The sequence below is a fragment of the Carcharodon carcharias genome, chromosome 33, assembly GCF_017639515.1.
Source record: "Carcharodon carcharias isolate sCarCar2 chromosome 33, sCarCar2.pri, whole genome shotgun sequence".
In the NCBI taxonomy this organism is placed as follows: Eukaryota; Metazoa; Chordata; class Chondrichthyes; order Lamniformes; family Lamnidae; genus Carcharodon; species Carcharodon carcharias.
The window spans coordinates 11638441-11699388 of NC_054499.1; the positions used below are offsets into that span (position 1 = coordinate 11638441).

The 60948-nt window shown below is 48.5% G+C and overlaps 1 protein-coding gene across 1 annotated transcript; it reads left to right on the forward strand.

Annotated features, from left to right (window-relative positions):
- The first annotated feature begins 25010 nt into the window (after nt 1–25010).
- serpine1 (serpin peptidase inhibitor, clade E (nexin, plasminogen activator inhibitor type 1), member 1) lies at nt 25011–45877 on the forward strand. The gene is made up of 9 exons (XM_041178890.1): nt 25011–25157; nt 27902–28183; nt 32467–32700; nt 33753–33950; nt 35850–36048; nt 37261–37361; nt 38234–38320; nt 40124–40207; nt 43134–45877. The coding sequence occupies exons 2-9, from the start codon at nt 27910–27912 to the stop codon at nt 43169–43171; spliced, it is 1215 nt and encodes a 404-aa protein (XP_041034824.1). The 5' UTR covers nt 25011–25157; nt 27902–27909; the 3' UTR covers nt 43172–45877.
- The last annotated feature ends 15071 nt before the right edge of the window (nt 45878–60948 follow it).

Below are 60948 nucleotides of genomic sequence, written 5' to 3' on the forward strand. Positions count from 1 at the left end.
ATCCACCATCTACCCATAGCAGGATTCAAATCCAGATCCCCAGAACATTACCCTGGGTTGCTGGATCAGTAGTCAGCAACAATATCACTACACCACCGCCTCCCCTCTTGTTGCCCTCTTCGGTGGAGAGAGAAAATCCCGTGGCACTGTTTCAAAGAACAGGAGGAATTCCTCTGGGTGTCCTGGGCTCACACTTACCATCAACTAACATCACTGAAAAACCACAATCGTCTGGCTATAGCCACATCACTCGCTCAGCACGTTTGCAATGTCTAGATTGGCTGCCATGCTTCCCACTTTTCTCACTTTTTTTTAACAGCTTGTGGACGTCGCTGGCTAGGTCAGCATTTATTGCCCATCCCTAATTGTCCCCGAGAAGGTGATGGTGAGCTGCCTTCTTGAACTGCTGTAGGCCGTGTGGTGTAGGTACACCCACAGCGCTGTTAGGGAGGATGTTTCAGGATTTTGACCCAGCGACAGTGAAGGAACAGCCGATATATTTCCAAGTCAGGATGGTGAGTGACTTGTAGGGAAACTTGCAGGTGGTGGTGTTCCCGGGTGTCTGCTGACCCTATCCTTCTAGATGGTAGTGGTCGTAGATTTGGAAGGTGCTGTCGAAGGAGCCTTGGTGAGTTGCTGCATTGCATCTTGTAGATGGTACACACGCTGCTGCTACTGTGCGTCGGTGGTGGAGGGAGTGAATGTTTGTGGATGGGGTGCCAATCAAGCGGGGCTGCTTTGTCCTGGATGGTGTCGAGCTTCTTGAGTGTTGTGGGAGCTGCATTCATCCAGGCAAGTGGGGAGTATTCCATCACACTCCTGACTTGTGCCTTGTAGATGGTGGACAGGCTGTGGGGAGTCAGGAGGTAAGTTACTCAACGCAGATACATTATAACAATGAGCACATTTCGGACATACAAGTGCTTTGGAGTGTCCTGAGGTTGTGAAAGGTGCTATATCAATGCAAGTTCTACCCTTCTTGAATACTGTCCTCAGACTTGATGCCTGGGGTCACCTACGCAAAACATTTGGAAGTGACAGTGAAACACCTTAAGGCTGTTCAAAAAGCATACATGATTATAAATAGTGGCATAGATAACAAAAGAAAGTGGGCTGTGCCTAATGTTTCTAAATCACTGGGTCAATGTAAGCTGGAGTACTGAGTTCCGTTCAGGACACTGCACATTAGGAAAGATGTCAAGGCCCTGGAGAGGGGTTTCTTTCTTAGCCTTTCTTGGGATGTGGGTGTCACCGGCAAGAACCAGCCCCTAATTGCCCTTTATCTGAGTGGGCTCATTCGGCCATTGCAGAGGGGCAGTTAAGAGTCAACCACATCGCTGCGGGTCTGGAGTCACAAGTGGGCCAGGCCGGGAAAGGAGGGCAGATTTCCATCCCTAAAGGGGCATTAGTGAACCAGATGGGTCTTTAATGTGAATTAATAAGGGGGAGGCGGTGGACCAGTGGTATTGTCACTGGGCTAATATTGCAGAGGCAATGCTCTGGGGAATCGCAGCACCGCAGAGGGCGAAATCTGAATGCAAAAGTAAAATTCTGATGAGGTCCACGGAGCCATTGTTGTAAAAACCCATCTGGCTCATTCGTGCCCCTTTAGGGAAGGCAATCTGTGGGCCTACAGGTGGCTCCAGACCTGCCCACGGCATTGTGGTTGACTCTTAAATGCCCTCTGAACTGGCTATAATCACACTACATTTAACTTCTCCATCCACAATCTGCTGTAAGTCAGCAACAAATCTGCTTCTCTCATGTTCCTTTTGGGCTGTAACTTAAAACCTGATGATCTTAATCCTGAACTTTATTGTTTTTAATTTTTATAAAGAAAATCATGCTTTGCTCTCTTTATAATTCTAAGTTGTGCATGATCAAGAATGAACATCAAGCTGCCTGTTAGTGAAAAAGGACAACTGATCATTTATGACATACTACTTGGATTGGGACTGGGCAACAAATGCTGGCCTAGCCAGTGCCGCTCACCTCCCACGAATAAAGGAAACAGTTGCCATGGTCACCGTTCCTGAGATGAATTGTCAGTCCCAGATTTGGTCATCAGCTGCCATAGTGAGATTTGAACCACTGTGGGAACCATGTCCCCAGAGCATTAGCTTGGGTCTCTGGTCTGGTAACCTGGCCACTAGGCCTCCCCCACAAGTCACTACAGAGCAGGGTAAATTTACTGGAATGGTACCAGGGATGAGGGACCATGGTTACATGGAGGGAGGGATAGGGTGGAGAATGGATGGAGGGAGGGAGGGCTGCAGAAAAACTGAAATGTCCATGTAGGCCTTTATCTTCATTCCTGAAGTAAGTAGCGAGGAAAATTCACTAGGGTGTTTAATGAGCTGTCAAAAGCTTTTCATGCACACCTCACGCAACCTGCATCCCCCACCCCCCACCTCCATCAAGCACAACGACCCAGGTCAATGAAAATATGAAAAGGAGGAGCCATCAAGTCTCTTGTAGCCGGGCGCCTTGCCCATCAGATACATGGTCTGTTCTCCTCTGTCTCCCCAGCCAGCCACTCCCGCCTTCCAGTGCCAATGCAGCGGTTAGGAACCAGCTTAGCTCACAGTGCGCACAAAGACCACAGACACCCGGGCACGGAGTGCACCAAGGCAACAGGGCCAACTCCAAGTACAATGCACTGACAGGATGAAACATGACCAGGCAGGAGGCTCTGAGCAGTGCCAGCTTCAAAGGAATCATTATCCCCTGGTACCCTGTCAGCTGACGGCCGTGACTCACTGGGTAGCACTCTCACCTCTTGAGTCAGGAGGCCGTGGGTTCAAAATCTCATTCAAAGACTTGACCGCCTGATCAATTCGAGTTTTACTGTAGAAGCAAAATATGGCGGATGCTGGAAAACTGAAACAAAAACAGAAAGTGCTGGAAAAAAACTCAGGAGGTCCGACAGTATCTGTGGAGAGAGAGAGTTGACGTTTCCAGTCCGTATGACTCTTCTTCAGAGGTAGGTCCTCTGACCTTCCCCCCTCTGATGCTGAGCGTTCAGTGATCAGAAAAGGACTCAGTTTCACACCCTTACGCCCTCATCTCCATGAATTCTGGGCTCGGCACGATGCTGAACTCTTCTTCCGCCGCCTTCGTCTCTGTGCTCACTTCTTTGGGCAGGAGTCCTCCCCCCCCCACCCCGTTTAACGGATCCTTTCACCCGCCTCCAATATTCCCCTCCACCTGGACCCCTCCCTCTGGTTTCTTACCTGCCCTTGACCTTTTTATTGAGAACTGTCAGGCGTGACATCGGCCGTCTCAATCTTTCTGCTCCTCTCATCCACTCTAACCTGTCTCCTTCTGGACTTGCCGCACGCTGCCTCAATCTGAATTTTGTCACCCATTCAGAAATTCATTGCGGTTGCATTGTTTGCTGTTAAAAATCATATACAAATGAATAATTAACAAGGAAAAAGAAAAAATACATCGGCACAAAAATCTGACTCTGATAAACTTGAAGAAAGGGCTGGATTATACACGGGAGGGGGGGCGGTGGGTAGACTGTTTGCCACCTCCCCCTCACCACCCAACCCCTACCCCCTCCCAGGCCAGGAGGAAAAGTTGGCTGGCAGCTGACAGGCTGGGATGCGAGAGCGCAGGGATGGGGGAGAAGGGAGTGGGGTCCGGGCTTTGGTTGGCAGGCAGCGAGAAAGAAAGAGGGGCATTGTCATCTTGGTTGGGTGCCCCTGATGCACACTGGGTATCCCCTGAATGAAGTGCCCCCCCCGACCCTTCCTTCACTACTTTATTCATCTAGGCCACACAAAGCTGGCTGCCCACCCAGCCACTGCCCACCCAGCTGTCTGTCCACCCAGCTGTCTGCCCACCCAGCCACTGCCCACCCAGCTGTCTGCCCACCCAGCTGTCTGTCCACCCAGCTGTCTGTCCACCCAGCCACCTGACCACCCAGCTGTCTGCCCACCCAGCTGTCTGTCCACCCAGCTGTCTGCCCACCCAGCCACTGTCCACCCAGCCACTGCCCACCCAGCCACTGCCCACCCAGCCACTGCCCACCCAGCTGTCTGTCCACCCAGCTGTCTGTCCACCCAGCCACTGCCCACCCAGCCACTGCCCACCCAGCTGTCTGTCCACCCAGCTGTCTGCCCACCCAGCTGTCTGTCCACCCAGCCACCTGCCCACCCAGCTGTCTGCCCACCCAGCTGTCTGTCCACCCAGCTGTCTGCCCACCCAGCCACTGCCCACCCAGCTGTCTGTCCACCCAGCCACTGCCCACCCAGCTGTCTGTCCACCCAGCTGTCTGTCCACCCAGCCACTGCCCACCCAGCCACTGCCCACCCAGCTGTCTGTCCACCCAGCTGTCTGTCCACCCAGCCACCTGACCACCCAGCTGTCTGCCCACCCAGCTGTCTGCCCACCCAGCTGTCTGTCCACCCAGCTGTGTCCACCCAGCCACCTGACCACCCAGCCGTCTGCCCACCCAGCCGTCTGCCCACCCAGCTGTCTGTCCACCCAGCCACTGCCCACCCAGCTGTCTGTCCACCCAGCCGTCTGTCCACCCAGCCACTGCCCACCCAGCTGTCTGTCCACCCAGCTGTCTGTCCACCCACCCGTCTGTCCACCCAGCCGTCTGTCCACCCAGCCACTGCCCACCCAGCCACTGCCCACCCAGCCACTGTCCACCCAGCCACCGTCCACCCAGCCACCGTCCACCCAGCCACCGTCCACCCAGCCACCTGACCACCTAGACACTGTCCACCCAGCCACCGTCCACCCAGCCACCGTCCACCCAGCCACCGTCCACCCAGCCACTGTCCACCCAGCCACTGTCCACCCAGCCGTCTGCCCACCCAGCCACTGTCCACCCAGCCGTCTGCCCACCCAGACATTGTCCACCCAGCCGTCTGCCCACCCAGACATTGTCCACCCAGCCACTGTCCACCCAGCCACTGTCCACCCAGCCACTGCCCACCCAGCCACTGTCCACCCAGCCATATTATGGTAGCTCTTTCAAGTCAAAACAAATAAACTAAATTAACAAATTAAAGGACAAATTAAGAGGCAGCCCCTTAAAGGGAAACTGCAAAAACAAAAGACAAAATTGAAAAGACAAACATTAAACCAACATGTGATTAAAGGGGTCAATAAAACACACGTATTATGTTAGGTGCAACTTATTTAATCTTTAATTATTTATTTAAATATGGTAGGTGGGCTGCCGATTTCGACACCTGCCCACCCAGCGTATTATGGGGTTGGGCGGGAAACTGGTAACAGAGCCACCTGACATATTTTATGTGCTCCCTCTCCCACTAACCCTACCGAAAACATGCCCGTCAAGGTTGGGGGGGGGGGGGGTGGGGGGAGGGGGCAGTGGTGAAGGGTGGCGTGGCGCAAAATCCAGCCCAAAGTAAAGTGAATGGAAGAACAATGTAAAATCTCGTGTCGCTATGATGCAGCACCATCTTACATCATCTCAGTCTCAGGAGGTTTCTAAATGTAAACTTCTAAAATTAGGCCTCGTCGGCTTTATGAGAAGTTTGTTGATCCATTTTGTGGAATGTCTTTTTCTGCACTCTGTCACTCTCATCTTTGTTTCTCTCCAAAATGTCCTCATATGTTTGAACATACTCCTCCTTGATGAAGGTGGTTGGTATCTGACCTGGCACATAATCAGCCATGGTGGCAGCATTTCCGGCTACAATCCTTGCTGCCTCCACAGTATCAGAGACCAGGTCGCTCTCTCCCACTCCTTTCTCTCTCTCTCTTTCTCTCTCTCTCTCAACTTGCCAACTGACAGCGTGGAATTCCGGGGCCCGTTCCAACTAGCGCTGCGGGAAGCGAGGGAAGATGCAGGGGATGCCAAGTGAGCATTCCCTGGAATGAGTCGAGTCGTGGAAATTCCACCCCCGCCCCCCCACCGGGTTTACCCAGAGGAGATTTGAAACTGCTTCACGGCCACGCCATCTGAATGTTGCAGAGCTGGCTGGCACACCCGCTGCAGCGCTTGGGGAAGTGCTGCATTGCTGTCTTTTCAAGGAATCATTCAACTGAGGCTCCATGCGAACATAAAAGATCCTGCAGCACACAATTCTGGAGAAGGGCAGGGAAATTTTCCTCGGTGCTCTGGCCAATATTTACCCCTCAGTCAATAGCACAAAAACAGATAATCTGGCCATCTCCACATTGTTGTTTGCGTGACCTTCCTGCGCACAAATTCGCTGCCTCATTTCCCATATTACAACAGTGACTGCACAATAAAAGTACTTCACTGGTGGTGAAGTACTTTGGGGTGCCCTGAGGTTGTGAAAGGTTTGGAGAAAGGCAGAAAGCTTCCTTTGTTAAATATCCGTCAGAGGCTGACTGTGTACGATAACATCCATAAATCTTTGAAGTTGATGGGACAAGTTGACAAGCCTGTTAAGAAAAAATTAAGGATCCTTGGCTTTACAAGTAGAGGCATAGGGTACAAGAACAAGGAAGTAATGCTAAATCTCTAAATGGAAATCACTGATTAGACCTCCGCTACGGGATCATGCACAATTCTTGGCACTTTAAGAGAGGCTGGAGTGCGGACAGAGAAGATTTACCAGGATAGGCTTCAGTTGCAAGACATCAGCTAAACAGAGAGAAATTGGGATTGTTATCCCTAGAGTGGAGGAGGTCATTAGAAGCATTTAGAATCACATGGGGTTTTGATAGGGAAAATGAGGAGAAATTGTTTCCAATTGAGTCGGTATACAGAGGACACAGATTTAAAATAATTAGCGAGAAAGCTGGGAGGAGAATTTATTTTACACAGCAAGGTATAAGTTGAAACATATTAAATGAAAGAATAGTAGAAGCACATTGAATCATAACTTCCAAAAGGGAATTGGATAAGCAACTCAACGTTAAAAACTTTGCAAGGCTGTGGGGGGGTAGAGCACAGGAGTGGAACTAATTGAATAGCTCATTCAAATGGACTCATGTGACCCCCTATAAATACATTTTATTATCACATCCTGTGCCTCAATGATCCACAGAGCCTTCAAGAAGCCAAGTCCTGACATCTCAGATAGAGGAGGTCTCCTCTCATCAGGAAAGAATTATTGTATGTGTGGATGTCATTTTCTGGGCAACTGGCACCTCAAAGAGTCACAGAATCACAGGATCACAGAATCATAACAGCGCAGAGAAGCAGGCCATTCGGCCTATCGTGTCTGCACCGGCTCTCCATTGTGACCTAGTGCCATTGGCCTGCCTGCCTTTTCCCCGTACCCCTGCATGTTGTTTCTATTCAAATAATCATCTAATGCCCTCTTGAATTCCTCGATTGAACCTGCCTCCACCACACTTCCAGACCCGAACCACTCGTTGTGTGAAAAAGTTATTTCTCATGTCACATTTGCTTCTTTTGCAAATCATATTAAATCTGTGCCCTCTCGTTCTTGATCCTTTTACCAGCGGAACAGCTACTCCCTATCTACTCTGTCCAGACCCCTCATGATTTTGAACATTTCTATCAAACCTCCTCTTAGCCTCCTTCTCTCCAAGGAGAACATTCCCAACCTCTCCGATCTATCTTCATAACTGAAGTTTCTCATCCCTGGAACCATTCTTGTAAATCTCTTCTGCACTCTCTCCGACGTGTTCACATCCTTCTTATAATATGGTGCCCAGAACTGTACACAATATTCCAGCTGAGGTCTAACGAGTGTCTTATATAAATTCAGCATAACCTCCCTGCTCTTGTACTCTATGCCCCTATTAATAAAGCCCAGGATACTATATGCTTTATTAACTGCTCTCTCCACCTGTCTTGCCACCTTCAATGATCTATGCACATATACACCCAGGTCCCTCTGCTCCTGCACCCCCTTCAAAATTTCACCCCTTATTTTATATTGTCTGTCCATGTTCTTTCTACCAAAATATATCACCTCACATTTCTCCACAATGAACTTCATCTGCCACCTCTCTGCCAACTCCATCAACTTGTCTATGCCCTTTTGAAGTTCTACACTGTCCTCTTCGCAATTTACAACACTTCCAAGCTTTGTATCATTCGCAAACTTTGAAAATGCCCCCTGAACACCAAGATCTAGATCATTGATATACATCAGGAAAAGCAAGGGTCCCAATACCAACCCCTGGGGAACTCTACTATAAATCTTCCTCCAGCCCGAAAAATATCCATTGACCATTACTCTCTGCTTCCTATTTTTCAACCAATTTTGTATCCATGTTTTTACCGTCCCTTTTATTCCATAAACAATAACTTATCTCACAAGTCTGTTGTGTGGCACTGTATCAAATGCCTTTTGAAAGTCCATTTACACCGCATCAGCAGTATTACCCTCATCGACCTTTTCTGTTATCTCTTCAAAAAACTCCATCAAGTTAGTTAAACACCATTTCCCCTGCCTCTTCCTTATCAACCCATATTTTTCCATGTGACCACTAATTCTATCCCAAATAATTCTTTCTAGAATCTTGCCCACCACTGAAGTTAAACTGACTGGTCGCTAATTGCTTGGCTTATCCTTACGACCTTTTTTGAATGAAGGTGTAATGTTTGCAATTCTCCAGTCCTCTGGCACTTCCCCTGAGTCTAGGGAAGACTGAAAGATTATGGCCAGTGCCCCTGCAATTTCCACTCTCACTTCCTTCAATAACTTTGGATGCATCTCATCCGGTCCCGGGGATCCTTGTCAACTTTAGTGCCGACAGTCAATTCAACACTTCCTCCTTATCAATTTTGAACCCTTCTAGTGACAGAGTTTCCTGATCTGTCACCATGGCCTGGGTAGCATCTACCTCCTTGGTAAAGACAGATGCAAAGTATTCATTTAATACCTCAGCCATGGCCCCTTCATCCATGTGTAAATTCCCTTTTAGATCCCTAATTGCCCCTAGTTCTTGTTTTACCACCCTTTTACTATTTATATGCCTACAGAAGACTTTGGGATTCCCCTTTATGTTGGCTGCCAGTCTTTTCTCATAATCCCTCTTCGCTTCTCTAATATGCTTTTTCACTTCCTCTCTGAACCTTTTGTATTCCTCTTGGTTCTCAATTGTATTTTCTACCTGACACCTTTTTCTTCTTTATCTTAATTTCTATCTCATTTTTCATCCAGGGAGCTCTGGATTTGTTGCCCTACCTTTCCCTTTCAATGGAATATACCTTGACTGTGCCCGAATCAATTCTTTTTTGAAGGTAGCCCATTGTTCAGCGACAGCTTTTCCCACCAATCTTTTGTTCCAGTCTATCTGGCCCAGCTCCGTTCTTGCCCCATCGAAGTCTGCTCTCGTCCAGTTAATTATTCTTACTCTAGATTGCCTATCATCCTTTTCTATTGTCATCCTAAAATGTACAATACAATGATCACTATCTCCTAAATGTTTCCCTACTGACACTTGATCTACATTGCCCACCTCATTTCCAAGAACCAGGTCTAACAGTGCATCTTTTCTTGTTGGATTGGACACATATTGCTGTGGAAAATTCTCCTGAACACAATCTAGGAACTTTTGTCCCTCTCTGAGCTTTACACTTCCACTGTCCCAGTCTGCACTCGGGTAATTAAAATCACCCATTATAACTGCTCTATAATGCCTGCATCTCTCTGTAATTATCCTACAGATTTGTTCTTCTATGTCCTTCTCGCTAGTTGGCGGTCTATATACTACACCGAGAAATGTAACTGCACCCTTCTTGTGCCTTAGCTCTAACCAAATTGATTCTGTCCTTGAATCCTCTGGGACATCCTCTTTCTCCAGCACCGCAATGCTCTCCTTAACCAATACCGCTACCCCTCCTCCTTTCCTTCCTTCCTGAACACTTGTACCCGGGAATATTTAACACCCAATCCTGCCCTTCCTTGAGCCAGGTCTCTGTTATTGCCACAACATCATATTTCCACATGGCAATCTGCACCTGTAATTCCCCAATCTTACTTACTATATTCCATGCATCCACATACATTCATAGTAACCCTGATTTAGATTTTGTTACTGTCTCCCTCACCCTAACTTCACCTGTTAGCTTACTATTCTCTATGCTAGTGCTATCTGTCCCTCCCAATATTTTGTGCACCCTTCTATTCCTCTCTAATATTCTGTCTAGGTTCCCACACCCCTGCCGATTTAGTTTAATACCCACCCAACTAGCAAAATGCTCTGTTCAGGTGCAAGCCACCTGGTTTGCACAGATGCCATCTCCCCCAGAGCTAAAGCCCTCTTTCTGCTCTTTTGTTCTTCTTCCTCCCCTCCTGTACAGCCGAACCACTCGTGGTGCCACAAACTTGGCTCTGACTGCACTCCTCTGAAGAACCAGCACCCTCACCAACTTATAAAACGGAAAACCGATTTGTGAGCGGGACCCGAGGGGACTCCTGCATTACCTGCCTACTTCTCTTGGATTGCCTGGTGGTCACCCATTCCCTCTCTGCCTCCAGGCCCTTAAGCTGCGGTGTGACCACCTCTCTGAACGTGCTATCCACGTAGCTCTCAGCCTCGCGGGTGCGCAACAATGACTCCAGCTGTCGCTCGAGTTCTGAAACCGGAGCTCAAGTTTCTGCAGTTGGCAGCACTTCCTGCACACTTGGTCGTCTAGGTCACTGGTGGCATCCATGACTTCAATGAAGCCTTGTACACACCTGCAAACTGCAGGAAACCGGCATGAGATTATGCACCGGATGGCAAGCTGCTCCACCAGTGTGGCATGGTCTGAGAAAGGCCAGGGGGTGTTTGATGGGGACAGTGTCAAGGGAGCTTTACTCTGTATCTAACCCCCCTGCTGTACCTGTCTTGGGTGTGTTTGATGGGGACATTGTAGAGGGATCTTTACTCTGTATCTAACTCTGTGCTGTAGCTGCCCTGGGAGTGTTAGGTGGGGACAGTGTAGAGGAAGCTTTACTCTGTATAAAAACAAAAAAACTGTGGATGCTGGAAATCCAAAACAAAAAATAAAAAATATCTGGAAAAACTCAGCAATTCTGTCTCCATCCCATTCTCTCAGTTCCTTCACCACTGTCGCATCTGTTCTGATGATGCTACCTTCAAAAACAGTTCCTCTGACATATCCTCCTTCTTCCTTAACCGAGGTTTTCCACCCACGGTGGTTGACAGGGGCCTCAAACATGCCTAGCCCATCTCCCATGCATCCGCCCTGAAGCCTTCTCCTCCCTCCCAGAAACATGATAGGGTCCCCCTTGTCCTCACTTATCACCCCACCAGCCTCCGCATTCAAAGGATCATCCTCCGCCATTTCCGCCAACTCCAGCATGATGCCACCACCAAACACATCTTCCCTTCACCCCCCTTATCGGCATTCCGTAGGGATCGTTCCCTCCGGGACACCCTGGTCCACTCCTCCATCACCGTCTACTCCTCAACCCCCTCCTATGGCACCTCCCCATGTGAACGCAAGATATGCAACACCTGCCCCTTCCCTTCCTCTCTCCTCACCGTCCAAGGGCCCAAACACTCCTTTCAAGTGAAGCAGCATTTCACTTGCATTTCCTTCAACTTAGTCTACTGCATTCATTGCTCCCAATGCGGTTTCCTCTACAATGGAGAGACCAAACGCAGACTGGGTGACCGCTTTGCAGAACACCTTCGGTTTGTCCGCAAGCATTACCCAGACCTCCCTGTCGTTGCCATTTTAACACTCCACCCTGCTCTCTTGCCCACATGTCTGTCCTTGGCCTGCTGCATTGTTCCAGTGAAGCTCAAAGCAAACTGGAGGAACAGCACCTCATCTACCGACTAGGCACTTTACAGCCTTCCGGATTGAATATTGAGTTCAACAATTTTAGATCTTAAACTCCCTCCTCCATCCCCACCCTCTTTCCGTTTCTTCCCCCTCCTCCTTATTTTTTCCAATAATTTACATAGATTTTTCTTTTCCCACCTATTTCCATTATTTTTAATGTATTCGTCTGATCATTTATCTATACCTTTTACACCCTTTTAGTCTGATTTCACCCCACCCCCACTAGAGCTACCTTGCTTGTCCTGCTATCCACTCTTAATTAGCACATTCAACACCTCTTTGTTTTTTAGTCTGTGACATCTTTTGGTTATCTCCTTCTATCACTGCTTGCTTGTCCCAACAACCACCACCCCCTCTCCCCCCTCTTAAACAAGCTTATATTTTACCCCTCTCCTACTTTTACTTAATTCTATTGAAGGGTCACGAGGACTCGAAACGTCAACTGTGCTCTTCTCCGCCGATGCTGCCAGACATGTTGAGTTTTTCCAGGTGTTTTTTATTTTTTTGTTTACTCTGTATCTAACCCTGTGCTGTACCTGCTCTGGGAATATTTGATGGGGATAAAATAGAGGGAGCTTTACTCTGTATCTAACGCTTTGCTGTACCTGTCCTGGGAGTGTTTGATGGGGACAGTGTAGAGGGAGCTTTACTCTGTATCTAACCCCATGCTGTACCTGTCCTGGGAGTGTTTGATGGGGACAGTGTAGAGGGAGATTTACTCTGTATCTAACCCCGCGCTGTACCTGATCTGGGAGTGTTTGATGGGGACAGTGTAGAGGGAGATTTACTCTGTATCTAACCCCCCTGCTGTACCGGAGGTTCTTTAGCTAATCTCACCACCATTAACACCCCTTTGTCCTTTTGTCTATGACATCTTTGGCAATCTCTTCTTTGCCTCCACCTATCACTGACCCTCTATCCAGCTCTACCTGTCTCACCCCCATTCAACAAGCTTATATTTCACCTAATTTCTATTTTTCCTTGGTTCTGATGAAGAGTCATACGGACTGGAAACATTATCCGTCTTCATCTCCGCAGATGCTGTCAGACCTGCTGAGTTTTTCCAGTAATTTTTGTTTTTGTTTCAGATTTCCAGCATCCGCAGTATTTTGCTTTTATCTTCGAGCGTTTGATGGCGACAGTGTAGAGGGAGATTTATTCTGTATCTAACCCCGTGCTGTACCTGCCCTGGGAGTGTTTGATGGGGACAGTGTAGAGGGAGCTTTACTCTGTATCTAACCCCGTGCTGTACCTGTCCTGGGAGTGTTTGATGGGGACAGTGTAGAGGGAGCTTTACTCTGTATCTAACCCCGTGCTGTAGCTGTCCTGGGGGTGTTTGATGGGGACAGTGTGGAGGGAGCTTTACTCTGTATCTAACTCTGTGCTGTACCTGCCCTGGGAGTGTTTGATGGGGACAGTGTAGAGGGAGATTTATTCTGTATCTAACCCTGTGCTGTACCTGCCCTGAGTGTGTTTGATGGGGACAGTATAGATTTACTCTGTATCTAACCTGTGTTTTAAGTGCCTTTCAGTAGTCCATTCTCCAGTTCAAGCCTCCTCCACATTAATAATTCACATTTGTATAACTACATTTCGGATTAATCTAATTAGAACATTTTAGCATGAGTAACCTGTCTGTTTCCTGTCCCATGAACTGACAATCTGGCATTAGGCCTGGATGGTGGGTGGGGATGGGAGCGCGGGGGCTGGTGGTGGACCTTACTGCTTCAGCTAGATATCCAGCTCTCTCCTTGATTGAAAAACTGTCCAATGTCCAACACCAGAATCAAGGGCCTTCAGGGAGACCAAAAAAACATCAGTAACCATGGAAACTAAAACAAAGGCCTTTTACAGGAGTTGTGTCCTCAGTGACGCAAACTAGCCACTGGGGGTGGAGAGTGGGGGGAAACATCCTCCTGTGGTTAAGGAACATTTTCCAGATGCATGTGTGTTGCTGTTGTCCTCTTTGTTGAGATATCTGGCCGTCCAGACATCGCCCCCGTCACCATTCATCCTCCACCCGCACCCCCCCCCGCAAACCCATTGAAGATGGAGATGAGGTTGGAATTCACGTTTGAATAACTCTACATTTTCAGATGAATCTAATTGGAACATTTTAGCGTGAGTAAACTTCCTGTTTCCTGTCCTAAGAACTGACAATCTGGCACTAGGCGGGTGGGTGGGGATGGGAGGCGGGGGTGAGGGCTGGGAGTGGTGCCCCCGCCATCCCCAAGCTCCTCCGCTAATGCAGTTGCCTCCAGGAGAGAGGAAGGAGACACCTAGGTGTTTGAGTTTTTCCCGACTATCGTGGGCAGGTCCCTCCTCACCTGGGCCTCTCTGCCCAATCTGAGATCAAGGTGTTACGTGCCAGCAAGCATGTGCCCACTACAACCAACTCCCACATGACCCCCGCCTTCTCCCCTCGCTCTCCCAGCTCCCCGCCCTGTTAGGGGGATTCGCACATTTCACTCAATCCCACGCGGGCAACACCATGCCCATGGCAACCTGGGGAGGACTCCAAACTCCACTGACAACAGGGCTTTAATGACGTGCCATTGACATTGGTTCAGTGATGCCACATAAGAATATGAAAAATAGGAGTGGGAGTAGGCCATTTGGACCCCTCAAGCCTCCTCCGCCAGCCAATAAGATCTTGGCTGACCTGATGTGGTTTAGCTCCACTTTCCTGCCCACCCGCCTGCATAACCCTTCATTCACTTGTCCATCAAAAACCTGTCTAACCCAGCTTTCAGTATATCCAACCGACTCCACTGGTCTCTGGGGAAGAGAATTCCAAACACTAACGACCCTCTGAGAGGAGAAATTCCTCCTCATCTCCACCTTTGATAGGAGACCCCTTATTTTGAAACTGTGCCCCCCTGTTCTGGATTCCCCCACAAGGGAAAACATCCTCTTGTTGTAATATGCCTTTAAGGGATAGCAGCGTGACATCACTAAAAGGGAAGAGTGTCATGTGATCCAGTCTTCGTTTCACTTTGGCCTGTGAGCACACAGCTCTGTTGCTGATGTCTTCAAGTAGTTTTCTGCCTTTGTATAAATGTTTCACATGCCTAGACTTAATAAGTGAAAACACAACATGTTTACCCAATCCCTTATGAGTGATTGGTGCCTTTGTATCATTGTAAAATCACAACACCTCTCAGCATCTATTGTATTAAGCCCCCTCAGAATCTCATATGTTTCAATAAGGTCACATCTCATTCTTCTAAACTCCAATGAGTATAGGCCCAACCTGCTCAACCTTTCCTCATGAGACAAACAATAACACAGCAGTGATATCACACCAATAATGTCCTGGCAATGAGGTCACACCACTGAGGTGAGGTTGATGATATCACAGCAGTGATGTCACACTAATGTTATCATACCAGCGATGTCATGTCACTAAAGTCACACCAATGATGTCAAAGTGTTGATGTCACACCAGTAATGTCACACCGGCAAAGTCACACTAATCATGTCACATTGGTGATGTCACACCAGTAAAGTCAAACCAGTGATGTCACACTAATCATGTCCTACCAGTGATGTCACATCAGTAATGTCACACTAATCATGTCACATTGGTGCTGTCACACCGGTAAAGTCACACCGGTGTTGTCACACTAATAATATCATGTTGGCAATGTCACACCGGTGATGTCACGCCAATGATGTCACACTAATTGTGTCACATTAGTGATATCACACCGGTAAAGTCACACCAGTGATGTCTTTCCGGTGATGTCACACTAAGCACATCACATTGGCGATGACACACCAGTAATGTCATTCTGGTGATGTCAAACTAATCATGTCACATTGGCAATGTCACACCAGTAATGTCATTCTGGTGATGTCACACTAAGCACATCATATTGGCAATGTCACACTGGTGAAATCACACCAGTGATGTCACACTAATCATGTCACTTTGGAGATGTCACACCGGTGATGTCACACCGGTGATGTCACACTAATCGTGTCACATTGGTGACGTCACAACAGTGATGTCAGGTCGGTGTTACAGAGTGCTCACCGACTTCTGGAAGTAGGTCGAACCATTGGGTATAATCTCCCTCATATATAATGTGGATAGTTCCCTGAAGGAGTACACATTGAACAGTACAAGACAGGCCTCAGAGTCAATCTGCTTTCCCAGATCACAGGCTAGGGCAGGTGTTGGATCAGAGAGGGACGGAGGCAGGAAACCACACAGGAGAACATCACGTGGATGTGAAACTGACATCGCGCGTTGCATGCCCCATGATATGAATGAGAAAAAGATAGAATCCGTGCCATATTAATTTCTGTCCATTTCTGCCCGGTCCAGCTTCAGTCATAATACCAGGCAGAGGAGCTAAAAAAATTGGCCCCAATGAATTGAAAACAAAAAATGGAAACAATGCTGGCTCACAGAAACCTCTGCCTACCCTAGTATGTCAGCTGTGGCTCAGCGGTTGTGGGTTCAGGTCCCAGGGAGTGGGACAAAATCTAGGCCGACAATCTCCAGTGCAGTGCTTGAGGGAGTGCTACACAGTTGGGGGTGCTGCCTTTCAGATGTGATGCTAAAGCGAGGCCCCGTCTGCCTCTTGAGTGAATGTAGGAGATCCCCATGGGCAATTCAGCGTCGCACTTGTGATGGGGGTGGGATGGCGGCCGGCTGCCCAACCATTTTGTGTGATTGACCCGTATTTTTAAATGTTTGTCCCATGTCCTGTCGGAAATCTCCCCGAGGCGCCATCCATCCCACATTTCCATTTGTGCCCCAAAGTCTGGCGCTGCTGTGACAGGCTGAGAAGTTCTGGTCTCCGGGGTGATGATGTGGGTGGTGGGGGTTGGGGGGGGGGGGGGGGGGGGGGGGGGGGGCTCATCTTGCCACAGCCTTTGGCTCTTTGTTGCTGAGAATCAGGCTCACTGGGCTGGGCCATGAGTTGAAGGAACGGGAACTGCGCGAGGTGAGGGTGCACAGGGAGAGTGAGGGTTGGGGGGAAGACTCATTTGCCTTAAGCACACTTCCATCAAATGCACCATTCGAGCGAATGTGCTCATTGATGGCACACATGGTTGTAGGATTTGTTGGAGCCTAATAGGTTAATTTGATGGATGTTAAATGCCTCTTTGGAGGTAATAAGGTGAACAGTTGTTGGATATTGCTTAGCTAATTTTACTCAGATGTGTACATAAAGCAGAACCAGCCTGCACTGGGTGTCTGTGGTTAGAGTGGGGAAGTAAGCTCTGTGGCAAGCAATAAATCAGTCCCAACCAAAGCATCCTACTCTCAATGTCTTCTTCACAACCAGGCTTGGGAATTTGTCTAACAGGAGTTGGCATTGTGTTGATCTTATATAGGATGAACGGCAAGTCAAATGTAATTACCAAATGTACTGTCATGGGTAAAACTCATTAGATTCTTTATACTATCCACTTGCCTGTCTGCCTCCAAAGCCTGGACAATAAGTAAGGATCTGGGGCAGGAAATCGAGGCCTTAGCTGCCAGATCCTAAAGGGTCTTTTTGTGATTTCTAAAAGAATATTAAGTTTCCGATACTTGTTTTTTTTCTTTTTGGATTACATTCAACAATTTTTGAATCAGGATTGTGTTTTAAAGATGTATGATAAAAATCCCATAATCAGACCACGATACGTATGAAATTGCAAGAGCAAAAAAATACTCTTAAAAAGTGACAACCAGAAAACAAAATGTCGGTATTTTGGCCATTTGCTCAGAGCCGATGAGCTACAGAGGTCTCTGCTAGAGGGCAACGTGGGCGGCCATAGAAAGAGCGGTCAACCTAGGGATGACAGTGAAAATGGACTGGACTAGCCACATAAATACTGTGGCTACAAGAGCAGGTCAGAAGCTAGGAATCCTGTGACAAGTAACTCACCTCCTGACTCCCCAAAGCCTGTCCACCATCCACAAGGCACAAGTCAGGAGTGTGATGGAATACTCTTCAATTGCCTGGATGAGTGCAGCTCCCACAGCACTCAAGAAGCTTGACACCATCCAGGACAAAGCAGCCCCGCTTGATTGGCACCCCAGCCACAAATATTCACTCCCTCCACCACCGATGCACAGTGGCAGCAGTGTGTACCATCTACAAGATGCACTGCAGCAACTCACCCAAAGCTCCTTAGGCTGCACCTTCCAAACCCACGACCACTACTATCTAGAAAGACAAGGACACATGGAAACGCTACCACCTGCAAATTCCCCTCCAACCCACTCACCAGCCTTGACTTGGAAATATATCGGCCATTCCTTCACTGTCGCTGGGTCAAAATCCTGGAACTCCCTCCCTAACAGCACTGTGGGTGTACCTACACCACAGGGATTGCAGCAGTTCAAGGGGGCAGCTCACCACCACTTTCTCAAGGGCAAGTGGGATAGACAATAAATGCTGGCCCAGCCAGCGAAGCCCGCATCCCGTGAATGAATTTTTAAAAAATAGAGCGGTTGCAGATGAGCTGCCGTGGATGAGTGAGGATGGCTCCAGATAGACAAACATGATATACTATGACAACACATATTCTGGTAGGAGCAGCTGCAAGCAGCAGCAAGTAGTGAATTTACAAACTTTTCATGATCTAATCATGGTCTGCTGGATGCTATAGTATCAAAAGGGAAGTACCTTAACATGTGATTTCACCAGACAATTCCAAACTTTTACAGTAAAATGTATAAGAGCTTTAACCAAATCCAAAAGATTACAATAAAGGAATATTTGCAGCATAAGATTACACATTTACACCCTTGGGATCAGTAATGACATGAGTCATATGAATCGTGGCAGCTTTCCATCTCATAGAACAATGCTTTATGCCATGGTAGTTAAATCTGTGTTGAAATCTTACAAAATGGTATACAAATAGTTGTTTGGTAGTGCAGAACTTGTGTATTGCTGGAAAAAGAGACATACTATCTAAGTTTTTCATCTTGCACTCATCAGAACAGATTGCAAGATTACTAACACTAAAGAGAACAACAATTTATGTGGCATGAGAAGAGAGTGCTGATTGGTTGGCAAGTGGGCTCTGATTGGTAGAAGCATTGTCATGGAGAATGCAGCAGGGAACAATTAGCTGCCAAGCTTTTGTTCAAATTCAAACCAGGCAGGTTCTGTTGGTCAAGACACTGCCATGGGGAATGAACCAGGGAATGGCTGTCTCCCGAGCTTTTGTTTCATTGAAAAAGGCGCAATGTCTGGACATGGTATGTCAAAATGGTTTATCAACATATATTATGGATACATGAAAATGTAACCAGACTGGGTTCACACTGAATGGTGGCTGAACAGCAAATGTTCAAATTCAATTCACATATGTAATTACAGAGTTAAAGTGAGCATAAATGAATCTAAATTAGTTTGCTACCCTTGAACCATTAAACCACAATTTGTATGGGAAGGAGGTATATTTTATGTACAGTCCCTTGGTAGTACAGAACTTGAATATTTTCAAGACAAAACAGAGACAAGTTGCCAAAGCTTTTTGTCCTGGACAAACACATGGATATCAAATTTCAAATGGTCACAACAATTTATACTAGAGAAGAATAGGATGCTGATTGGTTGGCAAGTCAACTATGATTGGCCGAAGTGTTGCCATGGAGAAAGCAATAGGGAACCGCAGGCTTACTTTTCAAGTCTTGGCTGAATATATATTTTCAATGAAAATGGTGGGGGGTGGGGGAAGAATGCAGTCAGGAACAGTTAACTGCCAAGCTTTTGTTCAAATTCAAACCTGGCAGGTTGACTCTGATTGGTCAAGGCATTGCCATGGAGAATGAACCAGGGAATGGCTGTTCCCCCAAACTTTTGTTTAGTTGAAAGAGGTGCAATGCATGGACATGGTATGTCAAAATGGTATAAAAATACAAATTATGGATACATGAAAATGTTAATAACTGACCAGGCAGTACAATTTCACAGAATCACAGAATCACAGTACAGAAGAGGCCCTTCGGCCCATCGAGTCTGCACCGACACGTGAGAAACACCTGACCTACCTACCTAATCCCATTTACCAGCACTTGGCCCATAGCCTTGAATGTTATGATGTGCCAAGTGCTCATCCAGGTACTTTTTAAAGGATGTGAGGCAACCCGCCTCCACCACCCTCCCAGGCAGCGCATTCCAGACCCTCACCACCCTCTGGGTAAAAAAAGTTTTTCCTCACATCCCCTCTAAACCTCCCGCCCCTCACCTTGAACTTATGTCCCCTTGTGACTGACCCTTCAACTAAGGGGAACAGCTGCTCCCTATCCACCCTGCCCATGTCCCTCATAATCTTGTACACCTCGATCAGGTTGCCCCTCAGTCTTCTCTGCTCCAATGAAAACAACCCAAGTCTATCCAACCTCTCTTCACAACTTAAATGTTTCAACCCAGGCAACATCCTAGTGAATCTCCTCTGCACCCCCTCCAGTGCAATCAGATCCTTCCGATAATGTGGCGACCAGAGCTGCACACAGTACTCCAGCTGTGGCCTCACCAAGGTTCTATACAACTCCAACATGACCTCCCTACTTTTGTAGTCTATGCCTCAAATGATAAATATGCCTTTTTCACCACCTCACTACCATGCCCCCCCAAAAATATTTCAAGGTGAAAAATATAACAGCTCTTCACCTCCCCCTCAATCTCGGGCTTCAGCTTTGCATGCCCTCCTGTGGTCCAAGTGTTCCTTCTGTCTTCTCTTAAGAGCTGGTCACCCTGAGTGAGGTTGCCGGGGGGGGGGAGGGGCGGGGTTGCGGTGTAGGGGTAAGAGAGTCAGCTTTTCTTACACGGGGTGCACCACAGCTGAGCCTAATCCCACTGGGTATCCACACTATGGGAAGAGGAGGGGAGGCGTTCTCCCCGGAGTCCTGATCAACAATCTATCCCTCAGCCGACATCGTTATCTGATCATGGCTGTTTGTGGGAGCTTGCTGTGCGCAAATTGGCTGCTGTGCTTCCTCCAGTACCCACGCGACAAGAGTGCTTCCTTGGCTCCAACGCGCCTTTGGGACATTCTGAGGTGGTGGAAAAGCATTGTGTAAGTGCAAGTTCCCTTGCTGCCGCACCATCGCCTGCTTCCAACCCTCCCTCAGCTCCTCCGTGCAGTGGTGAGGGAACCAGGCTTGTATTGGCCAATGCTGTATATCAGGCTCCTGTCAGTGAAAGCAGCGGTGAGTGTGCTTATAGTCAGCCTGAGGGGAAGGTGCAGCGTACCTTCACTGGGTTCATGCCAACAACCTCGCAACAATTCCAGGCCCTTAGGGCGAAGCAATCTGCTTGATAAACTTGAACGTGAAACCGAGCCAGGAAGCGAGGCAGTGGGAGGGGCTCGCTGAAAGATTAGCACAGGAGAGCCAGGAGTTGTCAGGGACAGCTTTTAAAAGGCAGGGAGAGAAAGAGGGAGACAGAGGAGCTGAGCGGCATATTTCCAGAGAGAGGCAACGAAAGAAAACTAAGTCAAAGGGGAGAAATGTAACAGCTGAGGAGGAGATGGCAGAGATGGATAGGGTGGGGCGAAATCATCGAGGAATTTTTTGATCGAGTATGTGACTAATGATGGTGAAGTTATATTGCACCGGGGGATGTGGGACCAGTTTATATCAGTGGGGTTTGCAGGATAGGGGAAGGGGCGATAGGGAGAAGTGGGGGGTGGTGGGGGAACTCCTTGACAGACAGGGTTCCTGGGGCAGGGCTAGAGGACCTGAGACTGGAGATGATGATGGCGTGGGTGAGGGTTTCAGCAGTGGAGCAGCTGAGGGAGGGCTGGAGGGAGGCGATGGTGCGGCAGCAAGGGAACTTGCATTTACACAATGCTTTTCCACCACCTCAGAATGTCCGAAAAGCGCATTAGACCAAGGAAGCACTCTTGTCGCGAGGGTACTGGAGGAAGCACAGCAGCCAATTTGCACATAGCAAGCTCCCACAAACAGCAATGATCAGATAACCCGCTTTAACGATGTCAGCTGAGGGATAGATTGTTGATCAGGACACCGGGGAGAACACCTCCCCTCCCCTTCCCATAGCGTCAGGGGATCTTTTGTGCTCTGGGTTTAACGTCTCATCTGAGGCTGCTGCACACCCTCAGTGCTGACCCGGAGATGGGATTTCGCATGGGGCCCTGCTCTGGAGAGGGGGAGGGACGGGGGAGATTCGAAGTGCGGCTTGGGGTCAAGTAGGAGGCCGAGGCGGAGATCTGTCTGCCTCAGCCTGGCTGTGGAGCAGAGTGGGGGAGGGGGTTGATGGATTCGGTGGGGAGGGAGCAGAGTCTCTGGTGGGGGCTGAAGATCAGGGCATTGGCCTTCCTGCAATTGGGCTGCAGGTTCTGGGGATGGGTTTGCCAACTGTGATTAAATGTGTTCCTGGAGATTTCATCACAGGACTAGTCCCCAAACTCCAGCCATGAGTCAGCCAACACATTGATCCTTGTGACGTACGGCCTTCCTACGCCAATTGGAAAGCAAGAGGACTCATTACCCAATTGGATGATGCTTGACTGTCAGCCAAACAACCTTTATTCCGCACCCCCCCATCACTCCCCACCATTTTCAACAATTTTATACCTGGTAAAGAGAAAAGTTCAAAGAAAAATCTATTTAAAAACCATCTTTTTTTAACGTCCCGATGATTTTTCTCCAGGGTTCAATTCCTGGAGATTCCAGGCCAATCCTGGAGGGTTGGCAACCCTGGCTGGGGTCGAGGATTTGGACTACACCGAGGTTGAAGCTGGTCGGGAGTTGGGGGAGTGGTGGGGTTGGGGGCGGGGTTTGGGGCTGAGGGGGGTGGGGGAGGGGGTACAATCTGGGCGTCTCTGATTGGCGGGCAGGAGTTCACCCACGCCCTGACGCCAGTTAGCCAGGCAGGGAAGGATGATGCAAGGGACGAGAAAGGGAAACAGCGATGTCAGCAAGCTGTGTGCGGAGAGGAAATCGAGGGGTTAACGTGTAAAAGGTCGGGGGGGGGGGCGTTGTTAGGGGGAGGAATCCCATTTTCTGATCACTATCCAGAACACCTCCCACCACCCCACCTCGCCTCCCCACCACCACCCCCCCACCCCACCTCCTCCTCCACCGCCCCTACCTCTTGGAAAGTGCGTGTCGTGAGGCTAACTGCATTGACCCCAAGGTCGATGAGCTGCATGCCGGTCTGAGCATGTGAGTGGAGACTGGGCACCTGGCATCCATGGACCAGCAATCAGGGCCGAGCCATACGCCTTCAACAGGGGGAGGAAGCGGGAGGCGAGGAGAGTGCAAGAACTGAACATTGCGAGCTATAGGTTTCACGGACCCAGGGGATTATCCTCAGGACATATTTCACATGCATAACCCCTGAGTTAGCAAAGCATTGAGAAAGGCCGGCCCAAGAATACAGTAAAAACAGTGGAAAGCGAGGACGTTCAGTTCCGACACTGGACCCCTGGAGGGATTCCTTGGCCGAGTTCCTGAGGCCTGCAGCCAGATCTCTGGGTCATCGAGTGAGGCCGAGTCGCCCCAGGACCGGAGAGAGCCAGCTTGCTTTGCTGCCTCCCAGTGGAGACAGGCAGAATCGGCGGCCGCGCACATCCACATCCCTAAAGTGGAAGTCTGAACAGGAGGGAAGGAGCTATTTATGAAAACTGTCACAGTATCACCGCTGCCTGTGATTTAAATGCGCTTCTCCAACAATGAACTATGAAGGCATCTCCCTGGAGGGGCTGGAGAGATGGGTGATGGGGGGATGTTAAAGTTTAATTGAGAAGGAAATGATTTGGCACACAGAAAACCCGCATTCACATAACACCTTTCACAATATCAGTACATCCCAAAATAGTTAGCACATACAGTGACAGACCCCTCCCCACCAGTACTGTATCCCAGTGTTATACAATGACAGACCTGAACCCACCAGTACTGTAGCCCAGTGTTATACAGTGACAGACCCGTCCCCACCAGTACTGTATCGCAGTGTTATACAGTGACAGACCTGTCCCCACCAGTACTGTACCCCAGTGTTATACAGTGACAGACCCGTCCCCACCAGTACTGTACCCCAGTGTTATACAGTGACAGACCCGTCCCCACCAGTACTGTACCCCAGTGTTATACAGTGACAGACCTGTCCCCACCAGTTCTGTACCCCAGTATTATACAGTGACAAACCTGTCCCAACCAGTATTGTACCCCAGTGTTACAGAGTGACATACCTGTCCCCACCAGTACTGTATCCCAGTTTATAGTGACAGACCTGTGCCCACCAGTACTGTATCCCAGTGTTATAGAGTGACAGACTTGTCCCCACCAGTACTGTATCCCAGTGTTATACAGTGACAGACCCATCCCCACCAGTACTGTACCCCAGTGTTATACAGTGACAGACCCATCCCCACCAGTACTGTACCCCAGTGTTATACAGTGACAGACCTGTCCCCATCAGTACTGTACCCCAGTGTTATACAGTGACAGACCCGTCCCCCACCAGTACTGTACCCCAGTGTTATACAGTGACAGACCCGTCCCCACCAGTACTGTACCCCAGTGTTATAGAGTGACAGACCTGTCCCCACCAGTACTGTATCCCAGTGTTATAGAGTGACAGACCTGTCCCCACCAGTACTGTATCCCAGTGTTATAGAGTGACAGACCTGTCCCCACCAGTACTGTACCCCAGTGTTATACAGTGACAGACCTGTCCCCACCAGTACTGTACCCCAGTGTTATAGTGACAGACCTGTCCCCACCAGTACTGTACCCCAGTGTTATACAGTGACAGACCTGACCCCACCAGTACTGTACCCCAGTGTTATACAGTGACAGACCTGACCCCACCAGTACTGTACCCCAGTGTTATGCAGTGACAGACCTGACCCCACCAGTACTGTACCCCAGTGTTATACAGTGACAGACCTGTCCCCACCAGTACTGTACCCCAGTCTTATACAGCGACAGACCTGTCCTCTCCAGTACCATACCCCAGAGTTATACAGTGACAAGCTCTGCCTCAGTGTTATATATTTCTGAATGCTCCCCTCAGCAAGCTGCTTAAAGCCCGTGAAACTGCCCCAGCAACAGTTAGCATTGTCAAGAAAGGGTTAAGAGGACATTTGATTCTCATTGACGGGCACTGCAGACTGGCAGTGAAATGGTTAACTGAAAGTTCTCATAAACTTGGTGAACACCATGTTCCTTGTGATGGTCTTGGGGAAGCCTGTGTATACTTGTTTACAGTAACCGCTGTGGGGGTGGTAGGGGGAGGGCAGTTCTGGTGCAGGAGTGATTTACTCAGCTCATCAGCTTCCGCTTGGAGAAGGATAAAAGGGAGCAGGAGGGAGGAGAAGTCAATGAGTGGAGCTGTTACGCAGCACTGAAGCTAGCAAAGAGTCTACTGCAAACATTGCAAAGTACAGACAGCACAGAACAGAAGAGAGAACACTGTCTGGCACCGTAAGTCACTCAATGTACTGGGATTATTTGTGTGTGTTTATTCCTAACTGTGTGTGTGTGTCTTAGTGTGTGTGTGTATTTATATCTCCTTGTGTGTGTGTGTGTGGACTGGTGTGTATACTGTATATGATTGCATATACCCATCCTGGTGTGTGCATCCCGATCATAGTCGATGTTGTCTCCCGAGTGTGTATCTCTGTGTAATGTATGTAAATGCCCCTATCTATAAAAATATCTTGTATGTGTGTATATGTGTATCCCTAATCGTTGTGTGTGAATGTGTGTGTGTGTGTGTGTGAGAGAAAGAATGTGACTGTGTGTCTCTGTGTCTGTCTATGTGTGTGTGTTCTTGTGTCTGAGTCCCTGTGAGTCTTTTTATGTGTCCGTGTGAGTCTGTGCATGCATGTGTCTGTGTGTGTGTCTGTGTCCATGTGTGAGTCCGTGTGTGTAAGCCTGTGTGTGTGTGTCCATTGTGTGTGCCCGTGCCTGTGTCTGTGCGTGTGTGTGTGGTGTGTCTGTGTGTCCCTGTCTGTGTGTGCTTCTGTGTCTGTGTGTCCCTGTCTGTGTGTGTGTCTGTGTGTGCCTGCGTGTGTCCATTGTGTGTGTCTGTGTCTGTGTGTCCCTGTGTCTGTGTGTCCCTCTGTGTGTGTCCGTTGTGTGTCCCTGTGTCTGTGTGTCCCTTTGTCTGTGTCCCTGTGTGTGTCTGTGTGTGTCTGTGTGTCCCTGTGTCTGTGTGTCCCTGTGTGTGTGTGTGTGTGTGTGTGTATGTGTATGTGTGTGCCACTCTATCTGGCAGTGTCACAATCCGGGAGGAAAGAGCTTTAGAGTCTCAAGATCATCTGCTTGGATTTCCCCTGGTCTCTCGTGCACCGGGCTGCACAGTGGGCAGATTATGACAAAAGCTGGGCTGGTGTGTTTGGGACATGCCTTCGGTGGGACTGACTGCTGTAAGCCAAAACTGTGGAGCTGGGTGGAGAAGATCTGCTTTGTAAATCAGTCATGCCAGCACAGCTAGAGCAGCCTGGACTGCAGCATTTGCCCATTCCTCTGGAGACACAATATTGGTTTACAACTGGGGATAGGGAGCTCTAATTCTGTGCACATCAGGAAGTGACTTCGTTTCAGTGCGTGGAAAAGTGTTTTTATTTGTCTTCTGTTTGTCTCAGTGAGTAGCACTCTCACTCTCTGAGTCAGAAAGTTCTGGGTTCAAGTCCCACTCCACAGACCTGGAGCACGTAATCCAGGCTGGCACTCCAGTGCAGTGCCGAGGGAGTGCTGCACTGTTGGAGGTGCCGTCTTGAGTTAAGAGATGAAGTGGAGATCACTGCTCAAACGGGTTAGGTACAGGTTAAACGGGGTCCTGGTGTTAAATTCTCCTAATGTTAGTAATCTCCCCCTCTTTGCTGATCCTTTTCGCTGTTAGTTCAAACAGCTGGATAATTAATTTCCTACTTAACAGAGGTTTTAGCACCGTACCGTATCTGGTGATCTGCATCTTCTCCATCTTCCAGCACTGAAACAGATAAAAGAATGGACTTGCATTTGTACAGGACCTCTCAGGGCCCTCCCGAAAGTGCTTCACGGCCATTGAAGTAATTCTTAAAATGTAGTCTCTGTTGGAGGGGAAAGGAGCTGGTCCTCTGAACCAGTTGCCGCACGCGGGATCTTGCTGTGTGTGAGGTCAGCGGCAGCCTTTCCCCTGCCAGACAGGGCTAGCTGGCTGGCCACCCTCGGTTCATTTCAGGTTGCTCAAATCGCCAACCACCACCACACCCCCCCTCATCCCCACCCACACCACCACCCCCCACACCCCATCCCCACCCCACCTCCACTTCACTCCACTCCTACTGAAGGTGCTGCCTTCCCTTGGGTCACGCCTGTCACCACTGGCAGCCCTGTGGCTCCTCTGCACGCGGGCCTTGTGTGGCTGGGCTATTCGACTGCAAAGGCATCGCGGTCAACCTTCTGTCCCTGATGCCTGCAACAGCTGTGGTGGGGGTCGGGGGGTGGGGGGGTGGTATCTGAAATGAACCGAGGGTGGCCAGCCAGCTGGATAGAGATCGGTGGGGGGCAGCAAGCCTGGCTGATTGCCAACAACACCACCACAGCCCTCCTGCCCACCCGCCCTTCCCGGAGCCGCTGACGTTTAATTGAGACCTTGGCCGAGCTCCTCCACTTTCACTTCCTCGGGGCCCCTCTCGCCCTGGCGCGTCCACTCCCTCGGCTGGGTCCATCAGTCGCTCCGTCTGAAGCTCTTCCCGGGGTGCGGAATCAGGGACAGAGAGGACTTGCATTTGTGTAGCGCCCGGCACCGCCTCTTCCTGCCCCAGAGCGCCCTGTCGCACAGCGAATCGACGGGATCGAGAATGCAGCATGTTGGAGGAACTTTCAATCGAGGCATTGGCCCTGAAAAGGAAGAATTGTACGTGGGGGGGGGGGGGGAGGGCGCAAAAGGCAGGGAATGGCATGAGGTAAATTGCCCATTGGGAGAGCCAGTACAGACATAATGGGCCAAATGGCCTCCTTCTGTGCTGTAACAATGTGTGCCCGTGCGTGAGTCCGTGTGCGTAAGTCTGTGTGTCCGTGTTGATTATGGCAGCCAAATATCGCAGCCAATTTGTGCACAGCAAGTTCCCACAAACAGTAATTTGGCAATGACCAGCTCAGTTGGTGTTAGTGATGTTGGGTGAGGTTTCCCCCCACCTCCGGTGGTTTTTAATGTTCACACTCCACTCCTCTTTCAGGTGCCCCAATGACCATGAAGAGCAGCAGCAAGTCCTTCCTGTGCCTGGCCATCCTCCTGGTTGCCAGGGCAGCCCTCTGCCACGCCGTCAACAGCCCGCCCGTGTCTGAGCTCGGCGCCGACTTCGGGATCCGCATCTTCCGGGAAATTGCCGCGTCAGCCGGGGACCGGAACGTGGTGTTCTCGCCCTACGGTGCAGCGGCCTTGGTGGGAATGGCACAGCTGGGAGCAGCCGGGAACACACTCGAGCAGCTCCAGGCCGCCATGGGATACAGGCTGGAAGGTGAGCTTGGGGTCCGTGCGTCTGCTGGGATGTTTATCAATGCAATGTTGGTCTCAGGATTTAAATGTGCCCCTGCAAATCCATACATGAAACCTCACTGCATCAGCCTGCGTGTGTGAGACTGCGTGTGCGAGAGTGCGTGTGTGAGACTGCATGTGTGACTCTCTCTCTCTCTGTGAGTGTGTGTGTGTGTATCTCTCTCTCTGGGAGTGTATATGTGTCTCTCTCTCTGGGAGTGTATATGTGTGTCTTTTTCTCTCTCTCTCGCTCTCTGGGAGTGTATATGTGTGTGTCTTTCTCTCTCTCTCTCTCTCTGGGAGTGTATATGTGTGTGTCTTTCTCTCTCTCTCTCTGGGAGTGTATATGTGTGTGTCTTTCTCTCTCTCTCTCTCTCTGGGAGTGTATATGTGTGTGTCTTTCTCTCTCTCTGGGAGTATATATGTGAGTGTTTCTCTCTCTGGGAGTATATATGTGTGTGTCTTTTTCTCTCTCTCTCTCTCTGGGTGTATATATGTGAGTGTTTCTCTCTCTGGGAGTGTATGTGTGTGTGTCTTTCTCTCTCTCTGGGAGTGTATATGTGTGTCTTTTTCTCTCTCTCTCTCTCTCTCTCTGGGAGTGTATATGTGAGTGTCTCTCTCTCTCTCTGGAAGTGTGTATATGCATGCCTCTCTCTCTTTCTGGCAGTGTGTATGTGTGTGTGTGTGTATCTCTCTCTCTCTCTCTCTCGCTGGGTGTGTGTAAGCGTGTGTCTCTCTCTTTCTCTCTGACTCAGTATGTGTCTCTGTGTGGCTCTCTCTGTGTGCGTGAGTGTCTCTCTTCCTGCCTCTCTCTGTATATGTCTCTCTCTTGTTCAATGTCTCATTCTTGCACTTCCTCTCTCTCTCTCTCTCTCTCGAGTGCTCACACACGCTATTTGCTGTATCCCTTCTACCTGCTCTCTCTTGCTCATTCTGTGTTTGCCGCTCTGTTTCTCACTCTCGGTCTCTTTCTCTCCTCACCGTCTCTCTCTCTCTCTCTCTTCTCCACTTGTTGTGGCTCTTCCTGCCTCCCACTCTGTTTCTTAGTTTCTCAGATGAGGAGGGGATGAGGAGAAAATTCTTCACTCGGAGGGTTGTGAATCTTTGGGATTCTCTACCCCAGAGAGCTGAGGATGATCAGTCATTGAGTATATTCAAGACAGAGATCGAGAGATCTCTCATGGAAGTGAGTGGGAAGCGCAGCTGAGGTAGATGATTATTCATGATTGTATTGAATGGAAGAGAAGGTTTGAGGGGCAGAATGGTCGATATCTTATGTTCTTTCTCATTATGTCTCTTGCTTTGTGTTTGTCAGTCCCTCATTCATGCTTTCTGTCTTGCTGGGTCTATCCTTGCCTTGCACTGTCTCACTTTATGTCACTCTTTCTCTTCCTCTCTTGCTGCGTCTCTACTTGGCTTGCGCTCTCTCCAGTTCACTTCCGCCGCCATCCCTTCCCTTTCTGTCTCTTACCAAGTGCTCTACCTCCCCCTGTGACCCTCCTTCTGCTCCGTGCGCGTCTCTACATAAGGTCTGTACGTTAATTCAGGGGTTCAAGTGCCTGACCTGTGAGGCCGGGTTATGCCAGGGTCTTGGGTGTACCGTGTGTCAACAGGATGGAGATGAATGTTGGAGTTCTGAATCAGTCCTCAGTCACGTTCTGCATTCGGGCAGGCTGACCTTAGTCAGACGGTGCACGCGACCAGGTGTGGATGAGTCTGCATGCCTTGCTATGTGGGCGTGGGGAGATTGGAGACGCAGATTAGAAAAACCGATTCCCTGCAGAATTCACAGGCGAAATTGAAATGCCTTGTGCCGATGTCCACGCAGCTAACCGAGGGCCTCTGGTGGTGGGAGTCAACCATTGCCGCTTCAAACCCAGCCCCAGGCCTGGTGATCGAAGCTCATCTGCTTACGAGCTACACACTGAGCTCATGGAATCAGAGCATTGTCACTGCGCAGAAAGAGGCCACTCAGCCCATCATGTCTGCACCAGCTCTCCGAATGAGCAATTGGCTTAGTGTGAACGCACGCCCCCGCCACCCCCCCCCCCCCCCCCCCCCCACCACCACCACCACCCACCCCGGCTTTCTCGCCATAACCCTGCACGTTCTTCCTTTTCAGATAACAGCCTAATTCTCTTTCGAGTGCCTCGAGCAAACCTGCCTCCACCCTTCTCTCTCTCTCTCTCTCTCTCTCTCTCAGGAAGCGTGCTCCAGATCCGAACAACGCCCTGCGCGCAAAACGTTTTTCTCTTGTGTTTTTTTTTTTTTGCTCATTTGGCCAATAAGCCTGTGCCCTCCTCGTTCTCGATCGTTTCCCGAGTGGGACCAGTTTCTCCCAATCGACGGCCCGCTCAGGGAGACGCGGCCTTCAGGCGTTCCCGCTCGCTGTCCACCTAGAAGCAGGCAGCAGGGGTCGGTGGGTTGAAAATGCAGTTGAAAGGACGGATGGGCTCGGTCGGGGAGACGTCGGGAAGTTTCCACCTGGGTGGTGGGACGGGGGAGAGACCAAAACCAGGGGCCGTAGCTAGAAGTTAATCGCTAGTAAAGAATTCTGGAGAAAGGCCTTCAAGCGGAGGGTGGCGAGGAAGCGGGACGTGCTGTTTTGCGGGATCTTGCTGTGCGCAAAGTGGCTGCCGCGAGTCCTACATCACAACGGTGACGCTTCAAAAGTGCTTAGTTGGCTGCAGAGTGCTTTGGCAGTGGCGGGTTGGGGGGGGGGGGGGGGGTGGGGGTGGGGGTGGGAAGGGGGTTTCCTGAAGGGCGCTGTATAAATGCAGAATCTTTATTTTTTGCACTGAGCAGATGAGGCGACCGGGGCTGGAGACGAAGCTGGACGGGGGCACGAGGGGGTGGGGAGGGTGGTCCTGAAGGCGCTATATAAGTGCAGTTTCTTTATTTTTTTCCCATTGAGCTGTTGAGGCGACTGGGGTTGGAGACGAAGCTGGACAGGAGCACGAGGGGCTGGGGGGGGGGGGGTAGGGGGGAGGTGCAGAATAGAAAGCGTGAGGTAAAGTAAGATGGGAGGAGGTTTGTCTGGAGAAAAATTGCCAGAATAGAGCAGTTGGGCCGAATGGCCTTTTCCGATGCTCTTGGAAAGGAGTGAATCACTCTGCCGGAAAGAAGGCTTCCCTGTCCTTCTCACACAGCCCCTATCGGCATCCGAGATCTCTCTCCCGTGGAATTCCTCATCCCGCTCCGACGTTTCCTCCCGTTACAAGCTTTCAAGATCCAAGCTTGCGGCTGCCACCTCTTGATTATTTTATCTTTTAAAAACTCATCGCGTCCGCCTCTGGTCCCAGATGTGGGAATCGCCTCCCTGCCCAAATGGACCCTGCTCTCCCAGCTGCCTCTCTTTCCTTCAGCCCCTTCCTTTACCCGCTTCCCCCTCCCACCTTGACCCCCACCAAACCCCACCACCCCTCCCAACCAAACCCCAACGCCCCCATCCATCCCCACCATCCCCACCCCCCCCATGTCCTCCCCACCAAACCCCACACCCACACCACGACAACCCCCACCCCCCCACCATTGACCCCCACCAAACCCCACCCCTCCATCCATCCCCACCATCCCCACCCCCCCTACGTCCTCCCCACCAAACCCCACACCCACACCACGACAACCCCCCCCCCCCCCCACCATTGACCCCCACCAAACCCCACCCCCCCATCCATCCCCACCATCCCCACCCCCCCACTACATCCCCACCAAATCCCACAGCCCCCGGCCAAACCTCCGACTCTGCCCCACTCCTCCCCACACTCAAGCCCCATCTCGGGCTCCCTTCAAACCCCGAGGGGTCCCTCCGGCCTGAGTCTTGAACCCACTTTTTAAAAGCCCTGGGCATGGACGTAGGGAAGTAAAATGTCGTCGCGGTTGCCGGAGTAGGCGGCTGTGACATGAACCGGTGGGTCCCTGGGTCGTGTTTTCCCCTTGAGTCTGTCAGCCCTTTGGAAGAGCGCATGTGCCAGACCAAGCACAAGGCCTGCCCTCGGAACCCACTTGGCTGCCAGGCTCTTTCGTTCTTCGCCACAACAACAACAACAATTCGCATTTAGACAGCGCCTTACGTCTCGCGAGGCGCTCCCCGGGGCGCTCAGGGGTTGATGCCAAAGCCAAACGGCGGCGAGGTGTGGGTGTCGATCGACCCTAATAGCTTGGTGGAGGAGGGCCGGCTTTGAGGAGGGTCTCGGGAGGCAGGGAGGTTTAGGGAGGAGGGAGCGAGCTCTGGACTCTCAACGGGATTTCTTTTCTCACCGGCAGACTTCGGTGTACCCATGGCCCTCAAGCGTCTCCAGAAAGAGCTCACTGCCAAGAGCAACCGGGACATTGTCTACGCGGCCAACAGCGCATTCATCCAGAGGAGCATGCAGCTGCCCAGGGCCTACCTGAAGAATTACCGGAAAACATACAACGGCTGGCCAAAGCAGGTGCACTTCAAGGACTCCAAGATGGCCACCTACATCATCAATAAATGGGTGGAAATACAAACCAGAGGTGAGGCCGCAGCTCCTGTTTTCATTCATTTATAAATAAACTCATTAATTTTAGTAAATAAACTCCCTGAGGGATCTGGGTGGGGTGAGGCTTGAGAGATCGCATCTAGCCTGACCGACAAAAGCAGCCTCCTCTCTCTTCAGTCTTTCTGTCTGAAGACACCCAATTAGCAGGTGGTCTCCCAACTTCACTTCTGGGCCCTGTGTTTACTTGTTTAATGTGGATGGTGTAGAGGGAGCTTTACTCTGTATCTAACCCCGTGCTGTACCTGCCCTGGGAGTGTTTAATGGGGACGGTGTAGAGGGAGCTTTACTCTGTATCTAACCCCGTGCTGTACCTGTCCTGGGAGTGTTTGATGGGGACAGTGTAGAGGGGGCTTTACTCTGTATCTAACCCCGTGCTGTACCTGTCCTGGGAGTGTTTGATGGGGACTGTGTAGAGGGAGCTTTACTCTGTATCTAACCCCGTGCTGTACCTGTCCTGGGAGTGTTCGATGGGGACAGTGTAGAGGGAGTTTTACTCTGTATCTAACCCCGTGCTGTACCTGTCCTGGGAGTGTTTGATGGGGACAGTGTAGAGAGAGCTTTACTCTGTATCTAACCCCGTGCTGTACCTGCCCTGGGAGTGTTTGATGGGGACAGTGTAGAGGGAGCTTTACTCTGTATCTAACCCCGTGCTGTACCTGTCCTGGGAGTGTTTGATGGTGACAGTGTAGAGGGAGCTTTACTCTGTATCTAACCCCGTGCTGTACCTGCCCTGAGAGTGTTTAATAATGGGCATTGGGTGACAAGAGTAAAATTGTGCTCCCCATGCTGAAATTGCTCAGGTTGAATTGGAAAAAAATAATATTTCCTCAAAGAGACCCAAAAAATAATTGGGGTGGGAAGGAGTGGGGGTGGGGTGGGGAGAAGGAAGAGAACCTGAGTGTGTGTGCCGAGCTCTGACTCCATCTTATAATGAGTATTTCGTTTCAGCTTCGCACCGTGTGTATTGAAGATCCGTCAGTCTGACTGAATTCCTTTCTCCTCCCTCCCACCCTCCTCTCTGTCCAGGTATGATCCCTCACTTTCTCCGCCCGGGCATGCTGGACCCAACTCTGACCCGCATGGTCCTGCTCAATGCCGTCTACTTCAAGGGCCTGTGGAAGATTCCGTTCCCTGCCGAGGGTACACATCAGCGCGAGTTCTACAAGGCAGACGGAACCAAGATCCTGGTGCCTATGATGTCGCAGAGCGCCAAGCTGAATGCCAGTGAGTAAAGATGTCCCTCTGGGTCGCTGGAGTTTGGGGAGCGGGGGGGGTGCGTGGGGTGAGGGAAGGAGGGCCCTGCGTCTCTGTACTCAAATGTCTGGCAGTTGCTCCCCTCTTGGCCAAAGCTCTGAAATTCCCTCTCTAAACCTCTCCCCCTCCCTCTTCCCCCTTACGGACATCCTTACAATGCACCCCTTTACCCAAGCCCCTACCATCCTCGCATGGCCAGCGCCAAGCTCTGTTTGATAACACCCCTTCGCCATGTCTTGCGGACAAACGCCGCCGCTGGCTGAGGTCGAGCGGGTGTCAGGACAGGGCGCCTGGGCGCGCGGAACCTCGACAGAAAGTCCGTGGAGGGGAGAGTTTGTTTCTCAGGCAGGAAAGTGCTGGGGAAACTCAGCAGGTCTGGCAGGGTCAGCGGAGAGAGTTAACGTTTTTGAGTCCACTATGGCTTATGTTGGGCTCGAAACGTTAACTTTGTTTCTCTCTCCCCTGATACTGATGCCAGACCTGCTGAGTTTTTTCCAGTGCTTTCTGTCTTCGTTTCAGAATCTCCAGCATCGGCAGTCATTCTCAGTGTTTGTTTTGTTTGTAAAGGCAGCAGCTGAGCATGGGGCAGATGCACATGGTGTTACATTTTGATGTGTCCCCCAGGGAAAGTGGTTAATCCAGCCTGAACTTCCTAGCTGCAGGGTGCAACTCCTTGCGCCCACCGAACGCACGAGGACATCGTGTGCTGCCCTCACTCACCCCAGAGCTGGTGCCAGCCAAGTAGGAACCAGCCTGGAAGGCCAGTGAAAGAGGAAGGCCATGTCTGAGAAAGTTAGCGACGGACAGACCAGCCATTCGGCCCGTCAAACCTGTACCAGCACTCCCCGCCCCACAGTCTAATCCCACTCTCCTACGTTACAACAGTGGCTACACTTAATGGGCCATGTGGTGCTCTGAGATGTCCTGAGGCCATGAAAGGCACTACATAAATGGAGGGGTTTTTTTTTATATGTTCTCTGAGCCAGAAGGCAAGCTCCATTGCAGAGGCGTAAGCACAGAAGCTCAAAAACAGTAATGCGATAAATGACTGGACGGAGTAGATAGGGAGAAACCTTTCCCATTGGTGGAATGATCGAGAGCTAGGGGGCACAGGTTTAAGGTGATTGGCAAAAGAAGCAATGGTAACATGAGGAGAACCTTTTTCACGCAGCCAGCGGTTAGGATCTGGGACGCGCTGCCTGAGAGTGTGGCGCAGGCAGGTTCAATCGAGGCTTTCAAGAGGGAGTTGGATTATTATCTGAAAAGGAAGAATGTGCAGGGCTACGGAAGTGGGGGGAGGAGCGGCACTAGGTGCATTGTTCGTTTGGGGAGCTGGCACAGGCACGCTGGGCTGAATGGCCTCATTCTGTGCTGTAATCATTCTGCAATTCGGTGATCAGACAGTCTGTTTTTGGTGTTATCGGTTGAGGGTTAAAGGTTAGCCCAGGACCCGGAGGAGAATTGAGCAGCTTGCCTTTGAAATAGTGCCCTTAGGGGGATCTTTTAGGTCCACCTGATAGGACAGATGAGCCCTCGCTTTAATGTCTCACTTGAAAGACGGCACCTCTGACAGTGCGGCATTCCCTGAGTACTGTACTGGAGTGTCAGCCTGGATGATGCGCTCAAGTCTCTGCAGTGAATGGGGTTTGAACATGACCTTCTGGCTTGGAGGGGAGAGTGCTACCCAGTGAACCCAGGCTCCATGTTAGGTCAGATTCAATAGCTTACACTGTACTATGCTCTTGTGGCTATTACTGCACAGCGTAAGGTAATGAAGCTGACCTAACATGGAGGAAGATGTCATGTGAGTGGGGAGAAAGTGGTTGACTGGTCGGCCAGAGAGCCAATCCTGATGCTTTATTCCTCCAGGTGAATTTGTGACCCCCAGCGGCCTGGACTACGATGTCATTGAGCTGCCGTATCATGGGGAGACCCTCAGTATGTACATTGTGGCTCCATATCAGAAGAAGGTTCCACTGTCCGCTCTCACAAACATCATCACCGTCTCGCTGGTCAACGAGTGGAAGGACAATCTAGAAACAGTGAAACGCTATCTAGTCCTGCCCAAGTAAGTGACTGCGCATTGTGACATAGAGGGGGAGGGGCCAGTATTTATAATAACTGGTGCCTTTCGATTCGTGATTATCCTAATGTTGTGGGGGTGGAAGTGGGAATTAGACCCTGACTCTAAGCTAGTGTAACAGGTGGAGTGCCTACCTGGCCCTAGTGTATATAAGAAATAGGGACATTTGGTCCCTGGAGCCTGCTCTGCCATTCAATAAGGTCATGGCTGATCTGATTGTGGTCTCAGCTCCACATTCCTGCCTGTCCCCATGACCCTTATGAATCGAAAATCTGTCTAACTCAGCTTGACTATATTCAGTGACCCAGCCTCCACTGCTCTCTGAGGTAGAGAATTCCAAAGATTCACAACCCTCTAAGAGAAGAAATTCCTCCTCATTTCCATCTTCAATGGAAGACCCTTTAATCTGAAACTGTGCCCACTCGTTCTCGATTCCCCCCATGAGGGGAAACATCCTTTCATCCTGTCAAGTCCCCTCAGAACTTTATAGGTTTCAATAAAATCACCTCTCATTCTTCTAAACTCCAATGAGTACAGGCCCAACCTGTTCAACCTCTCCTCCTAAGACAACCTCTTCATCGCAGGAATAGGAGAGCAATGCAAGATTCTTTCTTGGGATGTGGGCATCACGGGCAAGACCGGTATTTGTTGCCCATCCCTAATTGCCCTTGAACTGAGTGGTTTATTTCAGAGGGCAATTAAGAGTTGACCACATTACTGTGAGTCCGGAGTCACATGTAGGCCAGACCAGGTAAGGATGGCAGATTTCCTTCCCGAAAGGACATTAGTGATCTAAAGGCAGCCATTAAGTCAGGAAGGCAGTGTTGACAGGGGAGGGGTTTACTGGGCCCAACCATGTGGTGGAACTGGATTAACATCAGGTTGCATACAGCAGTAGCCCTGGGATGAGGGGCTGTTGAGTGTGCAACTATAGAGATGCAGTCAGTAACACAGGGTGCTAGGCAGAGGGAGTTACTGCGAGAGCTGGGATATCATTAGAGTGTTTTAGTAATTATGCAATTACATTCGATGTGACTTAATTAAGTCTTCTCTTGTCAGGTAGCTCACCCCCCAGAGCATGTTAATAATGTGATCACAACATGTTCTGTTTAATTAAAAGCAATTCTACAGTTTCAAATGGTGCGAGGCGGTTTTGCTAGGCATACCCCTGACATGTTTACACATCTTTCCTGGCAGGTTTTCCCTGGATAGTGAGACAGATCTGAGGAAGCCGCTGACAAACATGGGAATGACAGACATGTTTAATGCGGGAACAGCGGACTTTACTAAGATCAGCAGTAAGTACTCACTCATGGGGCACAGAAGCCTCGGAATGATATTGGCTCTAGGGGATGCTGTGGGGCTGAGGTGGGAGGGAGGGGAGGTTGGAGGGAGTGTGGAATATTCTGAGAAGCCGTCCTCGGTGGGCGGGTGTTGGGGGGGGGTGGAGTCAGAAAGGGCGGCAAGGCTACGAACAGTCTGTGAAGTAGGGTGGGTGGCGACGGAAAGGAGTTTGTGTTGGTGTTGATTGATTTGTGTCGGTATTCCCGGAGCTTTTATTAAATTCTTTCTCGGGAGGTGGGGCGTCACTGGCATTCACTGCCCACCTCCCTCGTTGCCCTGGAGAAGGTGGTGGTGAGCCGCCTGCTTGAACAGCTGCAGCCCCTGTGGTGTTAGGGAGGGTGTTCCAGGGTAGCAGCACAGGATGGCTGTCAATGGGATGGCATGTGGCTTTGAGGAGAACTAGGATGACGTTCCTGGGTACCTGCTGCCCTGTCTTCCCAGGTGGTAGAGGTTGTGGGTTTGGGAGATGCTGTGGATGAAGCCTTGTCAAGTTGCTGTCAAGAGTGTACACACTGTGTACCAGTGCTGGAGGGAGTGGATGTTTGTTCTCAGGCTGGAGCGTCACCAGCATTTCTTGCCCATCCCTTACCTAACAAACATTTACTGGCATTTAGCTCAAATTGCACTTGACCCACAGCCTTTCGGAGAGGAGGGAATTCCTGATTTCCACTAGCTTGTGCGTGGGGAGAGTGCTTCCTGATTTGACTGATACAGGAATGACCAATCTAACCTTAGTTGAGTTGGAGGGGGTGCGATTTCTGTTTGTGCGTGAATGGAGTGTCAGACTGCAGACTAATCCTCCCCCTCTCCTTTTCCTCCGATGTAGAAACTGAGCCACTGTTTGTGTCAAAGGCTCTGCAGAAAGTAAAGATTGAAGTAAACGAGAGCGGGACCAAGGCCTCTGCAGCCACTGGTAAGTCTGGTCATCCTCACTGGTTTCTCTGATGTTGCAAGTTATTCCTGAAGCTTCAGTGTACAATGGGTGGTGGCGAACACACTGCCAATTCACGTCCTGGCTAATTTTAAAACAAGTGCGAATATAGAACCGTGGATCCCTTTACTGCCATTATTGGGCTGCCTGCCACAGTGAATTTCATACCCCACCCACTGCCGCACCCCCTTTACCCAATCTTTCTTGCTAGGTTCTGTCGCTTCTGCGTACCTTGTACCTCCCCAAACCCCCAACCCCCTCCACCACTCGAAACCAGGGTGGGTTTGTGGAGGGGTGGGGTGCGCTATTTGGCTGTGCAGGGCATCGCAGCTGAGCCCGATTTCTGACGGTGATTTGCTTTTTTTTTAGAAGCAGAACGTCCGCTGGGGTCGGCCACTTTCTAGCCACGGGTGCCAGGGGCTGTTTATTAGGGTTGCCTGGCCGAGATCAGCTGAATCAGGATTGGCGCTGGTCCGTATCCAGGCTTTAATGCGACCGGCTGTGCCCTTACTCAACAAAACCATCGCAGCAGCACTGCTTTCTCTCAGGTGCTGCATGCAAAAGCGCCCCCAGTCACTCAGTAGCTACCAGAGGTATTGCTTATCCCATCCTTCCTTGTTCGGCCTTCAAGGCGATGATGTTCACCCTCTGGGGCGTTTGGTGGGCATGTAGGTAGCTGCTGAGGCTGATCTCCACCCAGAAAGTTCTTCCGCACATTTGGACAGGGTACCACAGATGATTGTTGTTTTGGGGGAGTTTCTGGCTTGGGAATTTCCTCTCCTTGCCTTTTCTCTCTGTCTCTTGATACGCGCTTGCTTTTGAAAAGAAGCCTCACCCTTTTTTGAAATTTGTTTGGCTGCGCCAGCTGCGGCAATCCTGGGCCAGCTTCTCCCAGGATCTCAAAGCCGACATCCAAACTCCTAAGTGAAGCCCTCAGAATGTCCTTGTGTGGCTTCCTTTGAGATCCGTGAGAGTGCCCGCACCCCAGGCCCGAGCTCCCCATGGAAGATTCGCTTTGGTAAGCAAGTGGCGGGCATTCTGGCTACGTGCCCAGCTCAGTTGTGACTGTCTCAGTGCCAGCTTAGGTGAGCACTTCAGTATCTTTATCCTGCCACTTGATCTTCAGAGCCTTTTTTTGGTTATAAATGGTAGATGGTTTTGTTTTTTAGTTCATTCATGGGATGTGGGCGTCGCTGGCCAGGCCAGCTTTTATTGCCCATCCCTAATTGCCCTTGTTCAGAGGTCATTTTTTTTTAAGAGTCAACCACATTGCTGTGGGTCTGGAGTCACATGTAGGCCAGACCAGGTAAGGATGGCAAATTTCACCCCCTGAAGAACATTAGTGAACCGGTTAGGTTCTTACAACAACCGGCAATGGTTTCATGGTCATCATTAGACTTTTAATTCCAGATTTTTATTGAATTCAAATGCACCATTTGCTGTGGTGGGGTTTGAACCCCAGTCCCCAGAGCATTACCCTGGGTCCCTGGATTACTGGTCTAGTGACAATACCATTATTCAGATGCCCATTGACTTTGGCAGGACTGTAAAATCCTGCTGGCGTAAAATTCCACCCTTGGTACAGAGTCACCCCGTGGTCAGAGCATGCAACTGCCTTGTTGTAGCCAACTGCTTACATACAGCTCTCGCCTTGCCAATCTTCAATCGAAGGTTTTTACCACTGACGTGCAATATCTTCCAGAACGAACTGTATACACGTAGACAGCGTTATATTGAGCCAATAATCTGCTAACCTTTGGCTGCCATTTTGTTTTTTTTTTACAGCTGCCATCCTTTATGAACGTATGGCTCCTCTTGAAGTCGTTATCGACAGGCCCTTCCTATTCTTGGTGCGACACAACCCCACAGGTAAGGCAATGCTTTTGCAGAGGGTCGACAACCAGTTGTGGGAAAGACCCTTTGAAACTGCAAGTTTGTCCCTCCCTAGCATGTAAACGGAAGCAGGAGCAGGCTGCTCAGCTGCTCGAGATTGTCCAGTCCCTCATGGGAGCATTGGGATCAGGAGTGGACTAGTCAGTCTCTTTAAACCTGCTTCTTCATTCATTTAGATCATAGCTGACCGGTAGCGCAATCCTATTTTCTCAGTTTTGATTCCTCCTTGCTACTCAAAATGAAGGCTCCATCCAAGGTGCCGTGGTTCTTGACTGAGCTGCATAGCAAACATAGTGGAATCACTACTGACTAAAGAAAGCAACACACAACTCCTCACCTTCATCAACTGGATCTTAGATTGCAGAACTCGAGGTACAGAGGGATCTGGGCATCCTGGTTCATGAATCACAAAAAGTTATTGTGCAGGTACAGCAAGAGATTAGGAAGGCAAATGGAATGTTGCCATTTATTTTAAGAGGAATAGAATATAAAAGTAGGAAAGTTTTACTGCACTGGACAGGGCTTGGTGAGGCCACATGGACAGTTTTGGTCTCCTTATTTGAACAGAAGATATAGAAGCAGTTCAGAAGGTTCACTTGACTTATACCTGGGATGAAGGTCTTACCTTATGAAAAAAGGTTGAACAGGTTGGGACTATACCCATTAGAGTTTAGAAGAATGAGAGGTGATCTTATTGAAACATATAAGATCCTAGAGGAGGATGTTTCCACTTGTAGGGAAGACTAGAACACGGAGACACAGTTTAAGAAAAAGAGATCTCCCTTTTAAGGTGGAAATGAGGAGATTTTTTTTTTCTCTCAGATGCTCATTGGTCTGTGGAATTCTCCCCAGCGAGCAGTGGAGGCTGGGTCACTGGATATGCTCAAGACTGAGTTAGACAGGTTTGATAGATAAGGGGGTCAAGGGTTATGGGGGAGCAGAGAGGAAAGTGGAGTTGAGACCCCAACCAGATCAGCCATGATCTTATTGATTGGTGGAGCAAATGGCCTACTCATTATCTTAAGTCCTATGTTCCTGTGGATGACTAACATGGGCAGCCTGAAGTCAAATGTTAAGTCTTGATTAATATTGGCGGTCTACTAATGGACCTGCCGGGGATGAAGGATTACGGGGGGTGGTGGTGAGAAGGTTCCTGTGGGACACTGACTTTGCATCGGGCAGGGAGTGGCACTGTTTGCTAACCCGAGAGGTCACCCACCCCGCTGGCTGTCGGATCTTGACACTCCAGCCCTGTGGACCCTGCCCGTCACAGCTGGCATCTGGGATCGATCTTGGGCTCACAGCCTTTAAGTCTGCAGTTTGATCTAGTGAAACACTGCGAGTTGTTGTCCTGCTCCTAGTCTTTTGTCCTTTAGAAACTTGGCCCTACAAGGCAGATGTCCAAACTACGCACAACGCCCACCCATCTAGCCGTGACGATCTGGTTCTGAAAGCCCAGGGAACCATTTAAATCGCTAGCAGATCTTTAAGTAGAACACTCTTAGGTGCTTTACTATCAGCAGCTTGAGATGTCTTTAAGTTAATATTTTTATACTTTGCCCATTACTAGTTGCAATAAGTTGCTCTGTTGGGCTACTCCAGTGAGTAGTTAAGAATCAACTTTATTATTGTGGAACATTAGTCATTTATAGAACCAGACCGGATAAGGAAGGCAAGTTTCCATTCATGATGACCCAGTTGAGGTTTTAACGATACTTTGACAGATTCATGACCATTTTTACCGATGCCAATATTTTTTTCTCTTTTAAATGTGGTGGAATTTAAATTTAAATTCCCTGAATGATTAATTCAATACTGCTATACCCACACTTCAATGTTTGAACCATATATGGCTCAATGAACATGAACAATCCACTGCAATAAAAGGCTCAGTGTTATGACTGACGCAGTTGGTAAAGTGGAGTTATTTAAAAATTCCAGAGGGAAACTTTAAACAACTTGTTATAACCTATAGTTTTAAGTGTTATGTTTGAGATGTGACTCCAAATTCAGGAATCAGACCATCAGTTCTCGAAGTTTTACATTAAACTAAAGGAAATATTTTATTAATTTACACAGGTTAAAATATATATACACATGGCTACAAATTACTACGATCATAACTTTTGACAAATCCCCAAACTAATCTCCATTAAGACAACAGCAACCCATAGACTTAACCAACACCAACCCATAGACTTAACCAACACCAGGCAAAGCATTTTCACCTTATGAATTCAAAATGAGGTTCTTTTCACTTTGGTTCCTGTTGAGCCAGTTGGAGGCTTACAGCTGCTTTTTGATATTACGTTGCCTCTGCTCTGCACACCTGAAAACTGCTGAAGTTATACCTACCACTCCCATTGAATGTAAATTCTCATTGTATCACCACTGAACTAAACCTCTCTAACAATAAAACCGCTTTCATAGTATCAATTTTATTAATAATATAAACATATTGCTTGGTGTCTGCTAGATGAGCGTCAGTTTTCACCCCACTTCTTGATTGCTCTATTCAAAAAATGTAAATGCGCTCTACCTCTCTGTTTACATCTCAAGACTAGTACATATCCAGGCACCCAGACTAGCTGGTGTTAATCCAATTAAGACACACCCACAGACTAAACCTCTATTTTAAATGAAAAATATTTTCCAATAATATTATATACATTGATAGCTTCATGACACTCAAGGACACCCATCCTACATGGCCATTCACCTGGACTTAGTAGGTGTGGGGTGGGGGAAAGGGACGCCTCAGTGTCTGGTCCATCTCCACTGCAATGGACACTTGAGGAAGGTCAGGAGGGCAAGCAATGAGGGAAGACAAACGTGTTACAAAGGCATGACTGAAATAAAGTTGGGCTTTAGTTTGATGATGTTACTCTCTCTTGTTTCATAGGCACCATTCTCTTCATGGGACAAGTTATGGAGCCATAGAAAGTGACAACTATTCTGAAAAGACAATCCTCAGGTATCATATCTGTAGAAACCCACAAGGAAGATACAGTACTGGAATTAACTGGCAGAAAAATGTATAATGAGGAAAGGAAGATTTGGGATTTTAGCTCCAGAAATGATGATCATTTCCCTGCCTGAAACTTGCTCATATATAACCAGCAGTGACTTCTGAACTCCAGCCTTCATTGATAAACATGGTCACGGAATGAGTGATCTGATTCATTTCATATGTCCTTCCCTGATATTAGACACCTTACTTGCAAAGTCTCGCACCTGGACCAGCTACACCCACTCGTTGTCCTAGTGAAATATTTTGATGCTGTCTCAATTCAAAATGTATTCCCAAAGTTTTTGTGTATTGCTGTACGAAGGCAACCCACCCTCCTGCTCTGTCTGCCCCACCCGAGAGCTCATTGCTATCGAGTTCTGAACCCCAGTGCACATTCTGATGGGAGACACCCAGCTGTCTTCTCCCTTTCGCTAAGCTCTGAGGCACTTGGGCCAATTGTTGTAGCCGAAGAACTTGCATTTACACACAACCTCAAGACGGCTCAGAGCGCTTTACAGTCAGTTAAGTACTTTCGAAGTGGAACCACTGTTGGAATGTAGGGAATGCAGCAGCCAATTTGTGCACAGGAAGCTCCCACTGTGTGATGATGACCAGATCACCTATTTTAGTGACTTGGTTGAGGGATAAATATTGACTGGGACACCCCTTCTACCGAACCTATCATTTCTGGGGCCTGAGTTCAGCGAATCCGAGTTCAGTAATCCCCCACGGACCAGGGATCAAACCTTTTGGATGAATTTGGCTACACAACACATGGTCCACTTGCACTTCCGGGTCACCAGGGGAGATGTTGTGATGAACATCATTACCATATTCCAGCAAAACCTCCCACAACTTTACCCTCTTGTATTTTCCGACTGGAGGGAGCACTTATTGACTGGACGTGCTACAATGACTGTAAGCAATGCAGCCACGGGCTGCTCGAAGGGGTTTGGGAGGGGGGGTGGTGTGGGTGGAGGTGGTGGGTGATGGTGTGCTGCAGATCACACCTCACGAAATATGGAGTATGAGGAAATACAGGTGTTTACTTGTATGTCACCACACTCCGTAGCACATTGGATGGGAACCATTAACAAACTGTGACACTGCTCTCCTTGAACTCAGTTTATTTCCCCATGGTTTTTATTTTTGTATAAATTTCCGATTTTTTCCACTGTCAGTTCCCACACTGTTTGTGACTGCCCAGAGCTGACCCAATATTAATTTCCCAAAAGTGTGGAGAGGCTGCAGTTCGAGATGAATGCTTGGGACCAGCTATCTGCTCGCCCACTGTGTATGAGTAGAAATTCGAGTTACATTCTTATTTACATGTATATGACTTGCACTGTTGCATTATAGAAATGCTTTACTATTGAAAATATGAAACCTCATAGTCTAGTTTGTAATATATTTTTGGGATTTATGTAATTTATTTCTTTTGATGTTAGAAGTTTGGTATTTAAGAAAAAATGAAAGCTATATTGATACGTGGAATGTGAGCTTTGAGGAATAATTGATGTTCAGTGGAATTCCAACCAGTCCAGTGTACGCAGGGAATGTGTTCTAGGAACAGGAGGAGGCCATTCAGCCCCTCGAGCCTGTTCCACCATTCAACTAGATCATGGTTAACTCCAATCACCTGCCCATTGTAACCTATCCCTTAATACCCTTGCCTAACTAAAACCTACCACTGTTTTAAAATTTTCAATTGACTGCTCCAGCTTTTCGGGCGGGGAAGAGAGTTCCAGATTTCCACACCCCTTTGTGTGAAGAAGTGCTTCCTGACATCACCCCTGAACGGCCTGGCTCTCATTTCAAGGTTCTGCCCCTTTGTTGTGGGCTCCCCCCTGCCAGAGGAAATGGTTTCTCACAGTCAACCCTTTCAAATTCTTTCATCATCTTTAACGCTTCGATTAGATCAGACCCACACTCCGCTCCTATCAGGCTATCTGTGCACAATATCGCACGCTTATTAAAACACCGGGCAAGAGAGGGGAGTGTTTAAGTTCCCACTTTTTGACCAGAGAGCTCGTGCTTCAGTTGGTGGAGGGGGAGCATTTCAAAACCTGCCATCAAAGCCCCAAGTGACTACTCGTAAGGAGCTGTTAGCGAGGTGATTAATGCCCTCGCTGCACGTTCACCAGCAATAAGGAAGCATCAAGCCTGGATTCCCACCCCCTCCTGTTTTCGGCACTTGGCAAAAACTGTCAGGAAAAAGTCCACCCCCTTGATCCTTCAGCTAGGATCCAACGCCCAGAACATAACGTGGTGTTAGCGGTTTGAGGCCTTGGTCACTGTCCTTCAGTGTACACTACACTGGTTGCCTGTTCCAGGTTTTTCTGTTAGGGTAATGTTTCAAATTATCTGGCCAAGCCAAGAACAACCAGAGGATAGACCAGGAGGAACAAACCTGGGCAGTCCTCCCAAGCTTGGAGCTCACTAAACCACAAGCATTGGTTTTATCTCTTTGTATTGTATGAATGTTTAAAGCCTACCCGTGCTTGAGAATATTTTTATACTGTTTGTGCAACTGTATTTCTCAATTTTTTGTAAGAGTGGGGAAAAATAGGGCCATTTGTATTTTCTCTGTCTCTGTGTTTTGCAATAAGATTTAAAATAAATATCTCTCTTACTGAGCACTAGATTTTCATGGTTATTTCTTCCTTTGTTTCATTTTCTGCCCCTACACCCTTCAGTAAAGTCCAGTTACAATGGCACATTTGGTTGTTCTCTCAGAATTGGTCTGGTCCCTATCTCAGAATCGGGATGTAGAATTAGTTTGCCAGTCTCTGTCTCAGAGTTGAGGTGTGGGACTCACATGAGCAAATTTACTGATTCTGGAGCAGACAATACCCAACGAATCAATCCTGGGACAGAGACTACCCAACAAACCAAACCTGACGGACAGGTTAACCACAATCCTGAGACAGGGATCACTACTACCCAATTGCTTTAGGATAGGGATTAACTGACATGCGATTACTGACCTAAAGAGCAACCCACTGCTCACAAGCCCTTTGATTCTAATATAGAAACTAAGCAGCGTACATCCATGTAAGCAAGTGAGCTGTGTGAGATGCAATGGGGTTCTGAACATATTTCCAACAGCAGCCATCTTCTCCTTTCAATCGACTGCTTAGAGAATGCACCGACACACTCTGGCATGTACAACATGACTGGTTTCTAAATTGGTGTTGGGTGGGAATGCGGTTGGCTTGTGCAACTACAGGAAGGTCAGCCTGATCCCTTTCCAGACTAGCTGTGGTTGGGGCTGAACCGTCTTGCCAAGTCTGTGAGGGTTGCACATTCCAGGCCGATGCTGGTCTCGGCTCTGAAAGAATTCCTGGTTTACAGGAGTAGTGGAATTTGGACCCAAGGCTGAATTCACTGTTAAAGGAGAGGAGCCGAGTAGAGATGAATAAAGGAATCACCCATCTCTCATAGGGCAAAAAAATTTCTTATGGATTAGTTAGGTGGGCATCTTGATTTTCATGGCTGCTCCAATGATGAAGTCCAAAAGGACAGGCGATGGGAGACGTTTGACAAAGTTCTTGGAAGCAAAGAGGAAGAGGTAATGCAAAGAGATATAGGGAAGGAATTCCAGAAGTTGGAAATGAAGGTGGCTGAAAGAATGGCCTTTAGTGAACGAGGGATAGATGTTGGCATTCTTTAAGACCTCTAATGTGAAATAGCTCAGTATTACATAGAATATGCAGCACAGAAACAGGCCAGTCTGCCCAACTGCTCTATGCTGGTATTTATACACCATACTTGTTGAGTCTAATGACTCCATTAGTTTGTACAACTTGAGGACCTTGGTCCTATTTAGGGCTGGAAGTCCTTATATACAGCAATGGATTCATTGCATGCACGCTTTGCTTAATCATATTTTGTAATTAGCCACCAAAGCTCAGAAGTTGTACAGTTAGTTCACTGGTACACTTCTTAGAGCAGAGGAAGTTAGGGGGGCAATTTAATAGAGATGTTCAAAATTATGAGGGGCTTTGACAGGACAAATAGGTTCAAAATGTTCTCACTGTCAGGAGAAAGGATATACTTAAGTGTAGAACTAGAAGTTGGGGTGTGGGGGGAGGAAGATAAATCTTTTTAATGCAGCCGGTTGTTATAATCTAGAACAAGCTGCCTAAAATGGCATTGGCAGCAGATTCAACAGGAACTTTCACAGGGCAATTGGCTAAATATTTAAAAAGGTAAACATTTCAGGCCTTTGGGGAAAGAGACGAGGTGAGACGAGGGATGAGAAAAATTGGAGAGCTCTTTCAAAGAGACAGCACAGGCAGGATGGGCCAAATGGCCTGTGCTGTATAACTTTATAAGCATGGGTTACGTGCAGATAACTGTTTGCTTTAAACTGAAAATAAGTACAGCTCTACTGCACCAATGCATCATGTCCACTCACCACACTTCCGCAGTCCTCCTGAACAATGCTGTGATTATATTAACACCCATTTTGGGTAGTGGGCTGTTGAAGACTCAGGGCCTGATTGAACACCTCCCAAAGTCATTGCATGGCGGGTCGCCATGGCTGGGGGAGAGCAAGGCCTATCGCTTGCCTGGGGTGGATTCGAACCAGGGTCCCAGACCAATAATGGTGCTCCAAACCACCGTACCAATCCAGTCCTCGTTCCCCACCTACTCCACCAGAATCTGCCCTTGATAGAAGGATTTTTTCTCTCCGACCACCCATTAGGTTCGAAGGGATTAACTGATGACAGTTTCTCAAATGTCAACTCAAAGCTGTTGCAGGTCAAGGCCTGGCAATGGCAACTAAATTGAGTATTTGCAGATTACTGAGCAGTGCCTCCATTCCACCATTTAACACACAGGGAATTTCACTAGCATTAAGTTTGGTTACAATGACAAAGAGGGAGAATCATAGAATTGTGTGGCACTGGAGGAGGCCATTCAGCTCATTGTGCCTGTGCAGGCTCTTGGAACAAGCTAGCTAACTGGGAGAATACCCAAGGGAAATAGGATGCTGTTCCTGAATTTGATATTGGCACTAGGCCACATTCTATTGCTCAACTAACAGAGAAAAAAAAGCTATAAAGAAGAAGGCTGCACACAACACACATAGAATGTTCTATTCACTTCTGTTTGCATTCCAGAGGTTGTGTATGCAAAAGTTTAGGCTGTGAATAATGCTGCAGTTTTAAAATAAAGTGTCCCCTGAGAAAAAGCATGACCTGAAGTCATCTGTTTACAATCAGTCGCTCACGTCGGCACAGAACACTCATTCACTGTTCCTGCCCACTCTTACTCTCAGGATCAAAACCCTGCTGTCATGACTGAGGAGAAGGAAGATAGTGATTCAGAAGGGCAGGAACAAAGGACCATTCTGGCAATATCTGGGGAGCAGGAGGCTGCCAATAATCAGGAAAACCCCAATGGGGATGGCAGGTGGGGTGGGCGTGGTGGGGGAACATTTATGGTGTCAACAGGGGCACACCGGGTCAGAGGGTTTCAAGTCCCAGCCCAGAGACTGGATCACGTAATCCAAGTAGTCCCAGTGCAGCACCGAGGGACTGCTGCACTGTCAGACATACTGTCTTTCTGATGAGACAATAAACGGAGGCCCCTGTCTGCCCTCTCAGGTGGATAGAAAAGATCCCACAGTCTTCGAAGAGGAGCAGGGTAGTCCTTCCTGGTGTCCATGGCCAATATTTATCTGTCAACCAATGCCACCAAATTATCTTGTCTTTCGTCTTAATACTCTTTGGGAGAACTTTGGCTATTGTGTTTCCTACACTACAACTTGGGAACATTAGCATAGTGGTTATGTCACTGGCCTTGTTATCTGGATCCAGAGACGTGAGTTCAAAATCCCACCATGGTAGTGGGGCAATTTCAATTAAATAAATCTGGAATTAAAAAACTAGTCTCAGTAATGGTGACTATGAAAACCCATCTGGTTCACTAATGTCCTTTTGGAAAGGAAATCTGCCGTTCCTACCTGATTTGGCCTGCATGTGATTCCAGACCCACAGCAATGTGGTTGATTTCTTAACTGCCCTTGGCAAGCCATTCAGTTGGGCCTTGCCTCAGTCCTCATCTTGCCAGCAATGCCCACATCCTGTGAATGAATAAAAAAACACATAACCAATGTCAAAAAATACTTTGTTGGCTGTAAAGTGCTTTGGAGTAACCTGAGGTCATAAAAAGTGCTGTAATAAATCTGAAGTTTTCTCTATAATCACAGCATCACCACTGCTGGTGCTAGGATCAAAGAAACCCTCATTTCTTTTTTTTTCTATTCATTCAGGGGATATGGGCTTCGCTGGCTGGGCCAGCATTTATTGCCCATCCCTAGTTGCCCTTGGGGAGGTAGTGGTGAGCTGCTTTCTTGAGCCGCTGCAGTCCATGTGGTGTAGGTACACCCACAGTGCTGTTAGGAAGAGAGCTCCAGGGTTTTGACCTAGCGACAGTGAAGGAACTGTGATATATTTCCAAGTCAGGATGGTGAGTGACTTGGAGGGGAATCTGCAGGTCGTGGCATTCCCATCTATCTGTTGCCCTTGTCCTTCTAGATAATAGGGGTCGTGGGTTTAGAAGGCACTGTTTAAGGAGACCAGGTGAAGTCCTGCAATGCATCTGCAACCGATCCCTTTGACCATAACCTTCCATTCCATTAACGTTCTGCCCAAAGGCAGAAATGAAATCCAAATCTCCCTTCACCTATCTAAAAATGCAAATTCCCTCCACACCTTACATGCTGAGCCAGTATCCATGTTTACTCATTAGCATGTTTTTTTAAATTCATTGTGGGACATGGGCACCGCTGGCTAGGCCAGCATTTATTGATTTGGCTTGTTATCTGCTATACTTCATCCTAAGCCATTTTTCTTGGCAGTTTTACAAGTGGTAGTTCGCTACTCAGCTTCAACAGGTTGGTACCTTCCACTATCTTTGGTCATTCATCACAGAAGAATCAAAATCTTCCTAAGAAATTCAGGAGAGACTTAACAAGGGTCATGGAGTTGCGAACTCACTTAAAAGAGTATGGAGTAGCCACAGCATCTTGATTACAATGAAAATTCTGCTTCAGAAAGACCTTGTGTGGTCTGTGGCAATGTGGGGTTGCGAAGCTGGTCCACCAAGAAGAGTAATGAGGCTCGAATAAGAGCATTCAAAATTAAAGGACTAAGACAGATATTACAGGTGTCATGGACGATCGAATGGACAAACGAGTGGGTGCTCAAAAAAGCCGGTGTTAAAAGTGTTATGATGCGGCAGGTGATGTGTACTAGGTGGACCAAATCGACAAGAGAAATTTGATCGCGCTCTCACAATGGTTTCGCAATTCGTATTTATTTCAAGATTTGTGCACTGAATTCAGAAGTAATAAGTCCACCAAGACTTTTAGAGATTTTTTAAAAACTAAATTAAAATATTTGTTAACAAAAGGAAAGATTTCAAGCACATACGTAAGACTACAAATTACTACTATAATAACTCCTAAAATTGCTAATTAACCTAACTCCCAGTTACCGCACCCCCACCCCCCCATCCCCCTTTAAGGCAATGGTCCAAAAATAGATTTTAGATTTTAATCAGATCCAGCAAATTAACACAATACCCTGGACAGTGGAATTCCAAATGACTTTCTCCAGCTTCAGTTTCAGTAGACAGCAGGCTTATGCACAAATACTAGAGGCCTCATTGAGGCTGTTTCACACACTTCTATTAGATCTCACAATGTCTTCTCCTGACACGTAGCTTCATTGTCTTTTACAAATGTTTCTCTCTTTAATGTGTAAATTCTCTTGTTTCATATGTCGTTGTTATCTTCCTCACAATATAAAAACTTTCGTTTGGTCACTATATATTGTCAGTAACTCCCTTCCTAACAGCACTGTGGGAGTACCTACACCATATGGGCTGCAGCGGCTCAAGAAGGCGGCTCAACACTCAAATTCAACTAGGGATGGGCAATAAATGCTGGCCCAGCCCATATCCCCTGACAATATCTGCTTATCTGGCTAGTTGTAAACAGGCTAAAATCCCTTTGAAATCCAAATCTCGCTTCACCTATCTAAAAATGCAAATTCCCTCCATGCCTTACATGTTAAGCCAGCATCTATGTTTACTCATTAGCATGTTTTTTTTTAAATTCATTGTGGGACGTGGGTACCATTGGCTAGGCCAGCATTTATTGATTGCTCACAGTGTGGCCAATCCTCAGAATGAGGGTGAACGAAAGAGGAGGTTTGCCATTGCTTTGCATTCGAGGAGGCAGGTCCCAAGTCTACCTCAGCCAGAATGGGAATCAAACCCACACTGTTGACATTAATCTGAACCAAATGCTAGCCAACTGAGCTAACCTTCCCTATAACCTCAATCTGACAAACATACAAAAATAAGAAAATTGTAGGCAGGAAAAGGTGAGCCTAGTCTGTGAAGCCCCACCACACACTTATGGTGGCTGGCACATCATGACATGAAACTTCCTACTGGCACAGCCATGTCACCCCAGAGCCATGCAGTGCAGAAGCCATTTGGCCCATTGTACCTTTGCCTGCTCCATAAAAAAGTTAACAATGAGAACAAAAAACAAAGAAAAGTACAGCACAGGAACAGGCCCTCCGGCCCTCCAAGCCTGCGCCGATCATATTGCCCGTCAACTAAAACATTTTGCACTTCTGGGGTCCGTATCCCTCTATTCCCATCCTATTCATGTATTTGTCAAGCTGCCTCTTAAACACCACTATCGTACCTGTTTCCACCACCCCCTCTGGCAGCGAATTCCAGACACTCACTACCCTCTGCGTAAAAAATTTGCCACGCACATCTCCTCTATAGTTTTCTCCTCTCACATTAAATCTATGTCCCCTAGTAATTGACTCTTTCACCCTGGGAAAAAGCTTCTATCTACCACGTCCATGCCACTCATAATTTTGTAAACTTCTATCAAGTTGCCCCTCAATCTCCGGCGCTCTAGCGAGACAATCCGAGTTTCTCCAACCTCTTCTCATAGCTAATAACCTCTAGACCTGGCAGCATCCTGGTAAACCTCCTCTTCACCCTCTCCAATGCCTCCATATCCTTCTGGTAATGTGGCGACCAGAATTGCACGCAATATTCCAAGTGTGTCCTAACCAAGATTCTATACAGCTGCAGCATGACTTCCCAGCTTTTATACTCATTACCCCTGTCAATGAAAGCAAGCATGCCATATGCCTTCCTGACTACCTTACCCACCTGCGTTGTCACTTTCAGTGACCTGTGGACCTGTACACCCAGATCTCTCTGCCCATCAATGCACTTAAGGGTTCTGCCAGTTACTGTATAATTCCTGCCTGTATTAGACATTAGTAATTAGGCCCACTCTACCAGTCTTTAGTCACCCAGAGCCCTGCAAACCTTTCCTTTTTAAGTATATTTCCAATTCCCTTTTGAAAGCTATGATTGATTCATCTTCCGTTGCACATTCATGCTGTGCAGTCCAGGTCATATGCCAACCCTGATCGGGCAGTCAGAACTTTGGTGCCATTTCAAAGGAGTTTCACAATGCAAGGGCCTTATGGTGCCATTAGGTAGCCAGCCGCAACATCCCATGAACATCAATGATATGAATGAGCAGTGTCATGAAGCAATTAATGTATTTAATATTTTGGAAGATAATTTTCTTTTAAAATAGAGCTTTGGTCTGTGAGTAAGTCTTAATTGGATTAGAGACAGCTAGTCTGGATGCTCTGATGTATTAGTCTGAGATGTAAACAGAGAGATAGCGTGCATTTGCAATTTTTTGAACAGAGCATTCAAGCGGGGTGAAAACTTGAAGCTTTTCTAACAGATACCAAGCCATATGTTTATATTAGTAATAAAATTGGTTCTATGAAAGGGGTTTCAGTGTTAAAAGTTAAAGTTCAAAGAGACTGGTGATACAATGAGAATTAGCATTCAATGGGGCGGGTAGGTATAACTTCAGTAGTTTTCGGGTGTGCAGGCAGAGGCAATGTAAAATCAAAAGGCAGCTGTAAGCCTCCAATTGGCTCCACAATGAAAGGAATCTGATTTTGAATTCGTAAGGTGAAAATGCTTTGTCTGTGTTTTAGTTAAGTCTATGGGTTGCTGTTGCCTTAATGGAGATTAGTTTGGGAATTTGTTAAAAGTTATGATGATAGTAATTTGTAGCCATGTGTACATATATTTTAACCTGTGTAAATTAATAAAATGTTTCATTTAATTAAAACCTCGAGAACTGGTGGTCTGATTCCTGAGTTTAGAGTCGCATCTCAAAAATAACTTAAAATTGTAGGTTATGACAGTTGTTTAAAGTTTCCTTCTGGGATTTTTAAATAACTCCACTTTACCAATTGCATGGGTCATAACAACAGTAACTCTTTTTTTTGAATATTATATATTGAGAGAGGAATGTGGCCAGGAAAACATGAGAACTTTCTGCTCCTCTTCAAAGCAATAATCTTCTGGCCTAGGGGTGAGAATATAATTGATTCAGCCAACCTGATGCATATTTTATGGAAACTGGAGGGATATTTTATTGAAGGGGTTTTCAAAGATACTGTGAGAAACAATGTGTTATACTTAATATTTCTATATTTTTGGCAGCATTTATGTGACCAGCTCCACCACCTCCGTGCTCACAGATCTCCAAACCATCTACTGAGAAACTCATCACATTAAGTCAAAGCCGGTCTCAGTAGAAGTGGCCATGAAGCTGTAGGATCATCGTGAAAGCACAACAGGTTCGTCAACATGCCATGGAAACCAGCCATTCTTACCGAGCCTGGCCTATATGTGACTCCAATCCCAAACCAACATAGTTGACTCAACTTCCCTCTGAGGTGACCTAGCAAGACGCTCTTGTTGCATCAAACCACAACAGCAACAAAAAAAGAATGAAGTGGTTTAAGAAGGTCGATCACCAGCTTTTCAAGGCAATTAGGGATGGGCCATGAATGTCAACCTTACCAGCAATGCCAACAACCTGCAAGCGAATGAGAAAAAAAAATCAGGATTCCAACCTGGGCCATTCTTGTTCACACAGGTTGATACTGAATCAGGCTGTGCAGCTTCAGTACTTGCATGTGCCCATGGAAGTACCAGCCTGCAGAAGTTTCTGGTCTTAGCCGTCCCCATAGAGAGAGAGAGGGGGGGGGAACAGAAGGAGGGAGAGAGAGAGAGGGGTGGGAGAGAGAGAGAGAGGAGAGAGAGAGACAGAGAAAGAGAGGGGTGAGTGAGGGAGGGAACAGAGGGATGAGAGAGGGAGAGGGGAGGGAGAGAGAAAGGGAGTGAGGGGGAAGAGAGAAAGAAAGAGAGAGGCATGGGGGAGAGAGAGAGACAGAGAGGGGGGGTGAGTGAGGGAGACAGAGAGAGAGAAAAAGAGAGGGAGAGAGAGAGGGAGGGAGGGGAGAGAGGAGAAACAGAGAAAGAGAGAGGGAGGGAGAGGGAGGGAGAGAGAGGGATAAAGGGAGAAAGAGGGAGAGGGGGAGGGAGGGAGAGAAAGAGAGAGGGGATAGAGAGGGAGTGAGGGAGAGAGAGAGACAGACAGACTGAGAGAGAGAGAGAGAGAGAGAGAGAGGGGAAGGGGAGAAGGGAGGGTGACAGAGTGGGACAGGGAGAGAGAGAAAGAGGGGGGAAAGAAAGAGGGAGAGAGAGAGGGAGAGTGAGAGACAGGGAAAGAATGTGGGAGAGAGGAAGAGATGGAGCGAGATAGAGTGAGGGAAGGAGAGACAGACAGAAACTAAATAATGGAGCTATGACATATCCTATTAGTTTACATCACTTTTAGGTTAGCCATGGCTCAGCAGGTTTTCCTCTTGCCTACAGGTCAGAAGATTGTGGGTTCAAGGCCTACTCCAGAGATTTGACTGCAATAATCTAAGCTTCATTGCAGTGCTGGGGGGATGCTGTGGTATCAGAGGTGCTGTCTTTTGGATGAGACATTAAACCTAGTCCATCCTCTCTGGCAGATGTAAAAGATCTCATGGCACCATTTTGAAAAAGAGCACAGGAGTTCTAACCAGGGTCCAGGACAATATTTATCCTACAATCAACATCACAAAAAAACATTATCGGGTATTTATCACATTGCTGTTTGCGTGACTTTACAACAGTGACTGCACTTCAAAAAGTATTTCATTGGGTGCAAAGCACATTAGGACAACCGGGGATCATGAAAGATGCTATAAAACATGCAAGTCTGTCTTTCTTTCAATTAACATTTCTGCTTGCGTACAGTCTCTCTCTCTGGCTCTGGTTGTAAAGCTTTTGGAATAAGAGGTGAATAAACCGGATGCTTCACTAAATTCTTGGAAAGTCTTTCCTGAGGAGCGCCAGTAGTTCAGTGCCAGAGTTACAGTACCTCATCAATCACATCTTGACCTTTATTCAACAGCGACAAGAGCTCCAATGGAAATCCATAAGCAATGGGCAAACGATTTCAGAAGCATTTCAATTCCTTTTCTATCTTTCGACCCATTGTGTCTGTGCCAAATGCATACGACCTATCCCGTGCTACGGACGGGGTGGGAGAGAACTACTGAAATCCTTGTTCCCTTCCCTGCTTTTGAAAGAAAGATGTGTGTGTTTCTTAACCCCTGAGTGTGTGGACAATTTGAATAACCAGCAGCAAGCTGTTGGTGAGTTTAAATAAAGTGGATTGTTTATTCACGCGTTCACCCTGAAGTCTAATGCAATGGCGCTCAATCACACACACACTCTCAAGGAAGGTACCGTTGAAGAGAATAACGCACTTTCTCAAGTTATTAACAAAAGGAATAGTTCATAATTCACAAGCGTGCCCTGTTCAGGGAAACACACGTTGCAGGCCAGATAGAAAAGACGTCTTCGCTCCTGAAGCGCAGTTTTGGTACGTTCAACAGCCAGAGCCATGTGCTGAAGTGGTTTTCAAGATTCTCTCAAAGAGGTGGGCTTTCTGCAGGTCACAAAATTAGTTGCTTGTAGTCTCATTACCAGGAGGTCGGTTTGCTGTATTGGTGGGCCCGAAAAGGGACAGGATTCAAGACCTAATGATGTCACAGCCTCTGGTTCTTAAGGCCCTTTCCGATGCTGCTGCACCTCTGGCAGGCAGCTCTTAAAGATTAAACGGCGTGACTTCACACAGTTGTCTTTCCCAAATATGGTGCTGGTCTTAGATTGACCAGTCACAACCTGATTTTTTTTATTTAAAGACACTCATTCTGAGGTGAGGGCGGTGTGCGGCAGGGTTGAGGCAATCACCATCCTTGGTAAGAAAGACCCATTCAATTCAGGAATGTCTTTTGGATAGTCTCAGGATGTGGGTGGTTGGCATGTCTTAGTCTGGAATGTATCTTTTTGTGAGAGAGGGTGGTAGTTTTTGAATTCACAGATGACCTTCAGTTTCCATGTTTTCCAGCTCATTTTGTCCATTTTTAAAAGAAAAGTCGGTTCCAAAAGATTAGTAAAGTTCATATTTTAAGAGTTATAAACAGGACATACCTTTACCAGATATGACACCAGCTCAATCCCACTTTCCAGCTCTTGGTCAGTAGTCCCAGTAGGTTACGCCACCTCAGGTGCACATCCAGGTATTTTTATAAATGCAATGAGTGTTTCTGCCTCTAACAAAATTTCAGGCAGCAAGTTCCAGATCCCTACTACCCTCTAGGTGAAAATTTTCCATTGAACTCCCCTTTGATCCTTCTACCTACTTTACATCTATGCCCCAGGTTATTGAACTCTCTACTCAGGCCGCAAATTTCCAACCCCATTGGCGTTTGGCATCATGGTGGACTTTTGGGGGTGGGGGTACAATTCAGCGTAAGGGCCAGAAATTGGTTTCACGCTGGCGTGAAAGCACAGCGGGATCATCCGATGGCATCCGCCATGGCAGAACGCGAATCCCGCCGGAGGCCAGCATGAACCTGACTGGAATCCCGCTAATGGGATGCAAAGTAAGGCCTGGCCGCGATTGGCCCCTCCACACCTCTTGGCGGGAAAATATGTCGGCCCAGGATACGGCTGGACAAGCATGACGTGCAGAAGTTGGGACTTACCGTTAGGGCCTTGCGGACATCCGAGGAGAAGATGTTGGAGCCCTACAGCGACAGGACCCTGGAGGAACATGTGCATCGCTTGCTGGGTGGGTTCTCACGGACACGGCTGTGCCGCAAAGCAGCTCGTGGGAGATGGGAGGTCTCCGTTGATCCTCCAGGTCTGCTCCGGAACATTATGGTCTTGGCCATGGGCTGCTATGGATGATCGGCGAGGTGGGTGGAGGGGAAAGTCTAGCCGTGAGTGGGAGAGGAAGGTATAAAAGGGGGGGAGGCGGGGAACGAAGTTGTCAGCTGGGACAGAGGGAGCTCACAGGCAAAGGGGACTCAATAGGAAAAGACGGCATCTGAGGTTCCTGAGTGGATGACCTGGGGATGTCCAGCTGCCGCTCCCCCTTCTTTTAGGTGCCCGAAGACCCTGGCCTGACTCCTTGAGGGGAAGGAGCACCTGGAGGGACGTTGAGGTGCACCATTTCCTTCTCGCGTTGCCACTGAAGGAACTCACCCATGGCTACTGCAATGGAGTGCAGGTCTGCACACACCTCCGTGATCTGCTGGACCAGGGTCCCCATGGCATCTACCTTCCCATGGAGACCTCCATGTGCTCACATGTGAGCGCCACTTCATCAGAGAGCAGGCAGATGCACTCCTCCGACTCTGTTGAGGGCCTCCAACAGCTCTGCGTGATGTTCCCCCATCTTCTGCTGACTCTCCAGGATGAGTTGGAAGGCCGAATCCAGAGACTCATCACCTGACTCAAATCTCACAGATGCCTCTTCCCCAGATGCCCTCGGAGTGCCAGGGAGCTCAGCTGACCCTGCCTCCTCCTGCTGCGGGCATGTGTCCATGTAGTGACCACCAGATTGTGAACCCAAGCCTTCTCTAGATCTAGGCCCCAACGAGGTGTGTGTGTCTCTGCGCTGGTGGAGGGTGTGGATAAGTGCTGTGATGGGTCTTCCAGGCTGCTTATTTCCAGCTCTTCAATGGAGGAGGTGTCCTCTTCACTGGAGGTGAGGACTGGTTGGCTGAGGGAATCGACCGCTTGGCAGAGCTCCCTGTGATCAAAGTAGAGATAATTGGTGCATGGCAGCAGAGTCAAAAGCAGGAGAGAGAGGCACTCACTGTTGCATTGAGAGAGGGGTGATGTAGTGCAGGATCCTCATGAGGGTGTTGGCCACTGACCTCACCATCACCGCAGGCAGGGTCCACGTCCTCGCCAGTCAGCGTGATGGTATGCTCCTCAAAATGAGTGAGGGGTCAATTGTGGGCCACTCCATCCCTGGTCTGGGACCTCTTTCTGCTATTGTGAGCCAGCTTCTACAGCATGAAAACAGATGGAGGGAATGTGAGCAGGACGCATGGCACTGCGTGGAATGTTTATGTGGTGAGCAGAGCTATGGACGAGATAAGAATGCGAGCTCCAGAGGATATGAGCCTGTGAGTTAGTGGTGCCATCCCTTGAGGTGTGAGATCCTTGTGGTCGTGTGAGGGGTTAGTGAGTGTGTGAGTTGAGAGCAATGAGGTGGTTGACTTACCCTGGCAGATGGATGAGGGCACTCATCTTCTTCCTGCACTGGACAGCTGACCTCCTATGTGCTATGGTGGCACTGACCGCTGCTTCTACCGCCTCCCAGACCGGATTGGTGACTCTGGTGGACCTCCTGTGGCCTGAATGGGGGTAGAGGACATTGCCACGGCTTTCCAATGCTTCCAACAGGCACCCCAGCTTTCGGGGCCATCTCTTGCCTGGAGCAGTCCTGGTACGAAGACATGAAGTAGACTGTGCTCTGGGGCGCTTTAAATATGGTGCCTGGAGCGAGGAAGCGCTGAAGCCACTGTGCAGTGGGTAAGTCTGAGCCCACCCACCAGCAATCCAGAGTGTTTCCCATGAATGCATTATTAATGAGGCGGGACATGCCAGGAAGGGGACGATACCATTGCAGCCGGCAGGTGAAATGACATTTTCTCATGACCGCTTAGGGCAAATCTAGGACTCTGCGCTAAGGGAAATAGGTCTTTCCTATAAACTCTAGACAGGACCCTCGTAGTTATATACGCTTCAATTATGCCAAAGATCAGCATGATTCAACTGACTGACAGGACAGTCTCAAGGGACTGAATAGTCTCCTCCTATTATTATATTACAGAGAGAATGGTGTGAATGAAGAGAGAGACAATTAAGGGCGATGGGCCAAGTGCTGGAAAATGAGATTAGAATAGATAGGTGCTTGATGGCCGGCATGGGCACGATGGGCCGAAGGGCCTGTTTCTGCCCTATAACCCTCTGACTCTAAGGCTGGAACTCTGAATACAAAGGAGTTGACCATGCGGACAGAAGGAGAGAAGTCACTGCAGCCGATGTAACAACCAGGCTGAAGCAGTGATAGTTTGAACCAACAGAGCTCAGTCTCGCAGAGGAGAGATGCCAGTGTATCAGGCATAAGCATTAAAAGCCAGAGTGGCCCAGCCCATTCTGGCTCTCTGCAGGAACAATTCAGCAAATCTCAATCTCCTGCCCATTCCCCATGGCCCTGCAATCTTTGTCCCCTTATCCAAATCCTTTGTGAAAGCCATGATGGAATCTGCCTCCACCACCCTTTCAGGCAGTGCATTCAAGATCCCGCATGCAAAGGCTTTTTCCCCGTGAGGTGACGAAATCATCAACTCTCTGCCTTCTCTTCTCTAAGGAGGACAACCCCAGCTTCTCCAACAAAAACAGAATATGCTGGAAAAACTCAGCGAGTCTAACAGCATCTGCGGAGAAAAAAGCAGAGTTAACGTTTTGAGTCCTTATGGCTCTTCTTTGGAGCTAGGACATAAGGCCCCAGTCGAGTCTGGGTCCCATAAGTCAAGCCATACGGACTCGAAACGTTAACTCTGTTTCTCTCTCCACAGATGCTGTCAGGCCTGCTGAGTTTTTCCAGCATTTTCTGTTTTTGTTTCAGATTTCCAGCATCCGCAGTATTTTGCTTTTATCCCAGCTTCTCCAATCTCTCCGGACAACCCCGTCCATGGAGCCATCCTTGTAAATCTTGTCAGCGCCCTCTCTAAAAAGCCTTCACGTCACCCCCCAAAGTGCAGCGTCCTACAAGGCTATGGATCAAGAGCCACAAAGTGAGGTTAGGCTGGATAGCTCTTTCTCGATGGGTTGACTGGCCTCCTTCTGTGCTAATGATTCTGAAGTCTGGAGGGGATTTAAAAACCAAAACTTTCCCCGCTCAAGAGGTGAACGTTATTACTGGCTGAGCCTCTGCTGGCCGAAGGGATGACAGAGCAAGGCAAAAGGAGGTGATAATGGAACAAGTAAAGACTGGAGAGGGTTGCAGCTGTTGGATGCACAGCAGAGTGATGAGTTTTAGGAGGGGGCCAGATCCGAAGATCAGGGTATGAATGCTAAATTCAAAGTGTTTGTGGATAGTCGGTCAGCGTCTGCCAGAGAGGAGCGGGAGCAATAAGCAAACAAGGCTTAGTGGGCAACAGGGTATGGCAGTAAAGTAGGCTAGAAAGCAATAGAGCAGCAATGGAGTTCAGAGCTGATGTGGCTTCTGGCAATGGTGAGAAGACGCGATGGCAGAAAGTCTTACAGGCTCAATGACAGAATGGGTGTGGTGCTTAAAGCCCAGTTGTGGATTGAACAGACTGCCTCTGTTTCACGAGGCTGATTTCAACCACAGCGAGTGACTTGGGAG

Coding starts and splice junctions, on each gene's coding strand:
- serpine1 (XM_041178890.1), top strand. CDS start 27,910: ATGACCATGAAGAGCAGCAGCAAGTCCTTCCTGTGCCTGGCCATCCTC. Junction 33,951..35,849: donor GAGCGCCAAGCTGAATGCCA/GTGAGTAAAGAT, acceptor TTATTCCTCCAG/GTGAATTTGTGACCCCCAGC. Junction 37,362..38,233: donor GGACTTTACTAAGATCAGCA/GTAAGTACTCAC, acceptor CCTCCGATGTAG/AAACTGAGCCACTGTTTGTG.